This window comes from Pelobates fuscus, chromosome 6, assembly GCF_036172605.1.
Source record: "Pelobates fuscus isolate aPelFus1 chromosome 6, aPelFus1.pri, whole genome shotgun sequence".
Taxonomy (NCBI): Eukaryota; Metazoa; Chordata; class Amphibia; order Anura; family Pelobatidae; genus Pelobates; species Pelobates fuscus.
The window spans coordinates 183,356,991-183,429,079 of NC_086322.1; positions in this window are offsets into that span (position 1 = coordinate 183,356,991).

A 72,089-nucleotide genomic window follows, 5' to 3' on the forward strand; every position below is an offset into this window, starting at 1 on the left:
TGTTCAACACAAACTTTGTTCCTATCTCAATGCTTTTCAATAGCAGAAAAGGGAATGTCATTTCAGATTTATATTTATTCCAGATAAGATTACGTTGTTTGTAGGAAAACATAAATTACACATTCCCCTCTATTCAGTATTGGCAAGGCATCATGATTAAAGTCTAACATTTGTTGCTAGCAACAGTATGAAATATGTGAAAAGCATTAGCATTTTCCTTGTGTCTGGCAAACATAAACTGGAATTTATTAAAAAATATCACGATCCAAGCATCGTTAATGATATATTTGGATGGATATTCAAATGTTTTATTTTTTCAGAATTTCATAAGCTAAATACAGATGTTTCTTCTTTAATGTAACAAGCCACGAATGTGAATTAGAGATGTAAAAAATTATTATAGTTTATATTTATATTGTATTTCCTTTTTCCTGTTAAACAACATAAAGAAAGTGAGACATTTTAAATGCCATTGTGCTCTCTCATTTTTTTTATATTATTAGGGCAGTTCATAATTCTTCAGGTAAGGGTGAGTTTGCTTTATTCAATTTTATGTGTAGCAAGCACTTTATTTCCAAGGGGAGATAGACTTCCCTTAGATTGACAATATTTCAGGTAATATTAGTTGATACTAATTTTGAAGGATGGAAAAATGCATATTTTAAGATCTTTTTAAGGTAGGTTAAACATCATTTTTTTTGCTCAAAATTATTTTTGCAAATGTTCCACAAATCTAGAGAAAATTAAAAAGGAAACAGATAATACATGAATACAAGCAGAAAAGAGGATACAGTTGCATATCTACAATATAAGTTTAAAAACAAATAATAGTGTAACACTGTAAAATAGGTAAAAATGTGCTATGTGGAATATCACTTACAAGAAAGATGAGAAAATATCACCTAAGGGTGCCTCCCCTGATGTAGATGGGGGGTAAAGGCACTCCTCCTGTTCCGCAGATGATGGAGCCAGACTCAGGATTGAAGAGTAGATTTTTTTTTCTTTATTAAAATAAGTATAAAAGTAAAAGCAAAGTTATTAACCAATTGTTTAAGAATATGAGATGTGAAATTGTGCTCAGATTACCATCCAATACACTTGACCTTCTTAGACATGAATTGGATATCAGAAAAAAAGACATCAGACAGACATCTTGACCCCACATGACCAAAATGTTATATATACATTGTGACATTTTTTACTATAATATCCATTAATTGATTTATTAATAATTTACAACTTTCGGATAATTTTGTATAACATTATACCCTGGTTTGTTTGCTATATCAATATTTTACTTGTTTCATATTGATTTTCTTATAAAAAAGTTTAAATCTTTCAATACAAACTATTTAAAAATACATATACACACACACACATATATATATATATATATATATATATATATATATATATATATATATATATATATATATAAAACAAAACATACATAATCCAGTGAGTGCTTTACTTCAGTTGTTTTAAACTCTATCAGATTGATCAGGATTGCTTCAGACCTAAGGTAGAGATGAAATTAGAGGTAGCATTGCATACTGCAATACTCTGGTATTTTGGCATCCAAGCTAATCCAATTTACACTATATATATATATATAGTAATATCAAAACCCACTTACTATATATATATATATATTATCCACAATGAAGGCTGCACTCCACGGTCTTCATTAAAATCCAAGAAACATTTATTGAGTACACATTAAAAAGATAATCGACATTTCAGCCCCACATTGTGCTTTCCTCAGGATCAAAAAAACGAACATGTACTGATAACCACAACAGCACCTTATATATCATAAGAGGGATAATAAATGATTGAAAAACTCACCCCAGCTGAAGTGAAAGCCCGGCTGACGTCCCACTGGTTGCTCTACGCATGTGCACGAGTATCCAATCCCTAGATATACATATATCAAAATACACTAAAGATTAATAATTTATGTATGATTTTTACATAATTATGTGATTTTATTGATTATATTCTGGGAGACCTGACTGATAACTCAGGCAGAACAACAAGATAATTTAATTTGCAAGCCCTATATTTGACTCTGTAACTTTCAAAAACCTCATAAAACTTGTGCATGTGGGTACCGTTGTACTCATGAGACATCGCTGAACACACATATAAGTTTTGTAGAGCAGTAACACATATGACAATTATATCATCAGTGTAAGTGTGTTTTTTGTGTGGAAAAAATGCAAAAAACCAAAATGATCACTAACTAACTGTCTTGGATTTGTGACTGGCAAATTTCTATGTGTAACAACTCAAATAGGTAAACCCTATATTTGACTTGTTAACTTAAAAAAAAACACATAAAACCTGTACATGGGGGTACTGTCGTACACATGAGACATCACTGAACAAAAATACGTGTATTTTATTCAAGTTAAAGCTAGCAGTACTATGAAATTCACAGGTAAAATGTCATGCAGAACTTGGAAAATAACAACATTTCTTAATCTCTCACCCTTTTTTATATTTTATTTATTTTAGATTATAAATACTTGATGGGAAATTAAAGACCTATTTCTCCTGAACAAAATGATATATAATAAGTGTGGATGCACTTAAAGGACCACTCTAGTGCCAGGAAAACATACTCGTTTTCCTGGCACTAGAGTGCCCTGAGGGTGCCCCCACCCTCAGGGACCCACTCCCGCCCGGCTCTGGAAAGGGGAAAGGGGTAAAAACTTACCTTTTTCCAGCTCTGGGCGGAGAGATCTCCTCCTGCTCTCCTCCTCCGATCCGCCTCTTCTCCTCCCCGTCGGCTGAATGCGCACGCGCGGCAAGAGCTGCGCGCGCATTCAGCCGGTCACATAGGAAAGCATTCTCAATGCTTTCCTATGGACGCTGGCGTGCTCTCACTGTGAAAATCACAGTGAGAAGCACGCAAGCGCCTCTAGCGGCTGTCAATGAGACAGCCACTAGAGGACATAGGGGGAAGGCTTAACACATTCACAAACATAGCAGTTTCTCTGAAACTGCTATGTTTATGAAAAAATGGGTTAACCCTAGAAGGACCTGGCACCCAGACCACCTCATTAAGCTGAAGTGGTCTGGGTGCCTAGAGTGGTCCTTTAATATGAAAGAGGTAAATCATGGCTGAACAGACATACTATATAGTTCAAATTCCGGGTTTTATTTTGGTTCAGAACTTGTACATCTGAGGTTAACATGATCATTTAGGCACTTTAACGACATAAATTAATGTGGGAGTGGACGGTTAAGAGCAGGATGATGCTCTTGATGATGGGAGTGGACATTTAAGAGCAGGAGGAAGGTATGTAGAAGAGGATTAATATTTTTGTTCAGTATTTACAGATGAAAATAAAGGAAAGGGGCCTCAGTTAGGAAAAAGCACAAATGAGTCATTTGTTACATGTGAGTTTACAGAGGAAGAGATTCTATTTCAACTGTCAAAAATAAAGACAAATAAGTCAATGGGGCATGATGGAATACACTTTGTGATGTACTAGCAAAAACATGAACAGATTTATTTAACCAATCATTCTTAACAGGAGTAGTCCTAGAAGATTGGAAGTTAGCGAATGTTGTGCCCATTCACAAGAAAGGTAGTAGGGAGGAGTCGGGCAACTATAGGCCAGTAAGCCTTACTTCAGTAGTGGGGAAAGTGATGGAAACCATGTTAAAGGATAGGATTGTTGAACATCTAAAATCACATGGATTTCAAGATCAGAGACAACATGGGTTTACTTCAGGGAGATCATGCCAAACTAATCTTATTGATTTTTTTGATTGGGTAACTAAAATAGTAGATCAGGGTGGTGCAGTAGACATTGCTTACCTAGATTTCAGTAAGGCTTTTGATACTGTTGCACATAGAAGGCTTATTAATAAGCTACAATCTTTAAGCTTGGATTCCAATATTGTTGAATGGGTAAGGCAGTGGCTGAGTGACAGGCAACAGAGGGTTGTAGTCAGCAGAGTATATTCGAGCAGCATTCCTGCTGAGGAAAAAGTGGTCTCTCTGTAACTTAATTGGCTGGTGTGGAGAATCTCTTAAGTTACAGAGAGCCCTATGTATCTAGTGCCACAAGCAAGTGTCTCTCACAGAGTTCTCCACACAGATCCAAAATGCCACTCACAGAGTGCTCAACAGGGATCAAAATGGTTTTATGAAGCACAGGTCATGTCAAACGAACTTGATTGCATTCTACAAAGAAGTAAGTAGAAGTATAGATCAGGGTGTTGCAGTGGATGTGATCTATTTGGATTTTGCCAAGGCATTTGACACGGTTCCTCAAAATAGATTAGTGTTCAAACTCAAGGAAATCGGTCTACATGAAAATGCTTGTTCTTTGGTAGAACATTGGCTTAAAAATAGAGTACAAAGAGTTGTCAGGCCAGTAAGGTATTGTCATGCATGAAAAAGGGCATTCATTCTCGGGATGAGAATATAACTTTTATTTAATTTTTTTACAGATGCAGGGAGACCCCCTGCTGGCAGAACTATGGACGCCTATGTGGCCGCTATTGCCTATGTGGCCGCTTTTTCAGTGATCACATGGAACATGGGGCCTAATTTGCTGAAGGGGACTGTCTGGGCTGTTAGGCAGTCTCCCCAGACTGGCAGCAACACCGATCGCCGGCGGGGGAACTGTGGCGATCAGGTAAGTAATATATTGGCCATGGACGATCCTTAAGGACCATTTTTGTCAGACGTTCCTAGTACGTCCACTGTCCTTAAGGGGTTAAGTACCCTGTCACTGTCCCTCCATTCATTATTAAACCATTTTCAAGCAATTTAGCACTGAATGAGGTTGGTTTCCATAGCCCTGCACATACTGGAGGTGTGGTTAAGGCAAAGATTACACACTTCCTTCTAGCCATACCAATTCATCCCTGAAATGGCACAGTGATAGAATTGAAGCAGTCAGCCAATCACAGCTTCCCATTGATGCTCATTCTAATACTTTATGAGCAGGTGAAAATACACACTCCACAATACTCCACAGTGTTAAAAAAAAAAAAAAAAAACGTGTTTCTGTAGGCAGAGCACACTCTACATTAAAATTAACCTTGTTTGTCTAAAAAATGTGGTTTTGTGCTTGGTAGATTTTATGTTTATAATTTTGTGTTAAAATTAATATTAGGTTGGAAGCCACTCTAAAAACAATATTAGGTTTAGATGGTAAAATTATCTTTAATATATAATACAGAATGCACACTATAAAAAACACAGTTATCAAGTACAAAACTTTAATAAGTAGGCAAATAACAATAAATAACAAAAATAAACAAAGTAACAAAATGAGGCAAATAGTAAGAGTAATTCAAGAGTAATTTACCCAAATCTTTCAAGCCTCAAGGCAGAAACACAAGTCACCAACTCTCCCAACGTTTCAGCACCAACTGGTTGCCTTTATCAAGGGTACCTGTATCCATGTTCTCATGTGTCTGCTTTTAAAGCCCTCGTACAGCTGATGGCCATCAGCATGAAATATAACCATCCCCGTAAGTGACATCATCACTTCAGGTGTTGGTACAATACACCAGATATACTAGGCAAAACACACCATGCATGACATATATACATAACTAAATATCATCACAATACTAAATACATTATAATAAACATTTAACGAAGGCCAATTCCTATGTCTATGAGTATTATCACCGTGCATGCGCATTATATGGCGTATAGTATCATACTGCCATCTTAATCACTGGCACTGTAACAGCCACGCGTGCGCAGTCTATTATCAGCCGCGCACTCGCTTTATACTAGTCAGACACGCGAGACGCGCGTGTGCATCGCGCTCCCATATAGGCTGTGCACGCATTACAAATAGTACACTATCGCAACGGCAAGAAATATACCACACCATCCTACTTGATGGCTATGCCCATACACAATAGTTAAACTTAAATACATGCATAATGCCCTTAGTGCCCCCAGATATATCCCACTGATATAAAACATAATCAGAAAAAATGTATATCTATATATATACACATACGGATAAAGCCACAGTCTAACTCTAAAGGGCTAAAAGATACATTATAGTACAGGGAAATGTGTGATACTGGATGCACCAAACTTCTAGTGCAACCAGCATCACACAAATACCACCACCACCATATAAAATAACCAAAACACTAAAGAAAAACTATCACCAAAACCAAGTGAAAAAATTAATAAATTTATTGAAAAAAACACCCATTGCTACAATTGATTGCAACATATATACCATATCATGAGTAACTTTACTTAAATCATGCAATTTTATACAGTGACATTAAATGTGATAGCACGACGTAGTCAGCCTATTACATAATATACGTTCACATTAAAATAAACATCATATCACTACAAATGTCAGTCTAGAGAAGTACAAAATCTCATGCTTATAACATACAAAAACATATTAGTGTAGATGACAATCTATATAAATGCGTGTATTTCATGCTTGTGACACAATCAAGTGTCAACCAAACCATAAAAGACTATTTCTGGCAATACACTCTCTTAATACATACAATGTGCACTCCTTACAACATTTATCATAATCATATGTACAACATGAGAAATATATAATTCCATACATTATAGAACTATCCATATAGAGCAATATAATTCAAATTGTCAAAGATGTCCCACAAAACGCTGTCAGTCACTTCAATACCACCACCTTCCTTGTCCAAGCGATCCCTATAAGATAGAAATCTACAAAATACAACATATAATAAAATCAAATGAAGATACAGACCATACGCAGGCAGAGTCTAATTAGACACCACAATTACAAAAAAGGAGACAAATCCTTCTCTTCATTGATACCCTCAGGATATAATGTTTGCAATTCATATATCCAATACAGTTCCTGTTGTTTTAACAAAGTGACCCTAGAAACACCCCTCTTAGTGGGTTTGGCCACCTATAAAATCATGTAACGTAATTGGGAAATTGCGTGTTTCTTTTCTTCAAAATGCCAAGCCAGCAGACAGGGGCGGACTGACCAGTCGGGCACTTCGGACATGGTCCGAGGGCCCGGCTGGGAGGGGGGCCCGCCGCCATCAGGGGGCCCGGCGGCAGGGCCGGATTGCCCCACCGCGGCCTCGGCATCTGTGCATGTAAGTGCCACCGGGTGGCCGGTCCGGTGGCACACTGAAGGGGCCGGCCGCGGTACATGCTGGAGCCGCCGGGCCGGGTGGCAGCCTCGCCGGTCCGGCGGCACTCCTGTCAGGCTGTCAGTAACGCTGAGGACGGAAGGAGGGGAGGAGCATGTCTCTCTCACATGCTCCTTTGCGGTTCCCACAATTCCCAGCACAGGATGTGGGAACCGCAAAGGAGCATGTGAGAGAGACATGCTCCTCCCCTCCTTCCGTCCTCAGCGTTACTGACAGGAGTGCCGCCGGACCGGCGAGGCTGCCACCCGGCCCGGCGGCTCCAGCATGTACCGCGGCCGGCCCCTTCAGTCTTCTCTTGGTAAATGGGAGGGGGAAAAATAAAACAGAGAGGGGGAAAAGATAGAGGCAGGGGAAGAAACAGACAGTGGGAAAATAGAGAGACAGGGGGACGGGGAAGGAAAGAGACAGAGGGGGGGGGGGAGAGAGTGACACAGGGAAAGGAGGGAGAAATAGACAGGGGGGAGAGTGAGACACAGGGGGGGAAAGAAGGGGAATAGAGAGATGGTGGAGGGGGGAGAAAGAGACAGAGGGGAAGAGAGATGTGGGGTAGGGAGAGACACAGGGAAAGGGGGGAGAAAGAGACAGAGGGGACGAGAGATGTGGGGTAGAGAGAGAGACACAGGGAAAGGGGGGAGAAAGAGACAGGGGACGAGAGATGTGGGGTAGAGAGAGACACAGGGAAAGGGGGGAGAAAAGACAGGGGATGAGAGATGTGGGGTAGAGAGAGACACAGGGAAAGGGGGGAGAAAGAGACAGAGGGGAAGAGATATGTGGGGTAGAGAGAGACACAGGGAAAGGGGGAGAAAGAGACAGGGGACGAGAGATGTGGGGTAGAGAGAGACACAGGGAAAGGGGGAGAAAGAGACAGAGGGGACGAGAGATGTGGGGTATAGAGACACAGGGAAAGGGGGGGAGAAAGAGACAGAGGGGACGAGAGATGTGGGGTAGAGAGACACAGGGAAAGGGGGGGAGAAAGAGACAGAGGGGACGAGAGATGTGGGGTAGAGAGAGACACAGGGAAAGGGAGGAGAAAGAGACGAGGGGACTAGAGATGTGGGGTAGAGAGAGACACAGGGAAAGGGGGGAGAAAGAGACAGAGGGGACGAGAGACACAGGGAGAAAGGAGAGAGACCCACAAGGGGAGGGGGAGAAAGAGGCAGAGGGGGAAGAGAGACTGGGAAGGAGAGGGGAGACATGGACACAGAGGAGCAGTGAGGGGGAGAAAGAAACATACAGAGGGACTGGGGGAGACAAAAAGGCACACAGTAGGGCTGTATATATAATTGGTGGATCGCCCCAGCCGATCTCTCTCCCCGGTCTGCAGGCACCGTGCGGGCAGCTGGCAGGGAGGGAAGAAGAGAGGACCCGGGAGCTTAGCCTGCAGCTTCTCTGGGTCCTTCTCACGCAAGCACAGAGCGTTGCCGCAGTTACCACGGCAACGCTCCGGCTCTCGCAAGAGTGAACTCTAGCCCTGGAGCTACGGGCTAGAGTTCCCTCTCAACACTGCGACCACCAGGGATTCCTGGTGGTCGCAGTAGTGAGAGTGAACTCTAGCCCCATACACACACTGCCCCCCCACACACACACCATACACATTCACTCACTGCCCCCCATACACACACACTGTCCCCACACACCCTACACATTTACACACATTGCCTCACACACACACATACACAGACCCCCATACACAGCCCCCCATACTAACATTGCCACACACACCCTATATGTTCACAAACACACACTGAACCTTTCACACACACTGCACCCCTCACACATTGCACCACTGCTCCTATACCCTACTACAGCCCCATATCCCAGCAGACCCCAGGTAAGTTTTCAAACTGTTCTTAAACGGTTTGACTACTTACTCTGGGAGGGGGTCCTGGCCCTCCTGGCACCATAACCACTACACAGAGCAGCAGTGGTTATTGTGCATGGATTATTTCTTTAAATAATCTACAAGTGCCCCCGTAGCCAGCCCACAGGCCAGCCAGCCAGCCCACAAGCCACCAGTTAGCCAGCCCACAGGCCAGCCAGGCCAGCAGCCAGCCACAGGCCAGTAGCCAGCCCACAGACTTACAACAAGCCACAGGCTTACAGCCAGCAAGCCCACAGCCTGCCGGCAGTAGCCAGCAAGCCCACAGTCTGCCGGCAGTAGCCAGCAAGCCCACAGCCTGCCGGGAAGCCACAGCCTGCCAGCCGCAGCCAGCAAGCCCACAGCCTTCCAGCAACAGTAATTAAGGTAGGAGGAGCCAACTTGGCCTAGGTATCAGCAAGCTATGTTGTGTTGCTATATTGTAAATAGGAACCAGAGTGTTGGAGAGACCCCCCCTCCAGGCCCCCATTAGACTCCATTGTAGTCTCTAATGGGGCTCGAGTAGATTCTTTCTAACACTCTCTAAATAACACTGAGATAGCCTCTGCTAGAAAGACCCCCCCTCCATGGCCCATTAGCCCTCAATTGTAGTCTCTACTGGGGCCTTGAGGGGATTATTGCACTTTTGTTCCTTGTGTCTAAAGATTGTGTAGGGTGTGGCTGGAGGCGGGACAAGGGTGGGGCTTGCTACGGAGCATGGGTGGGGCCTGTAAGGGGGCCCTTGATTTATTTTGCCCGTGGGCCCTGAGGGTTCTCAGTCCGCCCCTGCCAGCAGATATTGCATCTAGTTGGTCCTAGCACCACTTTTATGCTCTCTGATCCTTGTGGTGAAAGTATGTGTGGTCTCACCCACATAGCCAACCCACACGGGCATTTAAGCATATAAACCACAAATTGGGATTGGCAGTTGCAATATTCACGAATCGGATACTTCCTACCCGTCCTTGGGTGCGTAAAAAGATTTCCCGTAATCACTCCATTGCAGTTAATGCAATGTCCACAACAATACATACCAGGTATCGCCGAAAGCCAGGTTTCTGCTGTATCAGTCTTCTCTTGTAGATCAATATTCTTCATCAATTGAGCCCTGAGGTTCTTATGACGCTTGAATGAAAATAAAGGTTTCTCGTTAAAACCAAGACAAAGTCTAGGGTCTGATAGCAAAATTTTCCAATTTATGTTTATAATATGCTTAATCTCACTAAAATGTGTAGAATAAGTCAATACACATGGGATGCCCTTATTATCATCCCTTATCCTTTTTTGTAAAAGCGTTTTCCTCAAGAGCGACTTCGCTCTATCCTTACATTCAATTACCGCTTCAGTCGCATATCCACTAGAGGAGAATGCCTCTACCAATTGCTCTGCTCTTGTGTCATATCGAGTTTCTTCATACACTATCCTGCGTGCCCTGACAAACTGCCCATAAGGCAGGTGTCAGATGAAATATGCAGGGTGAAAGGAATCTGCATGTAAATACGAGATCCGATACGTGGGTTTTTGATACAAGTCAAATGATAGGCGACCCTGCCTTACCTGAATGGCGATGTCAAGGAAATGCATCTCCTGATAATCATATTCCAAAGTAAAAGAAATTGAATTCAGACGACTATCAAGTTACTCCTTGAATAGCATCAAATCTTCCACATTTCCTGTCCAAAAGAAAAAAAAAATTGTATACACCTGAGCCAAAGCCTAACATGCTGTAAAAAGTCTTGATCAGATATATAAATGCCTCCACAAAAGCCGCCATAAATAGATTGGCATATGTGGGCACTACATTCTACCCCATTGCTGTTCCCTGGAGGTAATACTTATCCTCAAAGATTAAATATTTTTTATGTAGTACTAGTGATAATAAATCTAAAGGAAACTCCTGTATGCCTCACTCATATCCATTCCTTGCATGGCCCCAAATACAGCCTCAATGCCTTCCTCGTGCGGTATAGAAGTGTACAAGCTATTAATATCCATAGTACACAACAGGGAACCATCGGGAATGTCTCCTATCGCTTCCAACTTACGGATAAAATCAGTGGAATCCTTCACAAAAGAACGCATATTACATACTAAAGTTTGTAAATGTATGTCCATAAATTTGGATAAAGGTTGTAGTTCTGATCCACACCCAGACACAATAGGGCACCCCTGTGGATTCAACAGGTCCTTGTGGATTTTAGGCCGCAAATAAATTAAAGGAATCTTCGGATTATCTACATTAAGGAAATTTAAAATCTGTCTTCTCAATTAACCCATCATCCAATGCCATTTTAGTAATTCTACCAATGACATCCTGAAGCTCACCTGTTGGATCTCCATCAAGGATCCTGTAATGACGCATATTGGACAATTATCGGTCCATCTCTGTTATATACTTATTAGTATCCATTACCACCCTTGTCAGCAGGTCGAATGGAGATGGATCTGTCATCCTTAAATTCATGGAGGGTCAGTAGTTCTCTCCTACTCAGATTGGATTTGCTTTTCTTACCCCAATGTATCTTATCTACATCCATCTGATGTATATTGTAAAGCGCTACGGAATCTTATGGCGCTATATAAATGGCAATAATAATAATAATAATAAGATTTCACAAAGGTTTCAATACTAGCGTTAGTCAATGGTGGAAGAAATTTGCTCTTGGGCCTACACTTTGTAGATTCAGAGTTTTCCATCTGCTGGTCCTGATCGCCCTGAAAATCCTGTAAGTGGAAAAATCCCTTTAAGTGAACTGACCGAAAAATTAGTTTCATTTCAATATCAATGTTTTCATTTATCACCAGAGTAGGTTGGTATGTAGGTTTGAGTAAGTAATGTCACTTCCGGGGATGGTTATAATTTCATGCTGATGGCCATCAGCTCTATGAGGGCTTTAAAAGCAGACACATGAGAACATGGATACGGGTACCATTGATATAGGGAACCAGTTGGTGCCAAAACGTTGGGGGAGTTGGTGACTTGTGTTTCTGCCTTGAGGCTTGAAAGATTTGGGTAAATTACTCTTGAGTAACTCTTACTATTTGCCTCATTGTGTTACTTTGTTTATTTTTGTTATTTATTGTTATTTGCCTACTTATTAAAGTTTTGTACTTGATAACTGTGGTTGTTATAGTGTGCATTCTGAATTATATATGGATCTTTGTATTTAAGCACTTGAGGGAGTGCTCATATGGTTGGCACCTGTTTTTTTTGTGACTATTAATTTGTCTCTCCAATGTTTATTAATTATTCTTTTCACTTGACGACTTTTATTGCTATAGTTAAAAAGTTTTCCTGTGTAAATCTCCAATTTTTTAAATCAAAATATCCAGAGTGGTAGCGTCATATTTATTTTCCACTAAGTTTGGTGGAGGCTTCATATTTGCATAATCTATCTTTACTCATTCCACAGCAGTAAAGAAAATCAAAAGTCAGTAACATATATAAGAGGCATGTGTAACTGTAGTACTTCCACTTTCTTTGCTGCTCCATCACAAGATTAGAACACCTTATGTTACACCTACTTTGTTTTGTGGTTTTTATTGATCTTCACCCTTTATTTAGGGTTCCTTTTCACCTCATTTTATCCTTCTTATATATTTATTCATTTGTTGTTTTTTCTACGCCACTTTCCTGTCCAACAGCTCTTTTCCCTCGCTTCCCCCCCTTGGGGTGCTGGGGTCCGTCCTCACCCAACCTTCATTGCTCCCTGGGGTCTCCTTCCCTGCTACTAAGACTTGGGGGGTTCTTTGGGGGTGTTTTGTGGTGGCTCAGCACTTCACCCAGCATTTTTAGGTTACAGCTATTACATGCTCAAACACGTGCACTTTACCATTCGCACATTCAGCTCCCGAACCGGCTCTCACGTTCACATTCGTAGTGTTGGTTCCCGCGTCACCGAACCTCACTTGTTTGGTGCCTCTAACTCCCGAACACTATTCCGCGAGCGCCTTCTCATTCGTGGCCCGAACATTTGGAAATTTTTCCCATGACCTTCGCAGCTCATCTTGTGGTGGCCATTTTAGGGGCGTGTTTTTCACTGAAAACGCTCCCGTGTGGCCATTTTGGATGCACTGCAGTTCTGCTGTACTACTCTGCTTCAACTCTTTTGTTTTTTCTGCCTCTTGGGACTCAGTTGGGACGAGGATTAAGGTTGGTGCTCTGCACTGTGGGCTTGGTTATCCAGTTGGGTATTATTCCTTATTCTGGCCTGGGGTGAGCCCCCTTTATGTGCTGCTGAGCTGAACCTGTTGATGCAGGTTCTGTTTTTCTGGGTTAGCCTGTTTACAGGCCCCTGGCCTACTATTAGAGATAGAGGTTCCCTCACCTGTCTGCTTATCTCCCCCCTGGTCCCCAAGCCTCTACTACCCTACGTACCAATTTCTGGTTTGTGCCAAGGTATTCAGTGTCCCACTTGCCTACAATAAGTTACCATGGAAGACTCCCAGACGCCAGTAGACATACAGGCTATGATTGCCGTGGCAGTGGCTGCCTTCATGGAGAAGGCATTTTCCAAAGCATTCTCAGCGGAACATGGCTTCGCTAGGTCTGCCCCGAAACAGGCTCACTATGTTGCAGGACTCAGACTCTTCCAGGTACCACTCTCACCCACCTAAGCACCACTCGAAAGGCGGAACCTGCAAGGCTAAAAAATCTAAGGCGGGGTAAGGTATAGAAACCTGTGCCTGTAGTCTCCTCGGATGTCTGTATTTGACAAGGGACAAGTGAAGGAACCTGATTCGGAGGATGCAGTTTTACACCACATTGTGGATTTGGGGGGCCAAGGAACTTGGTAGGCTTTTCAGATAGGTCTTCAGCAAGGAACTCAATAAACACGTGAACATCCTTGAATAAAACCATGTGGAAGGTGAAATGCTTCCAGGAGTGTTTTTCACAGGGCTGGTCAGCAATGGGGCCATGCCACCAGCCACATCTGGCCATCAGGCAACCGCAACCCATCTTCCCGCAAACAGGGAATCGGCAAAGGTTCAACTATTCCAGAGGCTCAGATCATGAAGGAGGTGGCAGAGAACGTGCCTAAGCAAGTTCACCTCCTGTAAGTCCTTTTCCTTCTACCCCTCTTCCTACTTTTCAGATTGCAGGTCATGTTTCTTCTTTTTTCCAGAACTGGGCAGACCTTTCCACGGTCGCTTGGATCCAACAGACGGTTCACGGATACTGAATAGAATTTGAGGAAGTTCCCCTTCAATCACACCCACTCCATCCACTGTGATTCTCGCCCGCTGACACCCAACTGATAGATCTGGAGCTTCGGGAACTTAGCTCGAAGCAAAGTTTACTACCCTTCTCTGTTTGGTCTCCTTTCAGAGAGTTTCAGATGTTCGTGCTTTCGATGTGAATGCATTCTCCTTCTCCAACGAAGGAGTTACCTTTAGGGTTTCCGTTTTTCCCTGCTGACCTGCAACACTGCGCTATGTTGCTACGTTGAGGCTACCATGCCGCTGCGACCCTCTACATCACATCAGTTGCTCATTTCATATGTTCGTCCTCATGGCCCACTTTCAGTCACTAATTTAGCCAGATGGGTTCGCTGGCTCCTAACGTTGGCCGGGATTGACCCGGGTTTCGGGGCACACTCTGTTTGTTGGGCGGCGGCCTCTTCTGCTATCTTGGCAGATGTTTTTTTGGCCGTCATTCTCCGTGCTGCAGATTGGACGCAAGAGCCCACGTTTCAAACTTTTTACTGCCGACCTTCATTGAACACAGCCTTTTCTCTTCTCTCTCAGTGTTGAAATTGTAAATATGAAGCCTCCTGTCATGTTATAAAATTGAAGATTATGCTAGCTTTAGTGTAACTATAATCTTAATTTTAATAATGACAGGAGGCAAATATTTCCCACCCTTTTTAGAATTTGTTGCCCACCTTTTCACTCTGCTCTTTAACCTCTATTCTCCTTCTCTAATTTTATGTGTGTCCCTCATACTCAGGGACTGGTTTCTATTGGTCTCCAATACTTTGGTTAATATTTCATTATGGGGCTTTTTTTTTTTGTTTATTGTTGTGTTTAGTTAGTTATCATTAGGTGATTTTCTTCTTGGGTTATTGTTTTGATTATAATTATCTAACATAGATCAGCCAGGTTACATGCTTCGGAAGTTTCCTACTGTTGACTCGTTTCTGGAGCTGATGCATGAATACAGTTTCAGGACCCATTCATCCTCAAGCTTCAGCCTTTACTGTTACTACTGTTTCTGGTTTCAAGGATGTTGATGTGTTGGACTTGTGATGTCGCAGATTAGAGGAAGTACTACAGTTACACACGCCTCTTATACATGTTACTGACTTTTGATTGGTTCTTAGTTTTTTTTATGATTTTCTTTACTGCTGTGCGATGAGTAAAGAAAGATTATGCAAATATTCACCTCCTGTCATTATTAAAATTAGGATTATAGGTACACTAAAGCTAGCATAATCTTCAGTTTGTCTTTTAAAATCTTAGCTTGAGTATTGAGAATAGTGTGGTCTGTACAGTTTCTTTTTAGTCTTAACAATTGGCTTTTTGGGACACTTTTTAGCCAGGGAACGTAGTGGCAGCTGGTAAGGCCAATAAAGGTGTTAGAGTGAACTTTCTTTAAAAAAGTAAGAGTTTTTAAAGTGCCGCTTTCCACATAGATCTCCAGGTGCAAAAAGTAAATCGAAGTCTTGCTATAAGTAGAACTTAACTACATGCCTCTGTTGTTGGAGTTTAAAAAAAAAAAACGTTAAAATTCTGTTAAAATAATTTCTGGACTTTTTTAGATAAAAAAAATAAATCATCAATATATCGGTGATTGAGAACCAGGTTTTCACCCCAGCCATGTTCACTCCACACACCGGAATCTTCCCAATCCACCATGAAGAGGTTTGCATAGCTGAGTCAAACCTAGTCCCTATGGCAGTGCCTGTTTTTTGAAGATAAAGAGTATCATAAAACCAAAAATAATTATTATTTAAAATACGTAGAATATCTTCTGTCATAAAATGTATTTGTGAGGTACAAATATTTCCTTCTGTTTTAAGTCTATTTTTTATTGCATTACACCCTATGTCATTGGGAATAATGGTGTACAGTTACTACAGTTACAGTTACTGACCAGAATATAATCTGCTTCCCATTTTATATTTTTTCGAATTTGGAGTAAACACATGCTATCCTTCAAATAAGATTTGGTATTTTGTACATAAGGTTGTAAAATGATGTAAATGTATTCGGATATATTAGAGTTTATTGAGTTTATTCCAGAAACAATAGAATGGCCAGGGAGGTTGGTGGTATTTTTGTGGATCTTGAAAAGAATGTTTATAACCGATATTGCAGGGAAATGAATTTTCTGAATTATTCAGGATATTGTTTTCTTTACCCTTATCTACAAGGTTTAATAATTATTTTGTAATATTCTTAGTAGGATCGTGACAATGTTTTTCATATACTGATTCGTTATTTAGCTGCATATAGGCTTCTTTCATTTACATCTCAGTTGGCATAATCACCAATTATTTATTATGTGGTCTGTACCATGATTGTTATCTGTGATTGCTTCTGTCAAATGAAGATGAGTGTTTGTGGTTATAGTTTTTGTGATGTTGAAAGTTTTTAACTGGTGATCTACCTCTATGATTAGTGTCTGAATTGTAACTAAATTTTTTATTGTAAATTCTGATTTGGCTTTTGGCATAGTCTTGTTTGTTCTGTATATATTTTGTTTACTTTTATATGTTTTGTTTCAATTTCAATTTTTTTCCATTTTACTCTGAATTTAAATTTTGTTTGTACTCCTGAGTGTCTAGAAAATGTGTTAGTCTATCTCTTAATTGATTGATCTCTCTATCTAATGTAGTTAATTTGCAATTATTTTTATTGATGAGGATTCTCATTAGGCCAAATTAACAATTTTCCAATTTATCACGCCATTCACGTAGGCATTTTGTGCATTTTTAGACCTCTAGGTGTGATTTTTTTTCATCTAGATATTTTTTCAAGGTTGCTATCTTCCATTTCAGTTTTATTTCTTTACAGATTATTGTTATTCATTTAAATGTTGAATAACTATATCAATACACTTAATCAGTGATTTTACCATTTTAGCGACATTAACCGACCTCCTCTACCCTATTATGAAATTAGGTATTACTTTGCTTTATGTGCTATTTCACTGGGAAGCTCATTTAGGGTAGGGACAGCAAAAGCTTTATATATCTATCCATAAAGGGCTGGATGGATAGTTAAATAGGTACATCTGTCTGTTGAAATATCTATATCTATATATAGATCAGTATGAGTTGTGGAATATATACTCTTGACCTTTCTAAATGTATGAGTCTGATTGCACATCCACCTTTACTGCAGAAATCTGTCAAAGCTATTAACGCCAAATGATTATATTTTTTTTTATAAAAGTGTATGGCTGTTTGCTGTAATTTGATACTTCTTTTTTTTTTTCTGTAGGCTATAATTTGCCATCCATAGGGATTTTCGTCTGTTGCTGTTTTTTTTTTTCTTCCTACTTTATTTCTCACCTTTTATTATGTACAAAGTTCAGCTTCTGTCTGCCCTTGATCTTTTTTGAAAGCATGACCTTTCATTTAGAGCTCCCGAGGATGCTTTAAAATTGGGTCACAGCATGCTTTGATGTTACTAATTCCAAGAAAATCATTAGGAGTGCAAGTGATTTAATGACAGTCTTTTCAGTTAGAATGCAATTCTGAAAAACATTAGATACACCATTTGTAGCTTACAAAAAGACAATCCTTCGTTTTTTAAGTTCACCTTTTGTAATTTGAAATCAGGGTCAATGATGGAAAATGTTCACTCCATTTATGATACATTAAAATAACACTATAGTGTAGTGTCAGGAATACAAACACTATAGTGTGAAACTAACTATTTAGGTCACCGGCCCCCATTAGATCGCATGGGAAAGATGATTAAACTTACCTTTTATCAACCGCTACCTCCATGGCTTAGATTATCACTCTTTCCAATGGGAAAGCAATGGGAGGTATTGTGCATGCGAGGCAAAACGCCTGTGCAGCACTGGACTAGGAAGCTCCTCTAGTGGCCATCTGAGTGACTCCCACTAGAAGTGTTCCTGGGCAGCAATGTAAAGACTGCCTTTTCTCTGAAATTGACTAAAGATAACCCAGAAACCAATATTGTGTCAAGCCTATTCTGGCAGCTTCAAATGTTACTTCCACTTTAGAATTCATAGAGAATCTAATCCGTAAAGTTTAATTGACCTCTGAGATGATTTTTTGCAATGTTTAATCTACTGAAAACCCTATATAATGGGGGCCAGTGGCAATTGGTAAAGTTTAAAAGTGTCGGTGTGTTACACTCTGTTAAAATTTAGCAGTCGGTGTCTAGCACAGCAGCATGTATAAGTCAGGATAAGGCACAAATATAAAAGATCTCCACAAGCAAAAATGGCTGCAGAACAAGAGAAGAAAGGAAGGAAAACATACTTCCTCTCCAGCACCATAGAAGTCAACGAACACACAGTACATCCTCCAACACATACAGATCAGGCACCAGTGACTATTGCTAACAACTCCCTTCTCGATGTTGCCTTATTCAAACCCATACGTTTATTTTCAAGCACAGTTTATCAAAAAAGTCTCTTGGCAAGAGTTCTGTCAAAATGCCAACTGTGATCTCTGGGCAGTTGAGCAGTACTGTATCTCAAATTGCTCTTCATGAAACGTTTTAGTTGCTGCAGTAGTCAGACTAGGGAATGGCTGCATTACAAGGGAGAAAAAGAGGAAGAGAAGAAAGACAGGACAGCATACTTCCTCTCCAGCACCATAGAGAGCATAGAACATACCGTATGTCATCCAACACAAACAAATCGGGCACCAGAGACTATTACTAACAGATTCAAGCCCCCAGAATCTGACTCTGACTACTGACTTAGAGGACTCTGCAATTTAACCCTGACAAATCAACCCGTGACACAGTGAGAGGTCATGACCTGTTCAACAATACAAAAGACATTCATGTTAAAATAAAAGGTAGAGTGTAGCCCTGCCAGAGATCTACTATAAGTAAACCTTGGTATGTTGTGGAACATGCAAAATATATAAATTAAACATGATCTCTTCATATAGTAGAAATAGATGCTTTAAAAAAATCAACAAAAATTGGGGGGAAAAATCATAGAACAATACTATTTGGGAACCTAGTTTATGGAATATAATGTTTATATATATTCTATGTCTATATTCTAAATCTATATTCAGGCATTTGGGTGAAAGGCGACTGATAACCAGTGTGATGTAAATAATGACAGTGTATGATGTTTACTGGATTTGTTGAATTCAAAAGTGCCAATATCTGAATGAAAAAATATTAGTCATGCAGTTATATTATTGTATATAATTATTTATATGGTATTTTTTTGCAAAATAAAACGGCATAGAAGGTACAAAAGCTAAACTATTATATATATGGTTCATATTTATTATAAAATATTTCCAGAATTACTCAGCTTATATCTATTATAACTTTTTTCTCTATTTTTGCCAAAAGGAAAAACAAATGTTCCTTGTACAATACACACATACTTATTGGTGTCTCCTGTCTCAGTAAACAAAAAAAGTTGGGTTCTAATTGGCATTAATACAGACTACACAGTTAGTAGACAGAATGCAGTAGTTGTTTTGAGTTGTAAAGGTTGTGGTTGATGGGATGAAGAGTAATGCATATTTTTCTATTGATGAAAAACACATGTATCAGTATAAGGTGAAATTACCTAGAGAAATGTAATTCTTTTTACCCAGTATACTAAATGGCAAGGAGAGTAAAAGAGCAGGTATCTTCAGACGTGTCTCTTAATGCTGTCCGTCTCAGATGGTAAGTGTACATATTTTCTTATATAGAAAATACCTGAAATAACGGATACCTCCGTACCGCAAACTTTATTTTCTCTTTAAGGTAGTTTATTAAGACAACACGGGTGGTATTCACAATGTTTTTGTTCAGAATACAGCATCCACTCTAAAGTTGTACAGACATACAATACAGACACGGAGGCTGGTCCACATGAGCCATTTTTGTCTAAATAAAAATAAATATATTGGTGTGGTGATGATTCATGGTATAGTTCTGTAGTTTCCTCGACCCATAATATTGGTGGCTGGGTATGCTCCCGAGATGCTGACCAACTAATCATGTCAATGTGTTCGGATATTTTTTGGGGGGAAATAGCCCCATTCTTTTGGTACAGAGGTCCTACACATGCTTAGTCTGCTGAGGATTTCTCAAGTCACCCACTGGCTTTGCATTAGATAGACAGACCTACGTATTAGGCCTTATTCTCCTGTTCTCTAAAGCATGCATTAGCTTAATAACATAAGGGGTACTGTGGTAATGGGGGTATTGTTTGCTGTTTCCCAAATACATGTATCAATGGGTTTCTGGTTTTGAGCTCTAAATTTTGAGGATAGAGTCTAGCGCCCCACTATCTTTAAACTTCATTAACCATCACTGCAACACAGAAAGATGTTATTTACTAAATAGTGAATTATATGAAATTGTAAAACAACCTACAATATTTAGGCCATATATCCAGTTTGGAACAATTCAATCACCTAGCTATAATGTGATGTGCATATTGCTATCTGTTCATGATCTGTACATTGTCATTAACTGACAAATACAGAATGCATGTGCCTTATCTGTATAGATATTGAACACAATACAAAACCTACAGCTGTACAGATAAAGAATATAGTTCACAGTCCACAGCTATACAGATACAGAACACAGAACATAGCATACAGTTTTACAGATGCACAATACAGCCCATAGCCTGCAACTGTACAGACACAGAACACAGGACACAGCCTGCAACTGTACAGATATAGAATACATTGCATAGTCTGCAGCTGTCCTGATACACACACACACAGTCTATAGCTGCATAGCACACAAGTAGAAGGCCTTGCCTACATCAATTTAACTAAAGCACTATCCCTTTTTGGAAATATCACCATAACCAGGATGTAAATGTCCATGATTCACCTTTGTTTGTTTTATTTCAATATTGCTGCATATTTGGTCCTGAAAAGAAACAAAGAATGTATTATATACCAACATCTCTGCCATCCATCTCTATAGAATGATTATTAAAGGATCACTATAGTGTCAGGAAAACAAACTTGTTTTCCTGACACTATAGCATCCTTAGGAACCCCCACCCTCAGGGTGCCCCTCCCTTGGCGCTGAAGGGGTTAAAACCCCTTCAGCCACTTACCTTTATCCAGCGCCGGGCTCCCTCGGTGCTGGTCACCTCTCCTCCCTCGCCAACGTCAGCTCCTGAGTGGAGCGAAATGCGCATGCGCGGCAAGAGCCACAAGCGCATTCAGACAGTCCACAGGAAAGCATTTCTCTGAAACTGCTATGTTTACATCTGAAGCGTTAAAACCTGGGGGACCTGGTACCCAGACTACTTCATTGAGCTGAAGTGGTCTGGGTGACTATAGTGTCCTTTTAGGAAATCACAGAAATGCAACATTTTCATTTATTCAAGTTTCTACATTGAAGGTCTCACAATTCAAATTTAAGTTTCCAAACTGTGATAGTCTACGTGAACACACACATCATCTGGTATTTTCATTCAAAATATATTCCATAACTATTTACAAATGTTGCCTAGGTGCAAGCTGGTAATTTAATATTCCAACTGTATCAGTTGTTTTGGCCCCTGACCAAATAAACACAGTGATGAGTGTTTCATTCTTCCCAGCATCTGTTGTCGTATTGTACTAATGGGAACATCACTATAATGAGAGCTGGAAGAATGCCACAGTCATATTTTAGGAACTTGACAAAACCTTGTGGGCTACAAAAACCCTGCCGTATAAACTAGAAGCCCTGTTAAGTTGGCAATATTTCTATTTGTATCATAATAAATGAAACGTGTGTAATCCATAAACATAAACAGCAAAATGTATTTTAATTTTTCAAAATGATATGTTTTGATGTTGTTGCCTAATATTTTATCATGAAATCCCTTATGTTAGTATGCAAATGATATATAATCATGGTGCTTAGTGTAATAGGATATTCACATGTCAGATCAAAATGTTTTCTCATAACCTTTATACAGGAAGTTAGTTTGCTGCATCTGTACAAATCTTGAGCTTTAGATAAATATTCTAATAGTATTCTATTCTATAGTCATACAATGCAAATACATTTTCAGAATATCTGTACTGCATTTCATATAAATTATCAAATAAATGGAGCACTCCACGTGCTTACCAAAATTGAATGGCTTGATAAAGGAATCAGTGGGTGGGCTAAACCAGGCAGTATCAGCCCAGAGGAAGGGAAGACCTGTGTATTTATAAGCCGGGTAACCCTTCCCACAACGCCTATTCTTTTTTGTAATTTTTTATTTTTGTTGTGCATGAGAGTACATATCACAAAAAACTCACCATGCCATGACAGCAGTAGCAAGTTTATTGAGAACAATGCGTGACATAGCAATTGAGAAATCAGCATAAGGTTATGTTAAGATAAGCAGGCTAATTACGCATTAATAGACTACTATAACTGTAACAGGCTTGGTATGTATGAATAGCAGAGTTGAACATGGGGTCCGCCATTACTCCCATGACAGGCATGCTGTTACCGGGATGATGATGTTGGTTAACAGCCACCATTGCACAGGCATATATATCCCTCACCGGCGGGGTGGGGGGTGAGAGTGCAGGGGAGACCTCAAGTTAAACCTGCAGCAACAAGCAGAGGGATCGGCCACCTCCCCCACGCCGTCTGAAAGCTGACCTCCTGTAGGTCTCAGGTCTATCCACATGAAAGCCACTGGTCTCTATCAATATTATGCTAGATTCGACTGCAGAGGTTTCCTCCCATGGGTATGTTTGCAGCTGAAATTCAGGGTTAAATGTAGTGATTTGGGCTGTATTAAACCGTTTAAGCCCAGAGCTCACTAGATGTGCGACCGGACCGCATGGCTGCTAGGCTCCTCCCCCACAACGTCTATTCTAAAATAATTATCTGAAAATGTTGAAGGTTAAATCCAAGTAGTTTTATGGTGTTGTGAACAAATGAAGGTTAAGGTGGCGAAAGGATTTGAATGCCACCTTAATATTGATTGAGTATGGATTAACAATTAGAAATTCTGAAATAAATTTATTGAAAATAGTCAGAGCTCTAGTATATGAACAGTTGGTATTGGTTGTCACAGAACCAGTTATTTTTGAAAATGGCTGGAAATCCAGTGTGGGCATCAGCATCAATACAGTGTAACGAAAATATATCCCAACACGCAGGATTCAACTCAACAGAAGACAACACAGAGGGGAGATACGTCTACCGGACCTTAGAATGTCCGGACTCGACGTAAATGAGAGGAGTACAGAGTCAGGAGCAATCCGAGGTCAAGGGCACAAAGAGACAGCGAAAACTAAGACTAGCCGGGGTCTGGTACACAGTAAACAGCAAGCCGGCAAACAGAACAGATAAGGATAAAGAGATAACGTAGTCAGAAACAAAGCCAAGGTCAAGTACAAAGGAACACAACTGAACACAACAAGAGCTAAAGGGAACTGAAACAGAAACCACGATAGGGCAAGGAACTAAGGGAAAAAGGTGAGTATATATACCTTAACATCTATTTTGATGGGCCCCTGTCATATCCACGCCCCCAAAAGGTAAGTGTATGGGGAGTGTGGCATGACAGGGACCAATGGGAGGCCTTTGCCAATTTAGGCTCCCATTGTCCCTTTAAGAGCGCGCCCGATACCCGTGGCGCGCTCTTAGAGTCAGGCGGGACACGTGACCGCTTCTCGCGGTCACTGCCCGCCTTCCTGTCACAGATGGCGGATGAGCTGCGCGTGGCTCGTGCAGCAGCAGGACCGCGCGCGGCTTGAACAGAGGACCCCGGCCGGCCCCTGGAAAGGGTAAGTACCGCTACATACAGATAATGGGGAAATAAACAAAGCTTTCCCTTTCCAGTGGGATAGGAAGTTTAGCCCCATGAACGGGTCTGCTTGTGTTGAGTGTCTCGGTGCAATTGTCAATAGGTAATCAGGAAGCAGGCTGAGTAGTCGGGAAATGACCTTGTGGTTATTGCATATGGTAAAGCTCAGAGAACTAATGAGAGATCCAAATGGGAATAGATATCTTTGCCCTGGAGGACACCATGTTTACCTGATACGCTGGACATTGTCTGCATGGTGGGGGGAGGGCATTACTGAAATATCGAGTCCAGGTGTATACCGAGGGAAATTAAACTGAAGGAGAGTCCTACAGTTAAATCTTAAGACAGCTGCTCGCTCTGGGATGAAAACAGCTCCAAGACCTTGTGCATACTTTAAAGGACCACTCTAGTGCCAGGAAAACATACTCGTTTTCCTGGCACTAGAGTGCCCTGAGGGTGCCCCCACCCTCAGGGACCCACTCCCGCCGGGCTCTGGGGGGAGGAAGGGGTTAAACTTACCTCTTTCTCCAGCGCCGGGCGGGGAGCTTTCCTCCTCCTCCTCCTCTTCTTCCTCGCGACGTCATCGGCTGAATGCGCATGCGCAGCAGGAGCCGCGCTCGCATTCAGCCGGTCGCATAGGAAAGCATTCATAATGCTTTCCTATGGACGCTTGCGTGCTCTCACTGTGATTTTCACAATGAGACAGCCACTAGAGGCTCTGGAGGCTGGCTTAACCCTCAGTATAAACATAGCAGTTTCTCTGAAACTGCTATGTTTATAAAAAAAAGGGTAAAAGCTAGCTGGACCTGGCACCCAGACCACTTCATTAAGCTGAAGTGGTCTGGGTGCCTAGAGTGGTCCTTTAAGATATATTATTTGGTTCCTCTACTGATAGAAAATCATCAAGCTAATGTATCACTGTGGCCAATTACTTGCGTTCAAGACAACTACCAGTATTGAAAATGTTGCAGTTTGCACCCTACCTAAGAACACAATAGGTCTGGCCAATTTGTCTTTAAGCCCTTGTGTTTGACTCTGTTGGAACCAGCAGTAACAAGACTCTTAGTAGGCGAACTGGGTTCAATAGAACAAAAATCGGTGGACTGGGAGTTGCAGGTGCCAAAAGAAAAAAACAGTGGTTTAATGCCTGCAAAATGACCACATAATAATTTTGTCAAATAGGCTCTGATCTGAACGTATGTTGAATTGAGCCAAAGCCGCTTTTGATTTGGCCTAAAAAGATTTGTGATAGTCATAGAATGTATCACCATACTTGTGCCACAGGCAGTGGTGGATCCGGGAGGAGGGGGGCAATGGGGCAATCGCCCCCCACCCCCCGAGAAAATAGTGCTGGCCGAGGGTCTCCCCTGCTGGCTCATGCAGGGCTGGCGCTATCCAAGCGCCAGCTCTGTTGTTTGCCTTCATGAACCGGAGGGGAGATCAGGCACAGTGCTGGATGGCCGGAAGGGGAGGGAGAGAGAGAACACGGGGGAGGTCTTACCTGCAGCTCCGCCGGATTCTCCTCTCACGAGCACGAAGCGTTGCCGCGGTTACCATGGCAATGCTCCGTTCTCGTGAGAGTGAACTCTACCCTGAGCTGCAGGCTAGAGTTTACTCTCACCACTAGAACCACCAGGGATGGAAAGAAAATGTCTCCCTTTCTCTCAGCAAAGGTAAGAAGGGAGGGGGGACATTAACTATATTTATTTAGCAATTATTTAATAATTTTAAAAAATGATCTTTAATCTGCCCCCTTACTCCTCACACACAACATATAACCCCCTACACACTGCACCACACACAAACATACAGCCCTCCCTTACACACACAGCCACCCTTAAAGACACAGCCCCCCCTTACACTCACTGCCTGTTTCAGGAGATATATATAACACTGCCCAACATACACACACTGCCCCCCTTATACACACATCTCCCCTTACACACATAGCCCCCAATACACACACTGCCCCCATACACACACAGCACCCCTCACACAAAAACACACTGCCCCCTTATACACACACTGCGTCACTCACACACAAACACACTGCAGCTCGATCTCCACTTCCGAGCGGGTCATGTGCACTGACCGCAGCGAGTGTTCACGTGGCCCGTTTCGCACTAGGAACGCAGCTTGATTTACGAGTGCACTCTGAAAGGGGCAATGGGAGCCACACATAGGTTCAGGCTCTCATTGGTGCATGTCATTCCGGCACCCCCATACACGCACGTTTTGGGGGCATAGGCATGTTAATTAAAGGCTATTTAAAGTTCCCTAGCCCTATCCACTTTGCCCTATTGTGGCTTCTGTTTCAGTACCCTTTAGTGTATTCGTTGATCTACCGTGTTTATTCTGATATTGACCTTGGCTTTGTTCCTGACTCTGATTTTATCTTTTACCCTTTCCTGTCTTGTTTGCCCATTTGACTGATTACTGTGTACCTGACTTTGGATAGTTCTCATTTTCGCTGTCACTCCGTCACCCTGACCTCAGCTCGTCTTTGATTACGCTTTATCTCTGTCTGATGTTTAGTCTGGTCATTCTAAGGTCCAGTAATACATTATATCCTTGTCTTGTCCCTTGCTATCTTGAACTCTGCATATTGGGGTATTACACCGTGACACAAGGATACCAAATTGATACAGTATGTACTTCCTAATTGACAGGGGAACTAAATGTGCTGGTGTAATAACGTGAGATGTAGTATAATTGGTGGCGTTACCTTGAGATCTACCTTGAGAGTAGGGTATCCCTTGGGAGGGTTAGGAACTCCTGAGTTAGGAGAAACTAACTTCTCCAGTTTGTCATTATTGTATTTCCTGAAGTGCGAGACATACTGAGATGAAGAGTAAATGTAACGGCGATGCTGGTTATGGTGTAACCCTTCATCAACTGGCGGTTTGCATAGGGCCGAATGGCGAATAAATTAGCTAAACGAGGGGAAGGTGAGGCCCAACTAAATGCCAAGTGGCTGTGAGAGACTCTTGCTATGAATTGCCGAAGGGACATAGGTTACTGAAAGAAGTGGATTATTGGCTTCCTGGTGACAGGAATATTGGCTTCCTGGTGACAAATAAAAGATTTAAATGAGTGGCTGTGACAGGTGATGCCCTATCTAATAACCTTAGAGAGGTTAGATGAAGGTGAGAGTTGGGGTTGCCGGGACTGATTTACAAGTATACTAGAAGATGGGCTGTGCCAATATCCTTTAAAGCCAGAATATCTATTCCTAAGGAATGTAGGGAAATAGAAACTTAATGAATTGATAGAAAGTATGATGGGACTTAAATATCTTGCCTAACTAGTGTGTGGTTGAGCATGAGAATGGATTATCTTTATCATCCTAAAGACACAATAGGCTAATGGGAATATGTCCAGTAGGGATGTGCATGATCCAAAAATTTGGTTTGGTTCGGTTTGGAAATTCGGATAAGAAAAAAAAATTGGCAATTCAGAACTTCTGCACTTCGGTTCGGTTGGCACTTCGGCTCGGTTCAGCACTTCCGAAATTCGGGACTTTGACAATTCGGGACTTCGGCACTTAGGGAAGTTGGCACTTCGGTTCGGTTCGGGACTTCAGCTATTCAGGACTTAGGCAAATCAGAAAATCTGTAGGGCTCCCTAACCCTAACCCTAATATAACTCTAACCCTACCCTAACCCTAACCCTCCCCATAAGCCAATCCTAGCCTAACCCAAACCCTACCCTAACCCAACCCTACCCTAACCCAACCCAGCTCAACCCTACCCTAACCAAGCCCTAACCCTAACCTATCCCTAACCCTACCCTAACCCTATCCTAACCCTACCATAACACTGACCCTAACCCTGCCTTAACCCTAACCTAACCCTACCCTAAAAGATGGGAATATTTCTAGTTTGTTAGCAGGAAGTAAAATATGTGAGATCTAGTAAGTGCTTGTGACAGGAGTTGTTGATTACATGAGGCTTAGGTAAAACCATGACAGACCAAGGAGGCCGACTTTTTTTGCCACTTTTCAGAAATCCAAAGCACTTCGGCATTTCCGAAATTTGGCCCTTCGGCCATTCGACTTTTCAGAGAAAAGGTAGTGTTTACATTGCCCCTAGGAACACCTCCAAGTGGCCACTCCTAAGATGGCCACTGGAGTTGCTTCCTGGATCAGTGTTGCACAGTAGGCAGCTCTGCCGTTCAGCATCTCTATGAGGAGGTGCTGACTGGAAAAAACGGCGTTTGGCCCCAACCCCTTGCTGATTTTAGCCGATCCAATGCTTTCCCCATGGAAAAGCATTGGATTAGCTAAAACTCTGCAATTCTGATGATGTCACCAAGGGGATGGGGCCAGTGTCGGCGGAATCCGCACGGCGCTGGAAAAAAGGTGAGTTTTACATGCTTTTAAGAGGGTTTTAATGGTGGGATTTGCACTATAGGGTCAGGAATACATGTTTGTGTTCCTGACCTGTAGTGTTCCTTAAAAATCGGCCTTTTGTAGGATGGCATAGCATGCCCTAATGGCTGGAAGTATTTAAGACAATACAAAATTATAATGTATTACTATATTGTCCCATCGCAACTATAATTTCTTTCATGTACATAAAGTATTTTGATTTATTGCCTATTTATTATTTTGTAAAGCATATTTCTGTATAATTATGAAATTTTTACATGCATGTATTTCTAATTTGGCCTCTGAAATAACACTTGCTATTTCCCTTACAAGAAATAAAAAAGCTTCATATATCGTATTTTTATTTAATAGTATGGTAAGTTAACAACCCTTGAACAATGATGTGTGATGGATTTATAAAATAAAATGCAAGTTGCATTGGGTGCCAAGTATAAATATTTTTACTGAACCAAGCAAAGGAATCTTACCGGTTGACAAATGGGTTCTTCTGCCAGTTCTCCTCAAGAATTCTAATTGTTCCTCCGTGCCAAATAGTCTGTTGAAATGTTTATGACCTCTAGGCTTGTAAATCCTCTATCTGAAGAATTAAATATATACCTTCTTTGGTTATAACTCTAAGATGACCACTTGTATGTAAAAACTGTGAACATAACTGCAGTGACCAACAAATCTAGTGTATATATATTATATGTCACAGAAAAATGTCAACAACTATTTCAACACTGAAAAGACTCTGTAAAACAAAGGCTGTGAATTTAAGTTTGCAGTCTTTTTTTTTTTCATTGAGAGTAATTTTTACAAGAATCAAAAGTGTTCTTTCACGTAAACCATCTTTTTTCAATTGAATAGTAGCCAAAGTATTCTTAAATGCTAAAACTAGGTGTTGATAGTGTACAACATTGCTTCCAGTTCTGGAATTAAGACCCAGACATGTTTAACCCCTTAAGGACACATGACATGTGTGACATGTCATGATTCCCTTTTATTCCAGAAGTTTGGTCCTTAAATAACTCCATGTATCCATATATATTTTTAACATTGTTCTATATTTTTATATATATATATATATATATATATAGAGAGAGAGAGAGAGAACATAAATTGATCTATTCAGTTAATAGAGGCATACAATTTTTTATCTGTATGCTACAACTTTTACAACTTTTCATTTTTTAGTGAAATTCTTGATTGGGTGTGGGGTTTACACTGATCATTTAAACCGTCATCTATATTTTATATACTACTGTCTAGCAGCTGAGGAACTAGAAATAGAGAACATATAATAGGTGAGGAGAGAATAGGGGTAACAACATTGATTATATTGTTACAATGCTACCTGTCTACCTGTCGAGGGGTGGGATATATTAGGCATCAAGTGAACAGTCAGTGTTTAAATTTCATGCAATGGAAGCAGACAAAAATGGTCAAGCGAAAAGATCTGAGTGACTTTGACAAGAGCCAAATAGTGATTACTAGATGATCTTCAAAAGGCAAGTCTTGTGGGGTGTGGGGCATAGCCACAGACCAGTGAGATTGCCCATGATGACCCCTGTCCACCACTGAAAGTGACTTTAATAGGGATGTGGGCATCAGAACAGGAACATGAATCAATTTAAGAATGTAGGCGGACAGCAGGATGCCTGGGGAAGAGATGGCAGCAGGATTCATTATAGGAAGAAGGCAGGCCGGCAGAGGCAGTGTTATGCTCTAGGTAATGTTCTGCTTGGAAACCTTGCGTCCTGGCCTTCATGTGGATGTTACTTTAACACATACTACCTACCTAAAGATTGCTGCAGACCACATACACTCCTTCGTGGTAATGTTGTTCCCTGATGGCAGTAACTTCTTTTAGCAGGATAATGCACCCTGCCACACTATTGTTCAGGAATGGTTTAGGAACATGACAAAGGTGTTGCCTTTGTGTCAGATAACACAGGACATGTTTAAAGGTCTTGTTGGGTCTATGCCTCAGTGTATCAGAGATGTTTTGGCAGCATGTGAGGGATCAGCACGATATTAGGCAGGTGGTTTTAATGTTGTGGCTGATTAGTTTAAGAGCAGATGCAGTTCATTGGGAAGTTGGAAGAATGCTACAGGAACAAGACAGAATTGTACAGAGCTTTTTTGCTATCCCAGCCATGTGAGTTTATACTTAAGTTAATAGCCCAGAATCGCAATGCTTTTCAGCCCTGAACAGGTAATTTGTATTATTTTCATGGGAGACTGGAGTATATGCCAAACTACACAGAGTAAGTGTTATATGGAGGTGTTTGAAAGTGGCAGTCAGGGCCAGAGACAGATTAAGAGCCCAGTGGGCCTGTTGCTGACAGTTATGATGGGGCCTAATTACAGAATCTTATCGACCAAAAACACTAAAACAGTCATACCTCTCATGCGTCATGTATCTGATGGAGTTGGTGTTGGAGGGAAACTCATAGGATGCCGCTATAAGAAAACACATACTCTATGCTAATCTCTCTCTAATTTATGCTTTCATATTTCTAGTAAACCCAGCCCCTATGTTAATGCGGCCCTGGTCAGGGCTGAGTGACTTTCAGTGGGTTAAAGCATTGAATATGTTTGGAAACATAGCATAGTAAACAGGGCATATTTTGTTTCTGTTTTTTTTTTTTGTCATTGTCATGTCATTGTCTTCTATGCAATTGCTTCAATAAAAAAAACAAGATGAACAAAAAAGTCAAAGTTATTTGCAAGGTGGAAGGAAAGTAAGATTAAGAATAAAATGGAAAAATTAAGAAAAAAAGATAGGAATAGTAACAGGTGAGAAATATATATTTAGAAATATTCCAGAAATGGATCACCCCTAGTTCTGCCACTGCACTGCAGTCAAGGGTATTTTTTTTATGAGAATTATATAATCTGTGATATACAGCTTTGTTTTTCAATGCTTTGGCGTCTTCATCCAATGTGACTCATAAAAGGCTGGGGAGCTGTCCAAGTAAGAAAAATACCATACTGGTGGATTACTTTATTTATTCAACTCCCATGGAATATTTTTTCAAAAATGATATTTCAAATGAATATAATTTGTAGTGGAAATTCCTATTTTTCTATTTTTTTTTCTTGGCTTTCTATATTGAAGATTAAATATATGGTGTTTCAGATACCAATCCCAGAATTTGGTTACAATTAGCAGTTAGCCTTGGAACAGAAAATTTGGCCTAAACTAGACTTCAATTTTCAAATATTCTTTTCTGAAGTAGATTAGGAACTGCACTCAATCCCATAACTCTGGATCAGGGTGCAACAAACCATAGCCCAGCACTAGTTCCCTTTATTTATTTATTTATTTATTTACATTCAGTTTTAAAATAATCTAGATTTGTCTGAATATTGGGCAATGTGCAATTTGTCCAAATTCTGCAACTTTAACCCCTTAAGGACACATGACATGTCATGATTCCCTTTTATTCCAGAAGTTTGGTCCTTAAGGGGTTAAACACAATAGTGTCCCCTTCACTATTATTAGGGTAAAGGGAGCAAGTGGGTATTTTTCTTTTAGTATAGTGGGTGGCTAGGAGTTCCTACTTATGTTAATACCCCCACATAAGACTTATATAGTGATGTTGGACATTACCATGTCTACGCCCAGCCTTTATTTTAATACAACCAAGTGAAGCCCATGGGTGGGGTGGTCAAAGGCACATACATTCCCCCTCTTTATTTTAATAGCTGACGCAGCCTGATGGGATGTTTATCATATTAGTAACTCACAACTGCCATTCATGGGTGAAGCCTGGGGTGGGTACAGTGGGATTTCCCCCACAGTTATTTTAATTGTTGCCACCCGCTACCCATGGATAAGGGCTGGGGGGACAGTGGAAGGCAAGCCTGGTTTTTGCTTTAATTGCCCTCACTCACCACCCATGGTTGGGGGCTGAGATGTATTTTAGTGCTCCCCCTTATTATACTAGTAGCCCTCCACTCGCTCTCCATGGATGTGAGGGGACAGTGGAATTTCTTTCCAAGTTATTATTTTAGTTGTCCCAATCTGTCACATATGGTTGGGGGGGGGGGTCTTTAGCAAGTTCCTCTATACTTTTCTTTCCAATTCTTTATTTTCAAGATGAGAAATGGAGACAGTACATACATGAAATGTAATCTTTAAAAAAAAAAATGCAAGCAAATGGTGGTACAATAGTCATTTCTATAGCGGCACAATATAAAAGGAATTCATTCTTACAATTGCGTTTACTATTCTTGGTAACATAGTTAATGTTAAGTATAGCAATCTTGCAGTGTGTTAGGGGTGTTAGTGACAACTAGCACTTGTAGGTTTCAGGTGGGGGCAGAAATTAAATATTGAGGGTGGATATGTCACTGTCCACCAACTTGCCCCTACCTATGGTAAGCAGGTTAGGACACTATTTAAAAAAAAATTGACTTGACTGCATTAGTATACAATACTATCCCTTCCTTAAAAAAATGCTAGATACCATGGCAAGAATATAGTTCATTATAGTTAGGGTGCACTTTTCTTTTCTTTTTTTTATTCTTTATTTTTGTTGCGCATTTGCTTAACATAGTCGCTTGAGATGCCACAACAGCTGTCTCAGGCTTCAAAACATGAAACATAAATATACATTGGCATTGAAATACTTTGCACAATTTTTAAATTAGTAAATTAGGTTACAACATTCTATCTAGAGTTATCGCTAGATCGCCATAGTCTCCTGCTTGGAGGAATAAGTTGTACATGTTTAATATATTCTGTAAGTCCAGTGTGTGACTAGGGTTCTGAGAAACTATTCCTCGTTCCGTGTAAGTGGTTCTTAGTGTTAGCTATGGCGATAAAGAAATCTGCCCCACTTCTTGTCAGTGTGGCTCTGTCTAGGGCCCCAGGTTGTGGCGTGTTTAGTGTGGGCGTAGGTAACTCTGTCCCTGGGTTGCCCTATGTGTTTCATTGATACTCGTGTGGTGTCAAGTGGTCAGTGACCCCTAACCAGGGAGGCCGCGGGGGGGCGGGATACTCCAGCGGCCTGTTGCTGGTCCTAACATGAGAGTGGTTTTCTGTGTAGTGTGCTACTCGTTTGTGGCTGTATTGGTGTGCAGGTTTTTGCTGTTACGGTGGCCCTTAATCCAGGGAGAGGTTGTGTGCCTTACAGTGGTTCCTAGTTGAAAAGCAATCAACATTTAAAATAATTTGAAACCAAGTTAAAACAAATTAAAACAACAATGGCATCATTGGTGAGATGTGCCTGTGGTGTCAAGTGGCTGCCTCAGTGGCTCCTCTCCCCCTTGGTACAAAAGGGACAGTCCTGGTGGGGTCCCATGTATGGGAGCTGGCGGGCTCTTCTGTGTGGTCAGATCCTAGTGGGAGTCCCAGTGCCCTGAGGGAAGAGTCCACCTCCTGAGTGGAATTGAGGTGTAGAGTGGTGTCGTTGTGGTCCACTGAGAGTGATTTTGGTGCTGTCCAGCGGTACGTCGTCTTGGAGGCGACGGGTCATAGGGCACAGGGTTCTTCTCCATTGGAGTGTGGATCGTGTCAGATCCTGGTAAAAGGTACGACTTGCGGATTCAAAGTCCAGTGGTGTTTTGCCTTTTACAGCAGCAAAGATGGTATTTCTGTTTGTTTGGGTATGGCACCGGACGATCACGTCTTTGGTTGCGTGGGGGTGTGCCTGTGGTGATTTACGGATGCGGAAAAGCCCTGAAATAATAAATTTTTTGGCCTGTGCGTGTGGCAATATGGTGACGACCAGGCATCTGATGTAGTGTGGCAGCTCCGCCTGACTTATTTCGTCAGGGATACCCCTAATTTTCACGTTGCTTTTACGGCTTCTCTCTTCTACTGCATCCAGCCTGTTGATCAGGTTTGCGTGTGATGCTTTTAAATGGGACACCGTTTCTTTTAGGTTCCTCACTTAGTTTTGGACGTCTATGATGTCCTCTTCAGTGGTCTTCACTCGGTCTGTGACCGCCTGGATCTCTGTTTTCATTAAAGCCATGTCTGCCGCAGAGATTTGTTTTAGCTCCATTAGGAGTTTTTTAATGTCTAATTTTGTGGCTGGTGTCAGTGCATCAGGGTCATCTTTTGCACCTTGGGATGGCTGGTGGTCTAGGGTGTCCCTCATGGCGAGCTCCGAGCACGTGGTGCTTGTGTCCGGGTCGGGTGTGGCCGCCATTTTCGGGACTGCAGTGCGCTGGAGCATAGTGCTAATGTCCTGTGTATCTTTGCATGCACCTGTTGCTATCCGCTGGGATTTTCGTCCCATGTTTGCCGGGTCGGTGGCTGTGTGCTCCGTGGGCGGTAAGGCAGTGGAGAAGACCGCGTTGTGGACCGCCGTTTCGAAGGCCCTGTAGTCTGAGTAGGCCTTGGTTGTGTGGCGTGCTTTCCGTCCCGTCTGGCGGAATAAGAAGGGCATCGGACAGTTGAGAGCTTTGCCCCCCTGCCCTGGCCATCAGTTGTTAGGTCTGTAAGGGCTGTAATAGCTGTTTTTTGTGGTTGATTAGTCTCGTTGTTGCCGGAGCTCGCTGAACATCAGGGTGCACTTTTTTCATACTAGGTTTTACATATTAGTGAAACTTAATCCAGAACAAAAATTGGATATAAGGGAAGGGGAGAGAAGGGAAAGAGGGATACTCACTGCGATGAAGATGTTTTGTTGGAAAAGTGCACCCTAACTATAATGACATGGCATATTCCTGCCATAGTTACATAGTTACATAGTTACATAGCTGAAAAGAGACTTGCGTCCATCAAGTTCAGCCTTCCTCACATATGTTTTTTGCTGTTGATCCAAAAGAAGGCATAAAAAAAAAAAAAAAAAAAACAGTTTGAAGCACTTCCAATTTTGCAACAAGCTAGGAAAAAAATTCCTTCTTGACCCCAGAATGGCAGTCAGATTTATCCTTGGAACAAGCAGTTATTACCCTACATTGAAAGATTATATCCTTGAATATTCTGTTTTTGCAAGTATGCATCTAAGTAGCTGTTTGAACATCTGTACGAACTCTGATAAAACCACTTCTTCAGGCAGAGAATTCAACATCCTGATTGTTCTTACAGTAAAAAAAAACCTTTCCTTTGCCTTAGACGAAATCTTCTTTCTTCCAGTCTAAACGCATGGCCTCATGTCCTATATAAAGTCCGGTTTGTGAATAGATTTCCACACAATGGTTTGTATTGGCCCCGAATATATTTGTATAATGTTATCATATCCCCTCTCAGGCGATGTTTTTCTAAACTAAATAGGTTTAAATTTGTTAACCTTTCTTCATAGCTGATATGTTCCATTCCTTTTATTAATTTTGTAGCCCGCCTCTGCACTTTTTCTAGTGCCATAATATCCTTCTTTAGAACAGGTGCCCAAAATTGCACAGCATATTCAATGTGTGGTCTTACCAGTGATTTATAAAGAGGCAAAATGATATTCTCGTCCCGAGAATGAATGCCCTTTTTCATGCATGACAATACCCTACTGGCCTTGGCCACTGCTGATTGACATTGCACATTGTTGCATAGTTTGTTGTCTATAACAATTCCCAAGTCCTTTTCGTGTGTTATCCCTAATTCGCTTCCATTAAGGGTATACGTTGCTTGTGTATTCTTTACGCCGAAGTGCATAACTTTGCATTTTTCAACATTAAATTTAATCTGCCATTTGAGTGCCCAGTCCTCCAGTTTATCTAAATCCCTCTGCAGCAAAGTAATATCTTGCTCACATTGTATTATTTTACAAAGTTTTGTGTCATCTGCAAACACTGAAACATGATATGGTATCTAGCATTTTTTGAAGGAAGGGATAGTATTGTACACTAATTGTCAGGGTACCTGGAGTCTCTACCTTTGAGAGAGGTAGAGACTTAGAAGGTTATCCGTCCGGACGCCATGTCTCCTCGGTCTCCCGCGGTTCACTCGGTCTTGCTAACGCCGGCCGCGAGGGAGTCACTTCCTTTTATAACAGAAGGACCGGAGGTAGACGTCATGACGCTAACCCGAAACATCCTGCCACTCAAATCTCGGGAGACGAATCAGGACTCGCCGGAGGCGTGTCTCCTCTCCCTAGCCAGGATACTTAACGGTGGTTCTCTCATTCACTCATTGCCCTGTCGTGGTTCTAGTCCGCCTAGTCACACAGTGCTTTATTATTCACTTGTCTTTTGGTTCTGACCCGGCTTTGTTGTTTACTCTCCTGCCTTTCTGTTATCCTTGACCCGGCTTGTCTCTCGCTTACCTGTCCTCTGTTATCCTCGACCTCGGCTTGTCCCTGACCATTCTATTGTAGTTATACGTTAGTCCGGCCATTCTAAGGACCGGTATACGTATCAGCTACTCTTTGTACTCTGCGTGTTGGATCCCTGACCCGATCCTGACATTACGACAGGGCTATGGATCCTGCAGGTACAAATTGTCAGCTTGGTTCTCCTGATCCTAGGTTTGACGCCATGGATCATAGGATGGATCAGATGGCTCTGGCACTACAGGCGCTGCTGTCTCGCCCTATTAATCCACCTGAGGAGAGGCGTAACACTTCTGCTTCTTCTGTGGGTTCAGGGTTAGAGGTAGCTACTGTAGGTGCTTCTTCCCGAGTTACCCCACCTGTACGTTATGCTGGTTCCCCTGAGAGGTGTCGTGGCTTTTTGAACCAGATCAGTATTCATTTCGAGCTACAGCCCCGTTCATACCCTACTGATAGGGCAAAGGTGGGATTTATTATTACCTTACTCATTGAGAAAGCTCTGAGATGGGCGAATCCGTTGTGGGAGAATGATAATCCATTAGTCTATAACTATAATTCCTTTGTAGCTGCTTTTAAAAGAACTTTTGACCCTCCTGGCAGGAAGGCCAATGCAGCCAGATTACTGTTGCGCCTTAGACAAGACAACCAAACACTTGTGGATTATGCACTAGAGTTCAGGTCTTTGGCGGCAGAGGTAAAATGGAATGAACAGGCCTATATAGACGTATTCTTAAATGGATTATCTGATGTAATACTTGATGAGGTAGCTACTAGAGAACTTCCCGAGAATCTGGAGGACTTAATTTCCTTTATCTCCCGTATTGACGAACGCCTAAGGGAGAGACAGAATACTCGAGATAGAACCGCTAAATCTTTCTCTAGACTAGTACCATCATTTCAAGTTGCTGAAACCAAAGATCCACAGGTTTCAGAACCTATGCAGTTAGGCCTTACTCGTCTCTCAGAGGAGGAGAGACAGTACAGGAGAAGAGAGGGACTGTGTATGTATTGTGGGTTCAGAGGTCATGTACGTTTGAGCTGTCCCAGCCGTCCGGGAAACGCTCGCACCTAAGTTTCTCTAGAGGACAGACCTTGGGTGTTTCGATTTTGTCCTCTACTCATAACTACAAAGAACATAGACTCCTATTACCGGTCTCTTTAACTTGGGAGAAGGGAACTTTAGAAACTATGGCATTGATAGACTCCGGCGCTGCTGAGAGTTTTATCGACCAAAAGTTTCTCACCAAACACACTATCCCATCCCAGTTAAGGAAGACACCCTTGGCTGTTGAAGCCATTGATGGTAGACCTTTAGTTGAGCCTGTGATTTCCCGGGAGACCACACCTCTTTACTTAACTATTGGTATTCTACACAAGGAGGAAATATCCCTACTACTCATTTCATCCCCTTCTGTTCCCATAGTCCTGGGATACTCCTGGCTTAAGAAACATAACCCCGTTATAGATTGGAGATCAGGGGAAATAGTTTCTTGGGGCCAGAATTGTCAAGAGAGTTGTTTAAAGAAAGTGTCACCTCTTTGTAGTGTCAACCCACTTAATAACGCTACTGACTCTACCAAAGTACAGATACCGTCCTTGTATCAAGATTTAAAGGCAGTATTTGACAAAAGAAAGGCTGATACCTTACCACCACATAGGCCTTTTGATTGCAAAATTAATTTACTTTCTGGTACCATGCCCCCCAGGGGTCATGTATATCCTTTGTCCACGAATGAAAACTTAGTTCTAGAAGAGTATATTCGTGAAAACCTAGACAAGGGGTTCATTAGAAGATCCTCCTCTCCTGCTGGGGCTGGATTCTTTTTTGTTAAAAAGAAGGATGGCTCTTTAAGACCTTGCATTGACTACCGAGGTCTTAACAAGATAACCATCAGAAATGTTTATCCGATTCCCTTGATCACCGAGCTTTTTGACCGATTAAAAAGTTCTAAAATTTTCACTAAGTTAGACCTTAGAGGTGCTTATAATTTAGTGAGAATCCACGACGGTGACGAGTGGAAAACTGCATTCAATACTCGATATGGGCACTATGAGTATACTGTAATGCCTTTTGGTCTCTGCAATGCTCCGGCAGTATTTCAGGACCTTATTAATGAGGTTCTTAGGGAGTTTCAAGATGACTGTGTAATTGTATACCTTGATGATATTCTTATACATTCCAGGGATATTGAGACTCACCACAGGCAAGTCAGGAGGGTTTTACACAAACTTCTTCAGCATGGCTTGTACTGCAAACTAGAGAAATGCAGCTTTGACCAATCCCAAACTACGTTTCTTGGTTATGTGATTTCTGGGGAAGGGTTTGAAATGGATCCGGAGAAGCTCCAATCCATACTAGACTGGCCTTTACCTCAGGGTCTCAAGGCTATCCAGAGATTCATTGGTTTCTCTAATTACTACAGACGTTTCATTAAGGGATACTCCTCTATCATTGCTCCCATCACTAACATGACCAAACAAGGGGCTGAGACTAAGAATTGGTCTACTGAAGCTCTTCGGGCTTTTGAGACACTCAAAGAGCTGTTTGCTTCCGCACCAATTTTAGTTCACCCTGATACTACTCTACCTTTCCTACTCGAAGTAGACGCTTCTGAGACAGGTATAGGTGCTGTTCTGTCCCAAAGGTTGGGTGTAGATAAACCACTACATCCTTGTGGATACTTTTCCAAAAAATTGTCCGGTACTGAAAGCAGATATGACATTGGTGACAGGGAACTACTAGCGGTTATAATGGCCTTGAAGGAGTGGAGACATTTATTGGAGGGTACTTTGCATCCTGTTACTATTTTGACGGATCATAAGAACTTATCCTATATTGGGGAGGCTAAACGACTATCATCTAGACAGGTTCGTTGGTCCATATTTCTCACTCACTTCAACTACGTACTCACATATAGGCCAGGTTCTAAGAATTCTAAAGCCGACGCCTTATCTCGCCAATATGAACCTGCTGCCGTATCTGAGCCGGTTTTGTCCTCTATAGTACCCAAGTGTAACATTATCGCTAACACTACTCTCAAAGTTCATTCCCCGCTACTTGATCAGATAAGGAACTTGCAGCATCTGGCACCTAGACTGACTCCGGTTTCCAGACTTTTCGTTCCCCCTGAACTTCAATTGGAGCTCTTACAGTGTCTTCACGAGAGTAAGGTGGCTGGTCATCCGGGTGTCCGCAAGACGTATTCTTTGATCTCCAAGGATTTCTGGTGGCCGTCGTTACGGAAGGATATTAAGGATTTTATCGGGGTTTGTGTGGTCTGTACTAAAACCAAACTACCGCATACGCTTCCTTGTGGCCTTCTACAACCGCTGGAGATTCCTGACAAACCTTGGTCCTGTGTGGCAATGGACTTTATTGTGGATCTGCCGGTTTCTAAAAAACACACTGTTATCCTCACCGTAGTCGATAGGTTTACCAAGATGGCACATTTCGTACCTTTGCCTAAACTCCCGACTTCTCCTGAATTGGCAGAGGTCTTTGCTAAAGAGATTTTTCGTTTACATGGGATTCCTTCTGAGATCACTTCTGATAGAGGCTCCCAATTTGTTTCACGTTTTTGGAGGTCGTTCTGTTCTCAATTAGGCATCAAATTGAATTTTTCGTCCGCCTATCATCCTCAGTCTAACGGAGCTGCTGAACGAACTAACCAGAAGATTGAGCAATACTTACGTTGTTTTGTTTCCGAACACCAGGACGATTGGGTCGGTTTGATTCCTTGGGCAGAGTTTGCGCACAACAATCTTGTTTGTGACTCCACGCATTCAAGTCCCTTCTTCATGAACTATGGCTTTCATCCATCTATTCTTCCCCCGGTTTCTCCTTCCCAAGGAGTGCCGTCGGTTGATGTCCATGTGGCCAACTTGAGGAAGTTGTGGGATCAGACTCGACAGATTCTTCTACACAATTCTGTACTGGTAAAGAAACATGCTGACAAACGTAGAAGGGCGGCTCCGAATTTTGTTCCAGGCGATAGAGTGTGGTTGAGCACTAGGAATATTCGTCTTAAAGTTCCTTCCATGAAATTCGCTCCTCGTTATATTGGTCCTTACAGGATCTTGACTCGAATTAACCCAGTGGCATATCGTCTAGCTCTTCCAGCTACTTTACGCATCCCGAACTCCTTTCACGTGTCATTGTTGAAACCTCTAATCTGTAACAGATTCTCCTCCACAATCGCCCCTCCGCGCCCTGTTCAGGTGGAGGGTCAGGAGGAGTATGAGGTTAACTCCATTATTGATTCTCGTGTCTCCCGGGGACGAGTACAATATTTAGTTGACTGGAAGGGATATGGTCCTGAGGAGAGGAGTTGGGTACCACAAGAGGATGTTCATGCTCCTCGTCTTCGCAGGGCATTTCACTCCCGCTTTCCATCTCGCCCCGGCTCCTTCCGCCCGGTGGGCGTATCTGAGGGGGGGGGTACTGTCAGGGTACCTGGAGTCTCTACCTTTGAGAGAGGTAGAGACTTAGAAGGTTATCCGTCCGGACGCCATGTCTCCTCGGTCTCCCGCGGTTCACTCGGTCTTGCTAACGCCGGCCGCGAGGGAGTCACTTCCTTTTATAACAGAAGGACCGGAGGTAGACGTCATGACGCTAACCCGAAACATCCTGCCACTCAAATCTCGGGAGACGAATCAGGACTCGCCGGAGGCGTGTCTCCTCTCCCTAGCCAGGATACTTAACGGTGGTTCTCTCATTCACTCATTGCCCTGTCGTGGTTCTAGTCCGCCTAGTCACACAGTGCTTTATTATTCACTTGTCTTTTGGTTCTGACCCGGCTTTGTTGTTTACTCTCCTGCCTTTCTGTTATCCTTGACCCGGCTTGTCTCTCGCTTACCTGTCCTCTGTTATCCTCGACCTCGGCTTGTCCCTGACCATTCTATTGTAGTTATACGTTAGTCCGGCCATTCTAAGGACCGGTATACGTATCAGCTACTCTTTGTACTCTGCGTGTTGGATCCCTGACCCGATCCTGACACTAATGCAGTCAAGTCAATTTGTTTTTAAATAGTGTCCTTACCTGCTTACCATAGGTAATGACAAGTTGGTGGACAGTGACATATCCACCCTCAATATTTAATTTCTGCCCCCACCTGAAACCTACAAGTGCTAGTTGTCACTAACACCCCTGCCCCCCACCCCGCACCCCACCACATTGGTGCCAAGTATCTAGTTTTCATTATAGTGAGCAGCCGTTGCTAACTGTAAATTGTGCCTACTTGAAATTGTTTTTGAACGTGTTAACACAGTAAAAAAATGGATGCCGATTTTGGAGTCCATAGGCTGAGAGCATCAGCAGAGTGCCATCAGCCAATAAAGAGACAAATTAGTTTGTATATCTAACAATATTACCATTCACTTCTCCAGCTCCAAGAAGACCAAAACCAGTGCAGGTACCCAACGGGTTTGATAGTTTATATGGGAAAGATACCAGGGTATTCCTGGCACCTTAGCAACTACATTGAGTTGTAGTGTTTATGGTGCCTTAATTGTTCCATTAAGTCAGAGCATAACATTGAAATGAACTTGAATGTGAATTTAAAAATAGACCATAATAAAACCTAAAAGCTTTAAGCCAGGCAATCTTGGCTTCCATTAAATCACAAGTCCTTCACTCATCTTCACTCATATCACACACACACAGAGGCATGCACAACTAAAAATATATATGTATTTATAACGTGTATATGAGTCAATTACCATATAATCAAATGACATTAATTCCAATAAAGAACCTAAATTGGGATTATTTTCTTCCAGACAGTTCATGATTATGCTGATGAATTACATGTGTGATTTACTTTATCAGACCAGGAGATAAGATGTGACAATGAACCATGAGAAATATATCCACAAAGCATATGAGCAATTGGAAGGTCACAATTACTAAAGACCTCACCAACACTTAGCAGAACTGTATTTATCAGTAGACACTAAAGAGCTAATATTCAGACATATTCTAGATAAGCACATACAATGTGCCTTAATCATTAACACTTCACTGTAATTTCATCTAGTGCTGTCAATAACCTTAACCATTGTCCTGATAGGGTTAACTATTTCTGTAGGAATCTGCACATCTGTATTACAAATGTAGGCCTTTACCTTGCAGAAAATCCTGTGAAACTTTAGATAGTAAAAGATTTTCTGTCATGAATGTGAAAAATGAATGGCTAATGGTTTAGTAAGTCTTATTTCTACATTACAGGAATTCTCTCAGAAAGAGAAAATGCAAATCTTTCTGAGACATATGTTTTTACATGGTTTCATAGATTTTTGTATGTGTTTAGGAACTTTTTCGACAGAAATTCTCGTTATCATCACTAGAAAAATAATAATTTTGAACTTGAGTTTAATGAACAATTAGAAACAAATAAAACTACTTCTATTTGAATACGACACGTCCAATATCAGTACAATGAATGTAGATCTCTGATTATTTTATTCTTAATGCACATCTCTCTCTTTTTTTTTTTTTTACCACCATATTTGTGAGTTAAAAAGTGTTTTCAACCAAAGTAGGAAGTATTTTGTTCATGGTGAGAGCTACACCACTGACCTAAACAATTCACTCATGAGCATGCCGTTATATTATGAGAAACTGATTTTTCCCAGCCATTGCTGTGAGTAAATAAATATTTAAAAATAGTATATATGCTGTGTATTCCGAGACTTTCGAAGCAGCTCTATGTGACTTTGGTGTACAAATCGTGTATCTGACAGACACACAGGTATTTACATTGGAAGTCAGACTGGCACATCCAGTTAGTAATTGCACCTGTGTGGGATTTGTATCCCGATAAAGGCACACCCCTAACTCAGAGCTTGCTCACATTACTTGAAAGCAGACTCTATTAAGTAAACTCTTTCAAGTAGGAGTTAGAAAACCAGGAGTTAAAACTAACAAGGAGTTTAAACTATCAAGGTAATTGTTTTATTGTTCTGGGGAAATGAGTGTTAGCAAGATTGGTGGTTTGACTCAATGCACATCTTGTTGCATGTATGGATGCCTGGATGTACCCATCCAGGGTCCATACCTCTGTGATGGTTGTGTGCGAGTGGTTTCTCTGGAAGCTCAGATTGGAGATCTTGAGAAGCAAATCGCAACTTTGAGGGAGTTCGGCAATCTTGAGAGGAGTCTTCTGCTCAATGAGCAGAGTTTAGTGGGGACAGGTAGTGGAGAGGAAGGAGATAAGACAGATGGGGAACAGGCATGTAGCTGGGTGACAGTGGGGCGAGTAAGCAGGGGGGGAGGGAAGAGGAAAGGGCTAGCTAGTCCTGATTTGGTGCAACCTAGCAGATTTGCCTGTTTGAGTGAAGATGTTGGGAGCATCAGCTCAGGAGTAGCTGTATTAGAGGAAGCTGTTACTTCTAACAGCCAAGCTAACAGCCCCCCTAGTACGGGTGGGGATCAAAATGTAAGGAAGGCAAGACAGGTTGTGGTGGTAGGGGACTCTGTCATTAGGAGAGCAGATAGGGCTCAACCGGACAGTTTGCTGTCTCCCGGGTGCCCGGGTTCGGCATGTTGCTGACAGAGTGGATGGATTATTGGGAGGGGCTGGGGATGACCCAGCGGTCATGGTCCATGTTGGTACCAATGACAAAGTAAGAGAAAGATGGAAGGTCCTAAAAAATGATTTCAGGGAATTAGGTAGCAAACTTACGAAAATTACGTCCAAAGTGGTATTCTCTGGGATATTACCTGTGCCACGCGCTACAGTGGAAAGGCAGCGGGAGATTAGAGAGGTCAATGCGTGGCTTAAGTCTTGGTGCAGGAAGGAGGGTTTGGGGTTTTTAGAGCACTGGGCCAACTTTGCGATTGGGTACAACCTTTATAGTAGTGAAGGATTGCACCTACGGGAGAGGGTCTGCAGTGCTGGGGGATAGGATGGCTAGAAGGTTGGAGGAGATTTTAAACTAGTAGTAGGGGGGAGGGTCATAGCAATCTATAAAATAGAGATAGGACAGAAAGGAGATGGGCTTTAGCACAGTATAAGGGGGGCGAAGATTGGGGGAGGGGCAAGCTCAGAACAGAGAAGCTATGTAATGTTGATAATTCACAAAAAATACAAGTGACTCATGGTATTAAATGTATGCTTACTAATGCAAGGAGCCTAAATAACAAAATGGGGGAACTAGAGGCATTGGCATACACTAAACAATATGATATAATAGGCATAACTGAAACATGGTGGGATGAGACACATGACTGGGCAGTTAACTTAAATGGGTACACGTTATTTAGGAAGGATAGGAAAAACAAGAAGGGTGGTGGGGTATGTTTGTATGTCAACCATAATTTAAAGCCAAATCTTAAGCAAGTGAAATGCGATGAGGAAAATGTGGAAGCTTTATGGGTAAATATCTGCTTGGGGGAAAAGAAGGGAAACCAACTATTGGTTGGGATATGTTATATACCATCTAATGTTAATATTGACGAGGAACAACAGCTGTTTGAGCAAATTAAGGCTGTTTGAGCAAATTGAGAAAGCTGCAAATCTGGGTAACACTTTAATTATTGGAGATTTTAATTACCTGGACATAAATTGGGACAGAGGGACTAGTAGCTCAGCAAAGGGAATTAGGTTTTTAAACGTGTTAAATGACACCTTCATGCAGGGCCGGCGCTACCATAAGGCGGCCCAGGCGGCCGCCTTAGGGCGCACCGGCCCTGGGGGCGCAAAATCAGGCTGACCGGAAGGAGGGAAGCGCACTGCGCTCCCCTCCAACCGACGACCTGTTGTAGCGTGGCCGAGCGCCCGGTTCTGCGGGCGTGCGAGGGAGCACTCTCCCATGTGTGCTTCCTCTTCAGCTCCCTTGCGCGCCGCATACTGATACCGGAGCCGGAAGATGACATCATCTTCTGGCGCCGGCATCCCTACGCGGTGCGCGAGGGAGCTGAAGAGGAAGCACACATGGGAGAGTGCTCCCTCGCGCCCGCCCGGGAGCCAGCCAGCCAGCCAGCCAGGGAGGGAGCCAGCCAAGGAGCCCAGGAGCCCAGCAGCACCACTGGACCCCAGGGAATCCCTTCAGCACTCCAAAAAGGTAAGGAGGCTGAGGGATTAAATTAAAAAAAAAAACTTGTGTTAGTGTGAGTGTTAGTGTGTGTCTGCTAGTGAGTGTCAGTGTGTGTGTCTGCTAGTGAGTGTCAGTGTGTGTGTTTGCTAGTGAGTGTCAGTGAGTGTGGCTGCTAGTGTCAGTGAGTGTGTCTGCTAGTGTCAGTGTGTGTGTGTCTGCTAGTGTCAGTGTGTGTGTGCCTGCTAGTGTGTCAGTGAGTGTGTCTGCTAGTGAGTGTCTGCTAGTGAGTGTCAGTGTGTGTCTGCTAGTGTGTCAGTGAGTGTGTCTGCTAGTGAGTGTCAGTGAGTGTGTCTGCTCGTGAGTGTCAGTAAGTGTGTTACTGTGTGTCTCTTACTGAGTGTGTTTGTGTGTGTATTAGTGAGTCTGTTTGATGTCTGTTAGTGAGTGTGTGTTTGTCAGTGAGAGTGTATGTTTTGTAAGTGAGTGTGTATGTATGTCTGTCGCTGAGTGTGTCTGTCAGTAAATGTGTGTGTCTGTTAGCTGGTGTGTATGCATCTGTTCGTGAGAGTCTGTGTGTGTCTTCAGCACTTACCTTTCTCTAGCGCTGGACTCCCTTGGCGCTGGGGATCCCTCCGCCTCTCATCTCCGAATGCTCTTGCCGCGCACGCATTCAAACCGCCCATAGGAAAGCATTACTCAATGCTTTCCTATGGACGTTCAGTGTTTTAGAATAGCGGAAGCTCCTCTAGCGGCTGTCAGTGAGACATCCACTCGAGGCTGGATTAACCCTCGGTGAAACATAGCAGTTTCTCTGAAACTGCTATGTTTTCAGCTGCAGGGTTAAAACTAGAGGGACCTGACACCCAGACCACTTCATTGAGCTGATGTGATCTGGGTGTCTGTAGTGGTCCTTTAATTGTGTGTGCATCTGCATGCACTGGCGTACATACCGCGGTCGCAGGGGTCACAGCCCTGCAACCCCTGCGACCAGGTGCCCGCCGCCATGAGTTGCGGCCCCGGCCCACGCAGAGTAAGCGCGAGGGGGGGGGCACGGATCAATTTGCGCACTGGGGCCCCATGGGTCATGTGTACGCCACTGCACCTACCCTGGTGTCTGCTGCAGGCTGTGTGGAGGGGGCGAGGATATGAATGACATCATATCCCTGCTCCCTGTGTACCACACAGCGCGGCTGGCGCCCTGTGATGGGGCTGGGCTGCAGGACAGGACTCCAAGGAGCCAGACAGCATGCATCCAGGGGACAAGATTGAACTGATGTAAGTATGTAATTGTGTATGCCTCTGTATGTGTGTATGTCTCATGTATGTATGTATGTATGTATGTAGGTCTCTGTATGCCTGTATGTCTTTGTAAGTATGTTTCTGTATGCATGTATGTGTCTGTATGTTTCTGTATGCCTGTATGTCTCTGTATGTACAAATGTATGTGTCCGTATGCCTGTATGTCTCTGTATGTACAAATGTATGTGTCTGTATGCCTGTATGTCTTTGTACGTATGTGTCTGTATGCCTGTATGTCTCTGTATACCTGTATATATGTATGTGTCTGTATGACGGTATGTCTCTGTATGCGTGTATGTCTTTGTATGCCTGTATGTATGTATGTGCCTGTATGCCTGGATGTCTCTGTATGTATGTTTCTGTATGTCTGTCTATGTATGTATGTATGTGTCTGTATGACGGTATGCCTCTGTATGTAAGTCTATATGCCTGCATGTATGTCTCTGTCTGTGTCTGTATGTCTCTGTATGATTATTTCTGTGTTTGTATGAACCTTATTTTAAACGAGGGTGGGGGGCACCAAAATGCATCTTCGCCTGTGTAACTAAAAAACCTAGCACTGGTCCTGCCTTCATGTCACAACTTGTACAAGCACCAACTAGAATGCACCATCTAGAATGGACGTTTGTCTGGACTTGGTTTTAACAAACAACGTTGATCTTTTGACCAACTTTCAAGTAGGTGAGCACTTGGGAAATAGTGATCACAATATAGTGTCCTTTGAAATAAACTAAAAAAAACAAAAGCACATGTGGTATACTAAAACATATAATTTTAAAAAGGTCAATTTCAATAAGTTAAGGGCAGCTTTACAATATATTGACTGGCATAAACTCTTTAGTGAAAAGAACACTGAGGATAAATGGATCATCTTCCAACAAATATTAGAAAGGTATATTTCTCAGTATGTTCCATTGGAAAATAATTATAAAAGAAACAAATGAAAAACCAATGTGGCTTAGTAGAGAAGTAAAACAAGAGATTAAAATTAAGGAAAGGGCATTTAAAGCATTTAAATCGGACAAATCAGATGCATCTTATAAAAGATATAAGGAAGCAAATAATGCGTGCAAAAAGGCAATTAGACTTGCTAAACTTCAAAATGAAAAAATGATAGCTAAAGAGAGCAAAACCAACCCCAAAGCATTTTTTAAGTACATAAATTCTAAAAAAACACAAAAATGAAAGTGTAGGTACACTAAAGACTGAAACGGGGGTTTTAGTTAATGAAGACCAGGAAAAGGCAGGAATTTTAAATAACTATTTCTCCTCCGTATATATTAAGGAAGAACCCATGGCAATAGAAGTTAAAAGATTGCTACTAAACACTTGCAGAATAATTGTAATTGGTTAACGCAAGACAAGGTGCTGCAGCAGCTAAAGAAAGTTAATTTAAACAAAGCTCCAGGGCCTGACAGTATCCATCCATGTGTACTTAAGGAACTAAGTGTAGAAATAAGTGAACCTCTGTTTTTAATCTTTCAAGATTCTTTTATTTCAGGAAGTGTTCCGGAGGATTGGAGGAAGGCAGATGTGGTTCCTATATTCAAAAAGGGTTCAAAATCCTTGCCTGGAAATTATAGACCTGTGAGCTTAACTTCTGTGGCTGGGAAAATATTTGAAAGGTTATTAAGGAATAATATTCAAGAATTCCTTGAGAAGAACATGGTTATCAGCAAAAATCAGCACGGTTTTATGAAGCACAGGTCATGTCAAACTAACTTGATTGCATTCTACGAAGAAGTAAGTAGAAGTATAGATCAGGGTGTTGCAGTGGATGTGATCTATTTGGATTTTGACAAGGCATTTGATAGTTCCACACAATAGATTAGTGTTCAAACTCAAGGAAATCGGTCTAGATGAAAATGCTTGTTCTTGGGTAGAACATTGGCTTAAAAACAGAGTACAAAGAGTTGTCATTAGAGATGTCGCGAACATAAAATTTTCCGTTCGCCAACGGCGAACGCGAACTTCCGCAAATGTTCGCGAACGGGCGAACCGGGCGAACCGCCATAGACTTCAATAGGCAGGCGAATTTTAAAACCCACAGGGACTCATTCTGGCCACAATAGTGATGGAAAAGTTGTTTCAAGGGTGCTAACACCTGGACAGTGGCATGCCGGAGGGGGATCCATGGCAAAACTCCCATGGAAAATTACATAGTTGATGCAGAGTCTGGTTTTAATCCATAAAGGGCATAAATCACCTAACATTCCTAAATTGTTTGGAATAACGTGCTTTAAAACATCAGGTATGATGTTGTATCGATCAGGTAGTGTAAGGGTTACGCCCGCTTCACAGTGACAGACCAAACTCCACGTTTAACGCACCGCAAACAACCGCAAACAGTCCATTTGCACAACCGCAAACTCCCCATTTGCACAAGGTTGGATACCAAGCTAGCCATGTCCTGTTCCTTGTCCTCACTGATATGATTAAAGTTCTCTTCCTCCACCCAGCCACGTACAACACCAAGGGTCCCCGAAAGGTGACAACAAGCCCCCTGTATTTTTTTTTTTTAAATGTACACTACTGTTACACCAGATATGAGTTGCACTGGTGTGACACTGTGCCCTGGCAGGCCCTGAAACGCACACGTGTGAAGGAAACTGACTGCTATTATTTCACAGTCAAATTTATACTTTTTTTTTTTTTTTATGTACACTACTGTTACACCAGATATGAGTTGCACTGGTGTGACACTGTGCCCTGGCAGGCCCTGAAATGCACACGTGTGAAGGAAACTGACTGCTATTATATTACAGTCAAAAAAGTGTTTTTTTTTTTTTTTTTTAAATGCAAGCTATTGTGACACCAGATATGAGTGGTGATACTGGGCAAGTGGGCACAGTATACGCTGTGAGCCTGACACACATGCTGGCAGGCAGGCAACTACAATTAGATTACACAGGAAAAAAAAAGCAGACTGATGTTCTAGCCCTAAGCTTTTTGGGGTGCTGTCCTTACAGCAGAGATCAGATGAGTCCTTCAGGACTGTAGTGGACACTGAATACACTAGCCTAGCTATCAATTTCCCTATAAAATCAGCAGCAGCTACACTGTCCCTCCTCTCACTAAGAATGCAGCTTCCGGGGGCGGGGCCTAGCTGTCATGGAGGAAAGACGCACTTCGTGTGAGCTCCCTCAATATCTCACTTTAAGCAGCTATCAACAAGCGAATTTCACCCCAGAAGGGGATGACCCAGCAATGTTGCTCCTACCTGACCGACCCGACATGCTTAATAGCGGTCACCAACTCGACAGAGTCTTACTTACCTCCATGCTGGGCAATTGTGTCTCCTTGCGGGAGAGGGGGCCAATCTCCCGATCCTGGGATGCCCAGGAGCAGCTACTTCCCGGCAGGAGCTCCGTTACCCCCCCCCTCGGACCGGTGGGGGTTATCCCGGTCCACCCCTGAGAGGCTGTCTGGAGCTAATGGACGCACAGAGCACAGCCGCCCAGGCTGACATACTCATCTGCGACCTAATATGGCGGCAGCCGCATGTCCTCCTGGTACCAGCAAAGCATGGAGTCTAAGCTGGACAGACTCTTTAATCAATTTTGGAAGCAAATAACAAGCAGGAAGCCCCAACAAGCTCCACCACAGCCCCAACAAGCTCCACCACAGCTAAGCGAAGCAGTCCCCATTAAAATCCACCAACGCAAAAGGCGTCGAAGACGGGACCGGAGGCACAAACAGAAATGCAGAGCCTGCCCCACGTCAAGCACTCGCCTCCACCTTAAGCCACCACAATCCCGCACCGGACGTGAAGCACCACCGGGACAGATCCGACCACCCGACAAAACAAGCTTCCACCACCTCAAGCCGCAAACCCGGCACTCAGCCAGAGACTTGCCTTTGTTGTTCCAGGTATCAGGGACTCCCAGAGTCTGCACCTGGCGCCCAGAAGGGATCGGATGAGCACAAGCAGTAAACAGCAGCCTGCCAAGCATGTCCCACTATAGCCGATCCTCCACACCATGCCTTTGATCACATGAACTGCTCTCTGCACATTAACTAATCGTAAAGTAGCAAGCGTTTAAACATGTCATTATTTCACCTCCTAAAGAGTTTATTGTCGTAGTTCCTTACATGCCTTTACCTTAACCATTCATGTATTGTGTTATTCACTAGTCTCATCTCATGGGGCGACTCACACTTGATTTATAACTAGTGGTGGAGCTGCTGATATAAATACACAGTTGATAACGTGCAAGCTACACCCTAAACATGACAGCCATCTTTCACAACAATGTACTGCTATATACTCATACCCTCAGTGCAACTAGCCATGATATACGCACGTTCAGCCTAGCATGCTCAAATATAACACACTTCTGTCTAAAATATAAAATAAAAAAATATACAAAAATCAAATGAATCTAAAATGGATGCTGTCCAGGAGGTGGGAGGGTCTGGAAGGAAGGGTCTGCTGCTGATTGGCTGGAATGTGTCTGCTGACTGTGAGGTACAGGGTCAAAATTTACTCAATGATGACGAATAGGGGGCGGACCGAACATCGCATATGTTTGCCATCTGGTGCGAACGCGAACAAGCTATGTTCGCCAGGAACTATTCGCCAGCGAACCGTTCGGGACATCTCTAGTTGTCATTAATGGTACATTTTCAAGCTGGACAGAGGTGGCAAGTGGTGTCCCTCAGGGGTATGTTCTGGGACCCCTTCTATTTAACATGTTTATAAATGATCTTGAAGACAGCATTGAAAGTCATGTTTCAGTGTTTGCAGATGACACAAAACTTTGTAAAATAATACAATGTGAGCAAGATATTACTTTGCTGCAGAGGGATTTAGATAGACTGGGGGACTGGGCCCTCAAATGGCAGATGAAATTTAATGTTGAAAAATGCAGAGTTATGCACTTTGGTGTAAAGAATACACAAGCAATGTATACCCTTAATGGAAGCGAACTAGGGATAACAACACATGAAAAGGACTTGGGAATTGTTATAGACAACCAACTATGCAACAATATGCAATGTCAATCAGCAGTGGCCAAGGCCAGTAAGGTATTGTCATGCATGAAAAAGGGCATTAATTCTCGGGACGAGAATATAATTTTGCCTCTTTATAAATCACTGGTAAGACCACATATTGAATATGCTGTGCAATTTTGGGCACCTGTTCTATAGAAGGATATTATGGCACTAGAAAAACTGCAGAGGCGGGCTACAAAATTAATAAAAGGAATGGAACATATCAGCTATGAAGAAAGGTTAACACATTTAAACCTATTTAGTTTAGAAAAATGTCGCCTGAGAGGGGATATGATAACATTATACAAATATATTCGGGGCCAATACAAACCATTGTGTGGAAATCTATTCACAAACCGGACTTTATATAGGACATGATGCCATGCGTTTAGACTGGAAGAAAGAAGATTTCGTCTAAGGCAAAGGAAAGGTTTTTTTTTACTGTAAGAACAATCAGGATGTTGAATTCTCTGCCTGAAGAAGTGGTTTTATCAGAGTTTACAGATGTTCAAACAGCTACTAGATGCATACTTGCAAAAACAGAATATTCAAGGACATATCTTTCAATGTAGGGTAATGACTGCTTGATCCAAGGATAAATCTGACTGCCATTCTGGGGTCAAGAAGGATTTTTTTTTCCTAGCTTGCTGCTAAATTTTGCTTGAAACTGGGTTTTTTGCCTTCTTTTGGATCAACAGCGAAAAACAAATGTGAGGAAGGCTCAACTTGATGGACGCAAGTCTCTTTTCAGCTATGTAACTATGTAACTTACTTAGACACTGAACGCTCTGTCAATTATGTCAAGTTGCTAGGTTGTGATCTGCATATATGGTGCTATTTTGCTCCTACTTAATAATCAGGATTATTTTTTCTGTATTCATATTTGCTTGTCTATCAAATGACCATTTTGAAGTATTGCTGTCAATCGTGTATTAAGAGATTCATAAAAATGCCTTTTTCTGTCTTCTTAGCTAAAATCGGCAAGGTGAATTATTAGTGTAGGACTCACCGATGAGGTGCCTTGATGTTGGGAGGTGAGCTTACACTTTAATTGCCATTGCAGTGATCCTAACATATGTTATTTAAATGTGCACAGGGATATGAGATAGTGTGCTGGTAAGGTTTTTTTTAGTTGTGTTATTGTTCATGTATCTGAGCTGATAAATGCTATAGCCCATGGGTATTGAACCTTCATTATTCCAGATATTGTGGACTAAATCTCTCCTGATGCTTTGCCAGTATTATGGCTGTAAGATCGTTATGGGAGATGTAGTCCAGAATTATCTGGAGTGCTGATGGTTTCCTACCCCTGCAACAGCCATTGTTTGAGTTGGAGTTTGAGTGCATAGCTAATTTTCTTTGTTAATATTTCATTTCACAAGGTAACAGCAGGTGTTTCTAACTAAATCAGTCTGCATGACAACTGCACAGTCATTGACCAGCATAGTCATAACACTTATCCCAATATCCCCATTTAGACACAGACACTGACTTTTTCCTATTGGAAAATATTCGTCCACAGGTTTATTAACTTATTACTTAAATATTGCCAACAAGACCATACTTATATGTCAACCCTCCATACATAAATACCCCTTGCAATGACCCAACAAAACAATATATAACCATATAAATAACATGACTTATAACACAGCTGTTCCATTGGCCCCATAACCAACTGATTAACTGTAGGGGTGTACCGAGACACCCCTACACCCCCAGGATCAGAGCCACCGACGAGCTTGACACCGACCAACCAACTGTAACATTCCTGCCTAAACCATACTAACCTAGCCATGCCCCACTTCCTAGTCCATCTACTTCTCAAATGTAACCTGTCCATTTCCTGGTAAGTCAAGGTTAATTAAAATGGCTACTATCTAAAATGGCCAATATATATCCTTAAACCCGCTCAGCCACTGACCTGATTGACATGGTTGCTATGTCTACTTCCTAGCCTTGTCAAGACCCATTCCCCTCTCTTCGCTGTTCCCTGGGCTACATTTCTGTTATTAAAGGATAGATACTGATTATTTTTTTTAGCAAAGATGACACATTAAATTCCATAGAGCACACTGTCCAAGGACCAAATATTGGATTATGCCCTAATAAAACAAATCTCAACAACCATGGTATGTTTTACCTACCTTTAATTTAACTTTAAAATGCTCAGGGAATTGGTTCAAGAACATGCATTCCATCTCTCTCCAAATGATTGCAATCTTCTTCACTTCTTTGTGAATTGCTGTGACACTTTTAGACAAGTGTATAGATATTTGCAGCTTTTATTTTGACAGTGTAGTTAGATACAATTTCCCTTTAAATTGCTGCACATGTATGTCAGAGATAAGTACATGTCTCTGAATCAAAATTCAAAAAGCAATGATACTGCACATCTACTGTGGGGGGGAGTAATACATAGCTCTGTGAGACAGTGAGCATTTTGAATTGTTCTGGCTGTTGTAGAATGATTTTTTAGAAATGAGAAGGAAAAATACTGAAAACATAGTAGTATTGAGGATTGTTGTATTGTAGAATGGTCATCAAATAATTTGCATAACATATTAACATAATTCTTTGCATAGACTGTTGTTCAGGGATATCTAAATAATTTGCAAAAGTACACTACACACTTTCTTTTTCATTTATTCACTCGGCCTTTTTAAAAATATTGGGGACAAAGCTTTAGAGATTATATGGTATACCTCATCTTACAATATTTTAGACAGGGTCCATTTTCGAAAGAACAATTTGTGGTAGGTTGGTTTTACAAACCAATTCAGTGACATCAGAATACAGGTTAAAGGAGAATGGGTTTTTAGCAAACTCCTTATAATGTTTCTTGTTATTAATAGTTTCTAACCTCTGCTAATAGGGATGTATTTTGTTTCCATTTACGTATATGATTTAAGAAAGATTACTACTGAAATGTAAAAGCAAATCTTCCATTAAAAAGGCACCACACATTTTATCACAATAGTTAGATGTTGGTTATAAGTGGTTGTTCTGTCTACAAAGCGTAAATAAAAAAATATTGTGACAAAAGCCATTTTGCCACTGGGTGTTGGAGGGGACTACTTGCCAGCCTTTTACCCTGTGACTATGGCCCCTTTAATTTATTGTGGTTGAGAGACCCTAATTGTGCCTATTGGGACTTTAAACATTGGTTCTTCGAACTCCCGAACAGTCGAAGTAGCTGCCATTCGACATTCAAACATGTGGTGACGGCCATCTTGTTCGCATGGACTAAAACCGCAAATAGACTTCAGGGGGACTTACCCGTGAATGCCCTGTAACTATTATCGGCATGAAAACCTTGCGGTTCCTGGTCGGTCCAACAGCGGTACTTAGCCGCGAATCTATGGAACTGTTTTAGGCATGAAATCCTGGGTTCACCTGGGCAAAAATATGACTTCCATAAAATTTCTGAACGTCAAACTTTACTGACTTTGTTCTTGCTGTACGTTATTAAACATAACACACATTGATTATACACACATGCGTATGATCTCCTTTATTTCAGTGGATATTTTAGGCACATGAAACACTGAGGCTTATTATATTGAGTTAGTGTGTGGCACACAACACATTTTTTTAACATTATGTTATATTATTTTTATTTTACCAGGCACCCCGACTGGGTACCTCCGTCAACGGATGCTTCCTAGCTGACGTCGAGGACTATAAGCACCGCACCGGACACCACAAGCACTGCAGACTCCACAACTGCCGTAGCTTAACTGGAATCTCGCCATCTTCCTCCTACCCTGGACCAGCATGACATCCAGGACCGAGTGGGAAAGACCGCTCCTCCAGGAGAGCGTATCAGGAACAGCTCTTACAAGAGCTAGTGATTATCCAAGGGAGTATACTGAGTATAGCAATCTCTGGTAGTGATATAGCGGTTCCCTACAATAAGAGATGGAACTCAGTATTGAGGGTGAAGAAGTCTGAAGGTTTAATGGTACAGCAGGGCCGGACTGGCCCACCGGGATACCGAGAAATTTCCCGGTGGGCCGCGGCACCTGGGGCTGGGCTGACAGCCCTAATCAGAGATCAGGCTCCTGTGATCCCGGCCGGCCATGTGCGAGCTGTGCGGCCGCACAGGGCCCCATGGGAGCAGGGGGAGCCAGGCAGCCGGCAAAGCTCACACGTGGCCGGTCAGGATCATAAAAGAAAAATGGTGGTGGGGCGGAGCTATGGTGAGGTGGGGTGGAGCCTATCAAGTGGCAGGGCGGGGCTTAGCGTGCAGCGGGGGCCCTGGTAACTGCTGCATGGGAAGCAGGAAGGAGTCCCTGCTTCCCCAACAACCAGCCTCCAGGAGCTCCAAGGGATGTGGAGGTAAGAAGCAGGTCAGTTTGTCTGTGTGTGACTGTCTGTGAGTGTGTGACTGTCTGTAAGGGTGTGGCTGTCTGTCTGTGTGTGTGACTGTGTGTGTGGCTGTCTGCCTGTGTGTGTGTGTGTGTGTGTGTGACTGTCTGCCTGTGTGTGTGTGTGTGTGACTGTCTGCCTGTGTGTGTGTGTGGATGTCTGGCTCTGTGTGGATATCTTTGTGTGTGTGTATCTGCTAGTGAGAGCGCGAGCGAGGTTCTGTGTGTGTGTGTGTGTGTGCGCGCATCTGCAAGTGAGGGAGCCTCTGTGTGTGCGCGCCTGCTAGTGAATTTGTGTGTGTGTGGGTGCCTGCTAGTGAGTGAGCTTGGATGTGTGTCAGTGAGCTTGTCTGTAGTGATCATATGTGTGTGTGCGTGTTAGTGAGATTGTCTGTAAGGAGCATGGGTGTGTCGGAGCCTGTCTGTGGTGAGCATGTGTGTACAGTACGCTTGTCTGTAGTGACCATATGTGTGTCAGTGAGCTGGTCTGTAGTGAGCATATGTGTGTCAGTGAGCTGGTCTGTAGTGAGCATGTGTGTGTCAGTGAGCTTGTCTGCAGTGAATCTGTGTGTTAGTGAGCTCTTCTGTAGGGAGCATGTGTGTGTCAATGGGCTTGTCTGTAGGGAGAGTGTGTGCGCATCAGTGAGCTTGTCTTTAGTACGCGTGTGTGTGTATCAGAGTCTGTCTGTACTAAATTTGTGTGTGTGCCAGTAACCTTGTCTGTATGTGTCATTGAGATTGTCTGTCAATGAGCCTATTTGTGTGCATCAGTAAGATTGTCTGTGTCTGTGTGTGAGTATGCTTTACTGTATAATTGAATTACCATGAAAGGACTAATATTTTGAAATAGAAGAAGAAATATATCAATAATATATATATGTGTGTGTTCTGATCTGGGTTATTTTTGGATATGTTGTTCTATCAGGGGATGTAAAATTTATGGGGGTATGTTGTGTTTTGGGGTACATATAGTACTTTATGAAAATGTGTGTTTTTTCTGCCTGGGGATATAGTTAATGCATTAACTACCTTAATGATATAACAGGCAGAGGGGAGGGATTGTTTACTGTATGTGGGAGTGTCGTTCATTGTTACGTTGTTTTTATTGGTCTGTACAGTTTGTAATGCAGTGTTTCATCAGGTCCCGGGAGTTGTGCCTCTGGCCTGAAGAATTGTATATAAAGCCAACCTGTACCCAGGGCCGGACTGGGGATACGAAGCAGCCCTGGAAAAAAATCTATGCCAGCCCCATAAGTCATTGTGCTATGTAGGGTATATATATATATATATATATATATATATATATATATATATATATATATATATATATATACACACACATATATATATTATTGATATATTTCTTCTTCTATTTCAAAATATTAGTCCTTTCATGGTAATTCAATTATACAGTAAAGCATACTCACACACAGACACAGACAATCTTACTGATGCACACAAATAGGCTCATTGACAGACAATCTCAATGACACATACAGACAAGGTTACTGGCACACACACAAATTTAGTACAGACAGACTCTGATACACACACACGCGTACTAAAGACAAGCTCACTGATGCGCACACACTCTCCCTACAGACAAGCCCATTGACACACACATGCTCCCTACAGAAGAGCTCACTAACACACAGATTCACTGCAGACAAGCTCACTGACACACACATGCTCACTACAGACCAGCTCACTGACACACATATGGTCACTACAGACAAGCGTACTGTACACACAGGCTCCGACACACCCATGCTCCTTACAGACAAACTCACTAACACGCACACACACATATGATCACTACAGACAAGCTCACTGACACACATCCAAGCTCACTCACTAGCAGGCACCCACACACACACAAATTCACTAGCAGGCGCGCACACACAGAGGCTCCCTCACTTGCAGATGCGCGCACACACACACACACACACACACAGAACCTCGCTCGCGCTCTCACTAGCAGATACACACACACAAAGATATCCACACAGAGCCAGACATCCACACACACACACAGGCAGACAGCCACACACACAGGCAGACAGTCACACACACACACACAGGCAGACAGTCACACACACAGGCAGACAGTCACACACACACACACAGGCAGACAGCCACACACACAGTCACACACACAGACAGACAGCCACACCCTTACAGACAGTCACACACTCACAGACAGTCACACACAGACAAACTGACCTGCTTCTTACCTCCACATCCCTTGGAGCTCCTGGAGGCTGGTTGTTGGGGAAGCAGGGACTCCTTCCTGCTTCCCATGCAGCAGTTACCAGGGCCCCCGCCGCACGCTAAGCCCCGCCCTGCCACTTGATAGGCTCCACCCCACCTCACCATAGCTCCGCCCCACCACCATTTTTCTTTTATGATCCTGACCGGCCACGTGTGAGCTTTGCCGGCTGCCTGGCTCCCCCTGCTCCCATGGGGCCCTGTGCGGCCGCACAGCTCGCACATGGCCGGCCGGGATCACAGGAGCCTGATCTCTGATTAGGGCTGTCAGCCCAGCCCCAAGTGCCGCGGCCCACCGGGAAATTTCCCGGTATCCCGGTGGGCCAGTCCGGCCCTGCCTGTACCATTAAACCTTCAGACTTCTTCACCCTCAATACTGAGTTCCATCTCTTATTGTAGGGAACCGCTATATCACTACCAGAGATTGCTATACTCAGTATACTCCCTTGGATAATCACTAGCTCTTGTAAGAGCTGTTCCTGATACGCTCTCCTGGAGGAGCGGTCTTTCCCACTCGGTCCTGGATGTCATGCTGGTCCAGGGTAGGAGGAAGATGGCGAGATTCCAGTTAAGCTACGGCAGTTGTGGAGTCTGCAGTGCTTGTGGTGTCCGGTGCGGTGCTTATAGTCCTCGACGTCAGCTAGGAAGCATCCATTGACGGAGGTACCCAGTCGGGGTGCCAGGTAAAATAAAAATAATATAACATAATGTTAAAAAAATGTGTTGTGTGCCACACACTAACTCAATATAATAAGCCTCAGTGTTTCATGTGCCTAAAATATCCACTGAAATAAAGGAGATCATACGCATGTGTGTATAATCAATGTGTGTTATGTTTAATAACGTACAGCAAGAACAAAGTCAGTAAAGTTTGACGTTTCAGTATGACATGGAGGTTTCCTTTCATAAAGTTTATTTTGTTTTATTTTAAACTATAGGAGTTCTTATCGTATCTTTTTTTTAAGGTTCCCTGAAATAGGAGGAAAATATCCAACATGTGGCACAACTCCACTTAATAGTCACAGCTTAACAATGCATTTTGACTCACTGTTAATTTAGAAATTAGATTTTCACATAAAATTATTGTTTATTTATAGTGAAACACTTCACATAAAAATGGGTTGCGCTGATGAAAATTCAAGGTTAATTAGAAAACTGGTTTACATGCCACGGACATTAGAGTGTAGAAAGGACATCTGTTACTATTTAGTCATTGTACAAAAATGTGTTCAACAGCTTTTCTCGCAAGCTATTTTTGCAAAGTTTAAAATATTCATATCATATTTATTATTTGTTTTAGTCATTTGTTAGTTTTACATTTTTTCTTTATTCTTTGCTGACTTTTCAAGACAAATGCTGGCTCATTGGCACGATAGCTTAAGCTATTTATATATGCCTGTACTTTATCTGCAAAGACAGAACGGATATAAGTGTGGTATTTATGGGTGTATAGACCATGTAAACTGACCAAAAAAAGTATCTTGGCTTTCCAGCGATCAATAGAGAGCTTAATTATTTGCAGAAAGAAGTCTGGGCAATTAAAAGGACGCTCTCAACGTAAAAAAAACCCCCCGCTAACTCTGAATGTAGTGTTTTGGTGCATAAATCCTGTCCCTGCAGTCTGACAAAAGTAAACATTTTTGTCATTTGGCATTGCAATGCTTCCGATTAGCTGACTGGCAATCCGACTGGTTGACTGTGTCGATGGCCGTGCATGTCCATAGAGCCACAATTCTTCTCTATGAGAAGCATTCCATTGGTCAAAGATCATCTATCAGCATATCCTCAGAAGAGAATATTTAACAGTGTGTTTGTTGTTACAAGATTTACTAATAAAATTATGTCTTGGTATATGGATATATTTACATTTTAAAGTAGGGTTATGGGAATGGACATACGTATAGCCATTTCAATTTAAACACAGCAGGACCCTGGATAGTGCTTGGTATTTAGGTCTGTAATTAAATGACCTGATTAAAATCCATGTGGGATATTAAAATAAAAAATACAGTTTCTATTTTTATGGGTTAGGTGGGATTGTGGCTTAGTAGCGTCTGTCTGAGTCAGATCTCTGCAAAGGCAGAAACGAGTAAAAACAGCTTGACTTTAAAATTCTGGCGTACGCAAGTTCCACTTACTTAATTCTCAGCTCATGATGTGCTTTCTGCTAATTTCGCTTCATCCTTGGCTGATGGCATGTTTTATGCAAAAGTCACCCACTTCATTCTTGGTTTATAACACATTTTTCCCCAAACATTATTCACTCCATTCTCAGGTGATGATACATTAAGATGGCATGTGAGTGATGGTCCTTTTCATCCTGCGAACAGAAGATATTTTAAACAAACGTTTTAACAGAGTTTATTCTGAATGCAGTTAAATAATTGCAGCAACTCTTTCCCTCTTAAAGATTTTACCTGCTTTTGCTACAAGAGAAAAAAAGGTCCATAGTGTCTTAAGTGGTTGGTTCTTTATTCATGGATTTTTAAATGTCAGTGTCTTTGTAGGTAGTATTTTTAACGAAAAGCACCATAAGTCAGAAGTGCCGTGGTGCCCAACCTCTCCATTGTAAGGAGTCAAATTGTTTTGAATGATTTGACTTCTTACCTGGTATCCAACAGGCACCACTATCTGCATCCACTATCATTGCCGGAGAGTCAACACTGATTACATTGTGGATGCAAGCATGTGCTTTCCCCTCTTTTTGGGGCTACATTATAATTTATTTCTAGATGTTTTCCTCTTTGGATCAACAACAGGAAACATGCACTAGGGAACATGAAAGGTAGATCTTGATAGACATTTTTTTTAAGCCAGCATTACTACTGTATTTTGTTTGTACTTTACTGGGAGTCCTAGCTGCAATTCACTTACAATTTAGGTAACTTCTAACACTTATCCTAACCAGAAGATTGCATGATCCTGCCATAACTTAGGTTCTGTCTCATTCTCCATGCACAAATCCACAATATAATCTTGTTTCTGTTCTCCTGAAATGTATTAGTCATGTCATGACTAGGCCCCAGTTTAGTAACGTTTTCCTTGTTCCATTTTTCAAGCAATTTCCAGTAAGTTATCATCTAGGTATACCAAAATATTATAATTCATGTTTTACCCCTTGCTTAGGCCACACAGTCAATCCTGTATAGGAAAAGTTGTCTTTGAATTATATATCTCAATAGTTGTCTTGTAACATTTATATCCCTGTGCTACTGAAAGGAAGCCATGTCAGATTGGTTCCTGGCCAGAGCTGCAAAAACAGAAACCAAAGTGATTTAATTCCTAAATAGCAGAAAATTGAGACTGCAGGAACATGATCAATAAACTAAAACGGCTTTATTAACCCCTTAAGGACTGGACTTTTTTTGCGATGTTGTACATTTGCGACCAGGCATCTTTTTACACTTTTGTGGTGTTTGTGTTTAGCTGTAATTTTCCGCTCTCTCATTTACTGTTCATATACAAATTATATATTGTTTTTTTCAGGACAAAAGGGGCTTTCTTTACATACCATTATTTATATAATCTCATGTAATTTAATTTTTAAAAAATGAAAAAATATGATGAAAAATTGAAAAAAAATACATGTTTTTTGACTTTTATGTGAAAAATCTTTTATTCATCTACAAAAGCGAGTGAAAAAAACTGCTAAATAGATTCAAAATTTTGTCCTGAGTTTAAAAATACCCAGTGTTTACATGCTTTTTGCTATTTTTTTGCATGTTATAGGGCTATAAGTACAAGTAGGATATTGCGGTTTCAAAACATATATTTTTAAAATTTATCAATAGTGACATTGTAACACTATTATCTGTCATAAATCGCTGAATAACACCCCACATGTACATATTTTTTTTAAAGTAGACAACCCAGGGTATTCAATATGGGGTATGTCCAGACTTTTTTAGTAGCCACTTAGTCGCAAACACTGGCCAAAGTTAGCGTTCATATTTGTTTGTGTGTGAAAAAAGTAAAAAACTAAATTGAACGCTAATTTTGGCCAGTGTTTGTGACCAAGTGGTTACTAAAAAAGACTGGTCATACCCCATTTGCAATACCTTGGGTTGTCTTCTTTCGCAAATGGTATGCCATCATGGGGGTAATTCTCATTCCTGGGCTACCATACGCTCTCAAAGGCAACGTAACCAACCTGGTCATTTTCAATGTAAAAATATTTGACCCATATATTTGACCCTGTAACTTTCAAAAACGCTATAAAACCTGTACATGGGGGGTACTGTTATACTCAGGAGACTTTGCTGAACACAAATATTAGTGTTTCAAAACTGGAAAATGTATCACAACAATTATATCATCAGTAAACGTGCTGTTTATGTGTGAAAAATGCAAAAAAAGTCACTTTCACTGACAATATCATCGCTGTGATACGTTTTACTGTTTTGAATCACTAATATTTGTGTTCAGCAAAGTCTCCCGAGTAAAACAGTACCCCCCATGTACAGGTTTTAGGGTGTCGTAGAACGTTACAGGGTAAAATACAGTGCTAGCAAATTAAATTCTCTAGACTTTTGGCCTGGGTTGGCAGGCAGGTCCCTTAAATTGCAATCAATAAAATAACTTAATTATGTAAAAATATTACATAAATATGCACGTAGAATTTAAATATATATGCATATTTATATATTTGAAGTCTACGTGTATATTTATATAATTATTTATGTCATTTTGTATATGGACATATGAATAGTTTGTATTCTTTTTATTTATTTATATATACATAGATATATATACAATTTCATTCTAAGTGTATTTTGATATAAATATATATATATTAATATCAAAATACAGTTAGAATAACATTTCGTATAGATATATATATTTTTTTAATTTTTATTATTATTTTTAATTTTTTAAATTTAATTTAAATTATTTATTATTCGTATTTTATAATAATATATATATACAATATATATATAGTTATTATATATATTATATATATACGTGTGTAAATTAATTATAAGTGTATTTTTATATTAATATATGTACATATTAATATAAAAATACACTTAGCATGACATTATATATATGATATATAGACATATATTATATAGGTATAATATATGTCTATATATCATATATATACACATATATAATAATATTTTTTTTTTATTCACTATAACTTTAATTTTTTTTGGATTTTACACTGGCAGGGAGACTGCCTGTCAGCACAGACAGTCCCCCTGCAGGCAGAGTCTAGGACACCTATTGTGACCATGTGGTCGCCCTGTTGGGCGATCACATGGCCACAGGGGTCCTAATCCGCCATGGGGAGACTGTCTGGGCTGCAGGCAGTCTCCCCACAACGGGAGCAACGCCGATCGCCGCCGGGGGAACGACGGCGATCGGGTAAGTACCTCTTAAATTTAGGACGGTTCAGGACCGTCGTCGGTCGGCAACGCAAAAATGCCGATGACGGTCCTGAACCGTCCCGCGTCCTTAAGGGGTTAAGATAAAATTGTTTTGATACTTTGAGCGTCCATTTAGATAGGTGTTCATAAATAATGTTGGTTACAATTTCTTTAATCACTTATGGATCACCTTATGGTCTATGCCATCATGAAGTGTAGGGCTTTAAAACCCGTTGACTGCATAGGCCGTCATGCAGTAGAAGTACCAGCAGGGATAAATCTCTGCTAATTTTAAGGAATCCCAGGTATCTTTAAAAAAACTGAGGGTCCCCTCTGTCAGCTGAAGCCATAGTTAGTGAGCGCTGCATACAGCTATTTAAATACCGCAGCTGAGCGTGATATTTCAGAGTGTTGGATTAGGGGTTGGGTTATAGAAAGGATTATGGGTTGAAATACAGGGTTTTTTTTTTTTTAATGGGTGGTTTTAAGGGTTCGATTAGGTTAGAGGAAAAGTTACACAGCCTGGGTGATGTACTTTTTAAAATATGTACTTTTATGCAGTGATTTTCGATTTTCTAACTACTATAATAATTGTTATCTCATAAGAAATAAAGATTCCACACTCAAAAGGATTTAGGTATGCAAACTATATTTGTATTTGGTATTTGGCCAAACATCCATTTTTGCTGTACAACCGCTCTGCATTCTCTGGATGATCACATTCGCTTCACATTCGCTCCATGACTCTTAATGCTTACTGTGATTACCAGCATTATTTGTATCCTGTTCTAGAGGCTCATACAGGTGTTATCAAGGTTCCATCCAATTGAAAGTATCACGATATCTTCACTGTTTTTTGTACTATATATTAGTTTATTGATACTTATAAACATAGTTCGTGCTCTGAAATATTTTTTTGCAAACTATGCATATTGTTTGATAGTATTGTGACACACTTTTTCTCCCATCCCCCTCTTTTTATTTTATTTTCCTTTTTTCATATTTTTGTTATTTTTTTAGCTCTTTCTATATTTATTGTCTTTTTTTTCTCCTTGTTTTGCTTTTCACCATTTTTTTTCACTGTTTCTCATGTGCTAGCACATTTTTTCACAATTCTAATTTGGAGTATACTCAAAATCACCCCAGAGCTACATATATTGTTTATTTGACACTGTTTTTTTGTTTTTGTTATTTTTAACATTTTGCACATTCTTTTTCATTTCTTTCATTATTGATATATACTTATTAATATACTTATACCAGTTTTACCAGGTTATACCAGGTTATACTTATACCAGTTTTTTTTTTTTTAAGTGCAAAATGCCATTTCATTTTAGGAGTGTGTCAAACAGTACCACCCTATATTTTTTGTTTCTGATTGTTTTGTAGATATATTTATTTGGTTTGTTATTTGAAAACCTAAAGGAGTCCTATTATATTTATTATATTCGGTGAATACAGGTATTTATATATTTATCCTTACATCTGTTCCGACTGTTGTAATTTTGGGTGCTTTAATCTTATATGTCAATCTACTCTAGAATTTTTTTCTTTAGTTGCACTTGGTGTGTTGATCTCACCATTATATCCACAGGGGATTATATAGTCTATGTCTACAGAAATAAAGCTATATTAGTTATATAAAGTGTCAGTGTTCAATTGGCATTGCTAATATAATTTGCATATATATTATACTGTACTACACCATTATGTTTCTCTGTTTTTTTCTGTTAAGATACTGTTAAGATACACTCTATGACAGTTCCTTCTACCGGTTGTATGTAAACTTCCATTGTTTTATTATCTATCTTTTATTGTATCTAAGCGGGGTCCACCACTTTTGTTTTTATAGGTTTGTTTGTCACAAGGTTGTGGGGACTCTTTGAAGGTGGATTGCTGCTGTTAATCAGATAGAGAACGCCTTTCACATTTTCTGATTTCTGTGGAAATTATTTAAAGTAAAACGGAGAAAATATTTTTATTTATTTTTTATCCATTTTTTTTATTTTATTCCTATTTAATATTGTGTTATGTATACATATAGGAACAGAAGCTCTGCCTCCTGTATGCAAGCCCCATCCCCACACACATTGCTGACCTCGCTGGAAAGCTGCCCACCGGACCACCAGAAAGTAATTACAGAAAACTAAAAGGTATTTACCCTTTCACAGCCCCCTGCCCACCATACAGAACCCCTCTACCCACCATACAGTCCCCCACCCACCTCACAGCCCCCCTACCCACCTCACAGCCCCCTACCCACCTCACAGTCCCCCTACCAACCATACAGCCCCCCCACCCACCTCACAGACCCCCTACCCACTCACAGCCAGAACTCCTACACAGTGACTTATGGGGCTGGCATAGATTTTTTTCTAGGGCTGCTTTGTATCCCCAGTCCGGCTGTGATCGTATGCCTATGACGTAATGCAGGCTGTTGCTGCTCAGCCTTGCAATTAAAATCATTCAGGTAATTGACAGCCGTGAGCTGCGAGCCATAACTTTAGTTTTAATGGGAGAGGGAGGCACAAGGTGGGGCACTGCCTGATCTAGGGGGGCCATGGCCCGCTCTACCCCCCCTAACGACGCCACTGATTGAATGTTTTTATTTGTCAGTCAGAATACCTTTAGTGGCTATCAATCAGAGGCAATTCTTCATTGAAGATTTTCAATTATTAAAATATTCATGTTTGGTGTTGTTGAAGTGAAGGCCATTAATGCTTCTCATATAGAATTCAGTGGATTTAATGCTTTTTTGTTAGAAACATCCGAATGACTGAGGGCAGTGATTGTCTCTGAGAAGCATCAGTAATGACAATTTCAGAAGAGGAGGATGACACTGGATATAAGGTGAATTTAATATATTTTATTTTACGTTAACTGAATACATTAATGTTATAAAGAAATATATTTATTAACATTACAGTGTTCCTTTAAAGATAAAAATGGTCTGACATAATTTATCTTGATTTCAAGTCAACAAAAGCTGCAATTTCAGTTCAGGTAGAAAGACTTCAGATATTTGCTGAATACATCTAAATAGTATACTTGCACACACCAAAATGCTCATAGCAATAAAGGGATACATTATGCATACATAGAAGTTAGAATTACTTTTTTACTCTTTATTTACTGTCTTCATGTCTCTCTCTCTCTCTCTCTATCTTTACAGTTTTGATCTCTAAGCTCTTAGATTATGAGGTACAGATGGACAAGATTGTTAGATGTAACAATCAAGGATAATCTTTTAAAGTCTGTTGTGACTGCCACAGAACATTAATCAGCTTGGAAAAGTTTTAGTCATGGTATTTTTGTATTGAATTATATTTTTTGTTATCTTAAATGTAATAAAATAATTTGTAATATGTGTATGATAATTAAAGTTTATTTGAAATGGAAATCAGTTAGAGGGCTCTGTGTTACTAGAAGATATATTGGAAATGTATATACAAAGACACACAAGTGAAAGTAGTTTAAACAAACACTCCCAGCACCATAACCACTACTACTATATGTATTTGTCTATGAGTGTGGTAGTGTGGATCTTGCTACGTGCGTGTAGTAGTGTGTGGGGGGTTTTAGTGTGTTTAGCAATATATGCATGTATGTCTCTGAAAGCCGTTGACAGTATGTATTTGTGAGTGTGTGTGAGCCTGGGGATGCATATTTAAGTCTTTTTATGTGCAAAAATGTGTGTACACATATTTGTAGGAGTGCAGGAGGAGTCCAATATTGTTGACTGGTACAACCAACATTTTATTCATACATTTATTTATTGCAGTCCTCTTAGTGCAGCAGATGTCTGGAATTTTGCAGCTATAACTGCAGAACTGTAGACCTATAAGAATAGGCATTGGGAGGAATTAAAAACAGAGAAAGGACACAAATGGCGCTAAATTAATAAGATCCGGTGCAGCAAAAATCACCGAAGTGTAATGTCACCACTTACACTAAAATGTGATAAATTCTAAAAAATAAAGTGATTTGCGCACACAGAAAAGATAGGTGTGAGTTTTACCTCTTGCACAGGGTATTCTTGTGTGTTCACACTACATACAGTATGTATCACCTATATACAGGTAAATAAAATACACATAGTGTAAACTGTAAAAAACAAATAATGTTTTAAAAATGATGTATATCATCAAACTCACACTTTTCAGAGCCCATTTAAAGTTGGCTCTAGACTTATAGCGCTTTTCATCTCACTCTTGAGATATCCAGTATTGGAAAGATGTGTATATCCACAGGAACTTGGAACTGGTAGCTTGCAGTGATGCTCCAAGAAGTCCAAGGCAGGTGTGTAGTTAAAAGTGTTTTATTCCAAAAATTATTTTAAAATACAAAATAAATATATACACAGTAAGATATATATATTTTAGCAGCACAACGCGTTTCAACCTTTCAATAGGTCTTTCTCAAGTGCATCTGATTTTCCAATGGGCTCTAAAGTCCTAATATATGCCAAACAATCAGTTAATTACCTTAATAATATTCACATCTGTGAGTTAGTTCCCACCCATGTCCAAACATGGTCACATCCGGAAGTGTTATGCCACACTCAATATGGCTACATTTCCGTCTGTGCACTCCTTTCCCCAGCCCCCCCCAACATGTCCGATATTTCATTTATCTTTGTCAGTCCGTGTTCCTTCAGTTTGCTGTTTATTCTTTCGGTCTCCATTTCGCCGCGTCACTTCCGTTGATGACGTCGTGATGCAGTCCGATACGTCACTTCCGGTTGTAGTTTTTCCGGTCTCTCATGATCTTCCAGACGGTTTCAGCATATAATTGTCCATCATTAAGAAGGGCAAAAATGCCAATAGTTCATATTGCACATAGGTAGGAAAACGTTTAAAAGGAAGGGAAAACGACATATTAATGTTGGAAAAGAGAAAAGGTATTCTTGTCTGGACATTAGTGGAGCATTTTAAAAATATATAAATAATACACAATAGGATAAGAAAACATATCCCAGAATGATTCTTATTGTTAGGAAATGCCACCATTACATGGACACTGCCCCCTCCATCCAAAAGTGCAATTTTAAAGACAAAAGATATATAGGGAATGTATATCAAATATATGTGTGCAAACATACCCTATTATAAAATACTATTAATCTCAAAGTCGATGTTGAGACCCAAGGGAGATAAGGTGCGTATTTCAAAGATCCACTTTACTTCCTGGGTACTTAGTTTTTTAGGGAGATCCCCTCCTCTCCAGTGGGAATTAATTTTGTCTATAGCAAAAAAGGTTAAAAAACTAGGGTCTGAGCTATGTTTTTCTAAAAAGTGCTTGGATACACTGTGGTTTATAAAACCTTTTTTGATATTCCTAACATGTTCACTTATCCGTACTTTTAGTGGCCTCGACGTTTTGCCCACATATTGAAGGCCACATGTGCAGTTTAGTAGGTATATCACATTTTTTGAGTGACATGTGATCATAGGTTTAATTTTAAATTCTTTTTTAGTATTAAAGGATTTAAAAGCTGTTACGTGCTTTTCTTTTTTGTCTGTGCTCTTACACGCATTGCACATCCCACAGTGATAAAAACCTTGTTGTGCTTTTGTCCAATTATTTAAAAAATTATCATTTTGAGGTGTAGGTTCTAAAAAGCTTCTGGTTAAAATTTGCTTAAAATTCCTCGCTCCTCTAAAAATAAATCTTGGTTTTGGACCTAAAAACTCATGTATCTCCTCATCCTGGCATAGGATATTCCAATTTTTGTTAATAATGATCAAAAAGATTATTAACAAAAATTGGAATATCCTATGCCAGGATGAGGAGATACATGAGTTTTTAGGTCCAAAACCAAGATTTATTTTGAAAAAATGTGATATACCTACTAAACTGCACATGTGGCCTTCAATATGTGGGCAAAACGTCGAGGCCACTAAAAGTACGGATAAGTGAACATGTTAGGAATATCAAAAAAGGTTTTATAAACCACAGTGTATCCAAGCACTTTTTAGAAAAACATAGCTCAGACCCTAGTTTTTTAACCTTTTTTGCTATAGACAAAATTAATTCCCACTGGAGAGGAGGGGATCTCCCTAAAAAACTAAGTACCCAGGAAGTAAAGTGGATCTTTGAAATACGCACCTTATCTCCCTTGGGTCTCAACATCGACTTTGAGATTAATAGTATTTTATAATAGGGTATGTTTGCACACATATATTTGATATACATTCCCTATATATCTTTTGTCTTTAAAATTGCACTTTTGGATGGAGGGGGCAGTGTCCATGTAATGGTGGCATTTCCTAACAATAAGAATCATTCTGGGATATGTTTTCTTATCCTATTGTGTATTATTTATATATTTTTAAAATGCTCCACTAATGTCCAGACAAGAATACCTTTTCTCTTTTCCAACATTAATATGTCGTTTTCCCTTCCTTTTAAACGTTTTCCTACCTATGTGCAATATGAACTATTGGCATTTTTGCCCTTCTTAATGATGGACAATTATATGCTGAAACCGTCTGGAAGATCATGAGAGACCGGAAAAACTACAACCGGAAGTGACGTATCGGACTGCATCACGACGTCATCAACGGAAGTGACGCGGCGAAATGGAGACCGAAAGAATAAACAGCAAACTGAAGGAACACGGACTGACAAAGATAAATGAAATATCGGACATGTTGGGGGGGGCTGGGGAAAGGAGTGCACAGACGGAAATGTAGCCATATTGAGTGTGGCATAACACTTCCGGATGTGACCATGTTTGGACATGGGTGGGAACTAACTCACAGATGTGAATATTATTAAGGTAATTAACTGATTGTTTGGCATATATTAGGACTTTAGAGCCCATTGGAAAATCAGATGCACTTGAGAAAGACCTATTGAAAGGTTGAAACGCGTTGTGCTGCTAAAATATATATATCTTACTGTGTATATATTTATTTTGTATTTTAAAATAATTTTTGGAATAAAACACTTTTAACTACACACCTGCCTTGGACTTCTTGGAGCATCACTGCAAGCTACCAGTTCCAAGTTCCTGTGGATATACACATCTTTCCAATACTGGATATCTCAAGAGTGAGATGAAAAGCGCTATAAGTCTAGAGCCAACTTTAAATGGGCTCTGAAAAGTGTGAGTTTGATGATATACATCATTTTTAAAACATTATTTGTTTTTTACAGTTTACACTATGTGTATTTTATTTACCTGTATATAGGTGATACATACTGTATGTAGTGTGAACACACAAGAATACCCTGTGCAAGAGGTAAAACTCACACCTATCTTTTCTGTGTGCGCAAATCACTTTATTTTTTAGAATTGGGAGGAATTAGGCCATAGATAAATGGCATTATTATATTAGCAGAATGTGTCCTGATAAATGTTTTAGATATATTCATTTTAATGCAAGAATTCTCCTTCCCCATGTATTTTTACGTAGGCCGACTATAAACTTAGATCCCTCCCTGAAAAATCTATACATGGAGTTCAGAGATAGCCTAGGAGGAAAATAAGTGAATTTTGGTTAGCAAGCACTATTGCCATATCACCATATTATTGGCATGAAAAGAAAACCTGTAAATGCTGCACTCCTGGCAGCAGACACAGCCCACATGCCTGCAATGTTGCCGTGGCTAATTCATTAATTTCACATCTGGAGCGGAAAAATGCATCACATTTCTAGACATCATGCACAAATTTCACCCAGCAGAAATCCAAACCAACAACTGCCCTGAAAAACCTGCAGGAGTCAGAATGAACATCCTGGCAGTGTAAGAATAAGTATACTGATATTGGAAGTCTCAATCCTGAGAGGATAAATCTAGCAGCAGAAGCAGAGGTCATGCGAGCAATGTCTCCAGAATGCTGATCTCAGATTTGAATTAAGTTGCTGCTGGACTTGTGACAGAAGAGGTGTTAGTATATCAAGGTTGTGCAGGCTTATGCTGATAATGGATTCGGGAATGTGATGAAATTAAGGGTTTAGCAATAATCTGAAACTGAGTTGCACTAGCAGTGACCACTGAAAGCAATGTTTTAGTAATCTGCAGATGCGAACAGTAAAACTCTGCTTGAGTTCATTCACTAAATGTTGCATTTTAGTGCACTGAAAACGTTATTTTTAAATTGTAAAACTTAGGTAAAAATAGCCAAACTGTAAGTATAGCTGAACTAAAGAATTTTTTTTATTTA